The sequence below is a fragment of the Aplidium turbinatum genome, chromosome 17 (genome assembly GCF_918807975.1).
Source record: "Aplidium turbinatum chromosome 17, kaAplTurb1.1, whole genome shotgun sequence".
Taxonomy (NCBI): domain Eukaryota; kingdom Metazoa; phylum Chordata; class Ascidiacea; order Aplousobranchia; family Polyclinidae; genus Aplidium; species Aplidium turbinatum.
The window spans coordinates 12,960,249-13,032,337 of NC_137488.1; the positions used below are offsets into that span (position 1 = coordinate 12,960,249).

Genomic DNA, 72,089 nt, shown 5'->3' on the forward strand with positions numbered 1-72,089 from the left:
TGATTTTGAAAGTGCGTCAGGTGTTGTAATAATGAAAGTTTTGTTCAAGAAAGTTTCATGTTGTTTCAAATGATGCTTGAATTTTTCAGTTTTCCGTAATGTTGATTTTGTTTTTCTTGTTGAGTTATCTTTTTTTACATATCGAATTAACTTCTTTTTTGCTGCTAGGTCTGTAATGAGTCTGTCTTCCAAATTTGCTTTGGCGTAATATACTTTCACTTGCTGTAGTACAGCTTCTGCACTTTCCCATTGACTTAGCTTTGTAAACTGCTGGTGGTACTTCATGCATCGAATTACTTGCTTGTTTGTTGGAAGTTTAGCTCCTTTCAAAACTGCATCCTCAAATGATATCTTGCCACCAAGCTTGTTGTTATCATCATATAATGCTCTATTTGAAGTCATGAAAGCACAACTTGCAACAAAATAAACAAGAAGTGTGCTCTAGAAATTAACAAGATTGATAGCCGTGCTTAATTACAGTACGGGTACTTATCCCTGTAATAGAATAAGTTCAATAGTTCAAATGTTATGAATTTATTGAGAATGACTGGAATACTTTTGAGCAGTCTTAAATTTAACCAGCCAGAAATCTACAAGCGACTGGAAAAGTCAACATGAAGATTGATTTTCATATTTTTCGTATTACACATGAACATACAAAACCTGTCACAAAATCGAAAATTAAAATTCACATAAAAAATTGCAAATTTTTTGGCAGATTTGAATTAAATCAAGTAGTTGCAATGATGTTCATACCAAACACCATTTGTCTATCTTGTTTAGTTTTTGAGTTATTGCGATTTTAGTGAAGCGGATTTGGGGGGTTGCGGAGGTGGTGGTAGGGGGGGTCCCACAACCCCAATAATTTTTTTGGCTGAGTCTGACCTAAAATGGACACCATTTCTCAATGGCACAACTTTGGTTTAAAAAATAAGGGGGAGATGATGCACCCTAATTGCCCGCTGTTGCTGGAAAAAAGTGCGTATATAACTTCTAACTTCAAGTGTTTTTGCTAAGTGAATCAGTGGCGCGCGCGATCTTTGTCTGGCTCATACTCGCAAGGATATGAGTTCAATTCCACCAAAAGGTGATTTTTTTTTTTTTGAACTTAATTCTAACCCGAAGTGACTCAATCATTAGGCTACGTATTTTTGTGGCCGTTCAGTTTAGTTTGTTTTTAGTTCTGACCATCACAACGAAAAAACAGTATATGACGAACATAGCAGAGGTATAGAAAAAGGTAGAAGCGACAAAACACGGACGTTATGAGTGTGTATGATAGCAAAGCAGGACAATCAGTTTAAAATATGGCACGGTCGTAACACCTAAAAATTTTATATATAAGTTTAGAATTTTTTTTTACTGATTTCAATAGTTAAAGAAAAAAACTCACTAGCCTTTTTTTCTCTGTTTTAAATTTAAAAAAAACTGTTAAGGTGTTAAGACGACGCCACGGTTACGACCGTGCCATATTTCAAACTGATTGTCCTGCTTTGGTATCATGCACGCTATAACCACCGCGTTTTGTCGCTTCTACCTTTTTCTAAAAAGGCATGGAATATAAAATTTTTAGGTGTTACGATCGTGCCATATTTTAAACTGATTGTCCTGCTTTGCTATCATACACGCAATGACGTCCGCGTTTTGTCGCTTCTACCTTTTTCTATACCTCTGTTATGTTTGTCATTATTATACTGTTTTTTCGTTGTGATGGTCAGAACTAAAAACAAACTAAACTGAACAGCCACAAAAATACGTAGCCTAATGATTGAGTCACTTCGGGTTAGAATTGAGTTCAAAAAAAAAATTACCTTTCGGTGGAATCGAACTCATATCCTTGCGAGTATGAGCCAGACAAAGATCGCACGCGCCTCTGATTCACTTGGCAAATACAGTTGAATTTAGAAGTTATATACGCACTTTTTTTCCAGCAACAGCGCGCATGCACAGTAAAAGCAACGTAAAGATTAAAAAAAAAGGCATGGAATGGCTGTATTTACGTCGCCGTAAATGCAGCCACTTCCAATTTTAATACACACAACAACACCACTAAATTATTACATGCTTAAAAGTATGAAAATATCTTTCTGATAGAAAAAGGGTAACTGTTTGAGTTAACAGCTATACTATTTTCAGACATCTTTGAAAAAATGTTTACATGGACTATATATAGGGGTGCAACCCATTTTGTCCCCTGAAAAGATCGAGAAAAAAGTACAACAGAGCCAAAGTCGCTGATCGGAGTTGCCGCAAACATATTTAAATCTCTCTCAATCTTTTCAGGGGACCAAATAAGGTTGCATCCTCAGGGTTAGGAATTAGGTCAGGGTTAGAAATGTTTCTATTTCTAACCCTAACTCTTAATAAGGATTCAACCTATTGGTTAGGGTTAGAAATGTAACCCTAAATAAGGATTCCCCGATTTCGGCAGACAAAGTGTTCAGGAGACAAAATAGGTTGCATCCCTGTACAGCCTGTGTATCAAAATATTTGTGCACATAGTTACGAAGTTCATTGAAATCTTAGAAGCAAACATTGATGGGTACCGTACCGTAACAGTTGCAAAGTATTTAAACTTAATTAAAAAAGCTACTTGTTGGGTTGTATTTCCACTTAGAAAAAAATAATGTATATGTTTATTAATTGTTCCAGTTCTGTTTTTCAGAATAGCTATTTTTGCTGATATGTGGTCTTCAAATCATGGCTTATGACCCAAATTTTAATAGCAGCGGTGCTTGTAAGAACCCCATGACAAGTGAAGCTTCTAATACAGACTTTGACTGGTATACAAATGAAGAATCATTTGATTTAACTAGTTATATGAGCAGCAGTGGAAACCTTGAATTGTGCAACGATGATTTGTTTCAAAACTTATTTCCATCCGACTCATCAGGATTAGGAGCAGATCCAAAAAACGACGATCTGAGTTATTTAAATGACGACGAAGTGGAAAACTGGTATCAGAGTGCAACAAGTGAGCCGGCATCAGCCTGTACTTCTGCAGCACCTTCTCCTGTGCCATTAAACTATTATAACACTCCACCAGTCACACCACAATCAGAAAGGCATCGACCTTCTTCTCCCCATCACCTTCAGCTTGATGGACTTACCACTCCCATGTCATCGTCAAGATTTTCATCTTTAAGAGCCGAAGAGGGTAATGGAAACTTTCTGCCTTTGAGACAACCTGATGGCCAGAAGCATCATCTTTTAATAAAGCAAGAGCCTGAAACAGACGGATTGACATTATACCCACCACAGGGAACAGTCCAAAAAAAACAGAAAATTGGCATAAAAAAAGAACCAAACTCTGTTCCCAACTCCTCTGTTACAGAACACCATGTTAACACTACCAATTCAACAATGCCTGCCAAACAATTGATTAAAAGATCATCACCATTAAATCCAGTCCCCGGAGAAACCAAGAAGAGTAAAATGCTTCTCAAGGGCACCAATGAATACTTGCAAAAACGACATAGAAACAATGTTGCTGTTCGCAGAAGTCGTGACAAAGCAAAGCAGAAGGCTCTTGAAACACAAAAGAAAGTAGATGAGTTGTCAACAGAGAATGAAAATCTACACGCAAGAGTTGCTGAACTTACCAACGAACTTACAACTCTTAAAAGTCTTTTACGGGACATGCCAAATATGAAATCTTGAAGTCTATTGTTGCACAAAGCAACTATTTAAATTTTATTGTTGTACTTACATATTATATTGCGTAACTGATCCATGTAAAAATAGTAATAATTCTTGCATTGTTCAATACGTTGATAGTGTATCTTTTACACCGGTGGTTTTCAACCTTTTTTTTACACCCTAACCCCCTCAAAGCAATTAACGCAACCTCATCATCGCCCATAAAAACATTCAATAAAAGCAAATTTAAACTAAATCATTCAGACCATGTCTCATTTCACTGTTCTAACGGAAACTTTTGAAATCAAAAACGTCTTTTTTTGATGTTTTTAAGGTGCTGCTTTTATTACATTTCCTTCAATTTTTTCCATTTCTTATTGAGCTTGGCTGGATTGTAGAAGAAAAAACAATGAACAATCAAGCTACATTTCCGCATTTTCATCGGTTGAATTTAAAACAATCTTTTGTGCAGTTATGAATTTGTTAACATCTGTTTCAGCGAGATGGTTGGTGCTGCTTTCTTTACCAAGCTTGTGCGTGGAACTGTTGCTGAAAAAAACTTTCAAACAAAGTACATACAACATGATAGGCTACTGAAATTTTTCAATGCCATTGTAAACAATGCTGACAAATCCATATTTGACGCAGAATTCGAAATAACCTTTCTTTTTTGCCATAGCGTGGTCACTGCTTAACTTTAGTCTGCACAAAGCAACATACAAGAACTAGGTGAAAAATATCGAAAGTTTTTCTTTTGTCAAAGCGTTTGCAACGTCTGAAAGATTAAACAATAGAGTAACCCCTGGTCGAAAAATGATCAATTGCAAAAAAACACAGAACGCATTTTCTGGCTAAAACAAATTAAAAAAGATAGACTTGATTTTCAATCGCCTCGCGACCCCCCTCCCCGAAAAACGGCTGGCGACCCTCAGGTTGAAAACCCCTGTATTTGACTAACCAAAATTGTGTGTTTGTATATTTTTAATGGATTGTAGAGGCAGGTGATGGCAAGCTCAAATTGGTGGTAACAAGATAGTGTTGGAACAAAATATAAACTGTTGTGCAAAATTGAGAATGTAAGTGAGCAAAATTTGTGGATAATTTAGTAAATGAAACAGTCGGATTACAGGAGTGCTACAAAGAGGAATAACAAAATCGATGCTACATCATTTCGCCCTAATTCACGTGCAATTCTACCATTTATTGGCATTTTTTCATTGTTTCAATATGTTATCAATACGAGATTTAAATGTCATACTTTTTAATAACCACTTCTAAATTCAGTTTTCGCATAAAGACGCACAATTTTTGATGCAATGACCCTCTTGTAGCTTCCAATTTGAGCAAGCAATTTGCTTTCACCACACCTCCTTTTTTTAAGTTGTTTCAAAACATGTTGAAACATTGTAACGTAAGTCTTGCCGACTTGAGCAATTTTTTCATTGAACTACCAAGTTACAATCTGAGAAAGTTATTGTTTTTTACGCGGATTTTGCGGCGTACAATCAACTACTTGGTAGGCACTTTAACGTAGTACACTGTCCGAATTCCATAACGCAATCATGCGTGACGTATATGACATCACTGGTATTTCAGTCACAATTTTCCTTATTAACTCCATTGATTGCAGTCATTAAGATTCTTCTTGCAGTCAGTTCAGTTGCAGAAGAAAAAATAGTATTAGCAGAAGGTGGGAATCGAACCCACGCAATCGAAATTGCTACTCCTTTGCCCTGACCCATTTGGCCACGCAGGTTGTGGGGATGTATTCAGTTAAATTTCTTTGTATCAAAATTTTTCGATAAAGACGACCAGATAATCACGTGTTGAGTCACATGACTGAAGTCAGCTGATTTGCGTGTACGTTTTTCGAAGAGTGTACTACGTTAAAGTGCCTACCCAACAAAAGTGCCTACCTTTTGGCTTATACGTCGAAACAGCTGTTTTTCACATTTGCAGTTGACCGCCGATAAGCGTCGATGTGAATTGAGACGACTTGCGGAAACAAATATTTTTCTTTGTATATGTGACGTGTGCATAGTTTACTGTAATTTGGAAATTATTGGTTGTAGCAATGGCTGTTCCTTCGTATCGTGTTGATGAAAATGCTTCTGCTTAATCATGTAGTAGTCTGCACAAAACATGACTTTTATGCATTTTGCTATTTCCTTGTCAACCGTTATTTTGTTTTATTGTTTCAGTATGTGTGAGAGCTAATGTTTGTCCCCATCCACTTAGAACCAATAATATTCCTTTGTGGTGAGGTACTACTCAAAACATTTTATTATGGTTAGGTTTGAGAATTTGACAATCTTTTTTAAACTGGGTTGTAAAAACAAAACATTTTTAACAAACTTTCTGGAAGTAATGGTAAACTTCTGATTGATGACCAGATAAAGAACTTCTGGTTCCTTTATTAAACAAACACGTCTTTTTCGTGCCGGAAAACGGAGTTACTGTTTCACGAAGTTGCTGAACACGTTTGTATTGACTTCACTATGTATGGTACAGTTATGGTGTGGTAGATTTAAAAAGGATGGTTCGAAACAAAGATTGAGAGGTTTTTTCATTTTGTGATTGCTGAAGAGGCTGTCACAATGTGACGTCTTTGAGTTGAATTTGCCCCTAATTTGTAATTGGGACTACTGTGTGTAAGGTATTATGCAGGTCAGATGTCCAACGCATACCAAGCGGAAACTTTATTCCACTTACTTCTGGTCACAGCGGTAAACCATAATCTCTTCGTGGGAAAATTTTAACATAAAGTTCCCGAATCCGTTCGTCTGTATATAATGACCGAAGAAACACACACTTGAAACGTCTATTCAATAAGTGTATTCCTGTAAAATTAGCCCGCGGCTATCGAAATGACTGGTGCAATGCCTACACCTCTAAAACTGTCACTACGATACAGATTACTTGGATAAAAGACGGAGAATTTGTCCAGCTAGCAAGCACCAAATAAACCAGTTAAATGTGCGACCGACTTCCAACAAACAACTTCAAGAATGAATCAGAAAAATTTGTGATAACTCAAAGGCACGCCAGCAGTAGCGCGACGCAACATTTCATGTTTAAACCGGTTTCAAACTGAAACAGGTTTAAACCGGTCTTACGGACGATGGTGCAATTTTGGCTCATGTTTTAGGAATTTCCATGACGTAATATTCAGTAGACCCGAACGGTTTCTACATGACGTTTGACCAGGCGAACAACCGTCTGGAACATAGCGGCCCCTAGTTATGACAGTCTGACATGGCATAACTAAAAAAGAATTGACGACAATTGTGAGCCAATGAATAAAAACACATGATACACAAATTGTTTGAATCACTCACGTTTAAGTTAATACGCAATACAAAGGGCATGCAAAGAATGAACAGCAATAAGAATAAACACGACGATACATGAAATTGGTACCATAGGTAGTAGGTACACGCAAAAAATGATGCTATATACAATGATTGCGATAATAACCGACTGTTCTGGGCTCAGACAAGTGTCGGCCACCGCAGACAAAACCAGGCTCAAACCCTAACACTTAGGTGTTCTTTACGGGAGCGAGGCACGAAATATCCCTCAACACATAGTCTACTTTCACTTTCCCCGTACTCTCATCATAGTTGCAGACGGCAACTTTAGCTCTACGAACCACAGGCTTCCCTTTCCTAATTTGTGGAACTACCTCATGCACCCTCCCAAGTTGATACTTCCCACGTTTACCAATGTCCTGGAGAGAACCTACCACTACAAGTTGACCAGGCTCCAAATTCTCGGCCATTTTTAGCCATTTTTTCCGGCCCTGAAGACCTGGCAAGTAAAAATCGATCCATTTACTCCAAAACTGATGAGAAAGTGACAAATTGAACCGATAATCCCTTCTTAATTGGTCACGATCATGTGGTTGCCCAACAGCACAGTATGGGTCTAAGTATGGGGTCAAAAGTGAGGCAGGGGTGATGACAGTAAAATCCCTAGGGTCGTCACTCAAAGGTACCAAAGGGCGTTCGTTCACGATCCGAACGGCACTGCCTGTGTACGTAAGCAGTTCAATAAAATTGGGCTTACGAATTGAAGAGTCCAAAATGTGAAAAAATGCGATTTTAAATTGTTTAACCATTGCCTCCCAGGCGCCACCTTGCGCCGAAGCATCACTAAACCCATGCAATTGATATGAAACAATATCATCCGGACTGCACACACCAGAGTTTGCAAAATACCATCTCGGTAACGAAAAATCCTTAAGCAGGTCCAAAGAGCGAAGCCACGACTCCCACTCTTTAACAAAGCTATCAGGGACCTCGGTGTCCCAATCAAACTTGTCTATCGCCAATTGCTGAAGTATAAGGCGTGCTTTTAGAAAAAATGGCGCTCCAAAGCCTAGCGGATCAAATTTTTGTCCAAGCTGACTGAGCATACTTCGGCGCGTGTGTTTAGCTAAGGGCTTTAAGGAACATGCGATACGCATCTCGTCAGACTCGGTTTGCCACACACAACCCAATGTCTTCGCTGATGGCAAAGTCATATTTTCAGTCTGAAAGTCAATGTCACGAATCAAAGGTGAAAGCATCTCATTATCCAAATTTGACAAGACAGTCATAGCCTCCTTGTTAGCACTCCACTTACCAAGTTTAAACCCACGGCTATCAAACAAAGCAATTGATTCATGAGTGATTTGCTGAGCTTCCTCTAAGCTATCAGCCGAAAATATAAAATCATCCATGTACATATTATTTGCAATATTGCAGAGAGTCAATTCACCAGCACTGCTGGGATTCTGCTCGATCATTTTCTTTATAGCCAAGCAAGCGATATACGGGCTACTCTTTATTCCCCAAGGGTGTACACAAAAACGAAATGGTACCATCCTACCATTTTCAAGGTCATCATCTTCAAACCACAATATACGAAACAAATCCCTTTGCGACTCAGGTAACTTTATTTGAAAGAAGCATTTAGCCACATCAGCCATGAGACCAAATCTACCAAGCCGAAATCTAGCCAAGACATCTACCAGAGGGTTTAACAAGTCAGGACCCGAAAACATTACATCATTAACACAAGTTCCTCGAAATTCAGACTTGCCATCGTAAACAATGCGCTTTTTTAATTGTGACGTAACAAAGTATGGTAAATACCATTCAAATCCCTTGACATTTCCTGCTTCACCAGTACGCTCAATATAGCCATTTGATTTAAGATCTTTCATGGTGTCAGTAAGGAAATCACGAAGTTCAGGTTGTTTTAAAGCTTTCTTCCTTAAAGCAGTAACTCTATCTGACGCCAACACAAAATTGTTAGGTAGATCAATATCTTCCTTCAACGGAACAGGTATCTCAAATCGACCATCTTTCAACTCAATATTCGGTTCAACAAGTTCTCTAGCCAACTTATCATTGCGAGACAATTCACATGTTTCATTTTGCAACGTCAAATCCTGAATGACTTTATTCAGGTCTGCTATTTCCATATCACGAGACTCAATTTTACGCTGAAAGCCAGAGATGACATCCGACTCTGAAGACGTCTGCACTCTGCACACTTTAGCAACGCTTTCCTCTAAGGGTGACTTACCACCACAAGCCAACCAACCGAGAGGAGTGAGTAAAGCATGCGGTTCACTACGATTTTCACCAACACGTTCTTCTTTTGCCCACATCAAATAAGCGTTGTCGTTGCCAATCAGTACATCTACAGTACTACAATCATTCAAATGAAACATATTCACGTCATGAAAATGACGGAAACCATTTAAATCTTGTTTATGCGGTAAAGTTTTAACCTCATCAGCCCAAGCTGGGTTAACCACCGAAGTTATATCACAAAACAGTTCATTCGTCTCTAACGACTGGATGTTGAGTTTAACAAGGTTAGCACAAGTAGGTTTCTGACCAGCCAGAGTATCCATTTTAAATGACGCTTTGTCATACGGTTTAACGCCAAGTTCGCACACCAAATCACTCGAAACAAACGTCAACTGCGAACCAGGATCATGCTGACAATACACCAACTTCGATTTGCCAGTCATTGGATTCAAAACACGAGCAGCAGTAACGCGGTTAAAAGCTGCTTTAACATAATTTCCAATCTTAACATTACGCACTGGAACTCTGGCACCAGCATCATCTTTGCCAACCGAATCCAGACAATCACGTGACGTCACATAAAAATCATGCAGAAGAAAATAGTGTTTCCTATCGTTGTTAGGCCCACACTTACGACAGTTGTTTGCATGAACGCAATCCCTAACCATATGCTGGCGCAAACAATTCAAGCATTTGCCAGCTTTCACAATGACATCTCTCCGATCTTTAGGTGTCAAGCGCAAAAATTCTTTACAATTAGACAAAAAATGATATTCAACTTGACCACGTGACGAACAACAAATGCATGCCGGTAGGTTTTTACGTCTGGCTTCACCACCGCGCGGTGCGCCAACAACAGTCGAGTACTGCGAACTCCCTGACATCACATCATCGTGGGGTTTTACGGACGTCTGCCTAACCGGACATGAAGGCAATTTTCCTTTGCCAAACTTTTTAAAATGCTGCGACTCACCAGAATCGCCCATTAGCATAATGCTAAAATCAGTCGACTTACGCGTTTCCTTCCGTACAACAAATTCGAACAAACTCTGAAAAGTAGGCTCATTAGTGCCACCATACTGATCACCTAAAAAGTCAAGATAACGCTGCTTAGCGTCAAACGGGAGTCGCTTAGCCAAATCCAACACAAAACGTCCTTCCAATTTGTCACGCTGACCATAAGCTTGCGCGTAAAGCAAACACTGCGATAATTCATCTTTAAACTCTTTCAGATCACTGGAAGAGGTCGAAGTCAATTTGCTACCATAGCGATACTTTCTAATTTCCGGTTCTGCAAAAAGACCTCCACGAACCCCAAAATGCTGGGACAAGCGAGCTAACGACATTTCTATCCTGTCTTCCTCTGACAAGCCAGGGGTGTCAGAAACCAAATTAGCAATCGTTTGCGCAGCTGTTCTAACACAAGCTGCTTGTAACAAAGTCAAACGAGTCCCCTTAAAGGGCGAAGCTGCCATTAAGGCCGTAACACGATTTTTAAAGAAGATAAATGGCATATTATTACCATCGTAACCAATCAAGGCCGCCTTATCGAAAAACGTCCTACTATTTTGGTATTCAAAAAAGCAATCCTGCTGTTGAGAACTCGATTTAGCGGGAGAAGACAAGCTATATCCCTTAAGGGGCTGAGTGGGCTCAGTCACGTGCACAGCCCGATCACGATCCTCACACACGTTAAAATCAGGAGACGCGATACGCCTCTCACAACCACTCAAATTACGTGTAGCTGGGCGACCAAAACCTAGCGGCGCAGAAAACTGTGAAGGGGGCAAAGCATTACTACTAATGGCGGCCCCGTGACCTGTACGCTCTGGGGGAGGAGTTCGGTTGTAATTCGCAGACCTTGGCTCTACAGCATTCGGAAGACCCTTAGCCGCGGCCCCGAGACCTCCTGAAACAGCTGGAAATCGTGTGGATTGCCCTGGTCCACTCACAGGTTGAACGGGCGTTTGGAAAAGGTTATGTAAATTAAACTGCGATTGATGTTCATTTCTGGAATGCCTAGAAGAGCTCTTCTTAGAGCTACGCCGAGAGCCCACCTCTGATCGATATTCAGCTAAAACTACCTCTTTACGTTGTTCAGCCCTCAACTGAGCGTCTTTGAGTGCGAACTCAGCAGCTCTCGCTTCGGCTCTCGCGGCGGCCTCAGCTGCTCTCGCTTCGGCCTCAGCTCTCGCGGCGGCCTCTGCTCGTACAGCTTCAGCAGCTCTCGCTTCGGCCTCCGCTCTCGCGGCGGCCTCTGCTCGTACAGCCTCAGCTCGTATGGCCTCAGCAGCTCTTGCTTCGGCCTCAGCTTGGATCTGGATCTCCTCTCGTCTTAGCTGTAGGTTAATTTGTGCCACTATCCGAGACGAAGTCCTAGACATCCTAGTGCTTACATTTGAGGCGCTATCCTCAGGATGTATGTCAGCATCCAACATATCTGAGAACTCACTTTCTTTTTGTTCAAAGTTATTTTTTAACGAGTTAAATTCGGGGTCTACCCTATCACGAAGTTCTGCCAAGATCGCAGAGTTAAAGATTTTAGTCAAAAGAGCATGGAAATGCCGTAATTCCTCTTCTAAAGTAGATAACTTAGATCTAAAAATTAACAGTTCCTGCTTATCACTCAAAGAACCTAGGGCTACAGAAAGTTTCCCAATTTGAGTCAAAATATCCCGTCTAAGATGCCGGGCCTCTCGAACTGACTTAGCCTCATCGTTAATGGGTCCCTCCCCAGAATGGCCTGCCCGACCGCAAAGAACATCATCAGGCTTAAACTCAGTCGAGTCTACGGCGGTCGAGTCCTTGTCGCCACCGAGTGTAGACATATTAAATGTTGGGGCTAAATTTAACAATTAAAAAAATTAAGTTACACAAACACACAAAATTATTAGGCTACAGTAGTTATAAAAAAACTTAACTGCAAAGACAGTAAAAATACAAAAAAGAATTTAAATGCACGATACCGTAGCTGTACGAGTATGAAGTCCTAAAGTCCACAAAACTTGCTTGGATTCTTCCACTTGAATCTACAAGCACAGATGGATTGTCTTTTAATCTTCTTTCTTGCCAATGATTGTCAAAGTTATTTTTCTTCAGTACCAAACTGAGAAGAAATGTCTTTACTTTTCTTTGCTTCTGTAAGAGTGTAGACTACCAACCAACAAATCTTCTTTTATTATTTCTTGTACTTCTAATTAGTTCTTCTGCACTAGCTGACAACAAACACGTCGTTTATTTTTATGTTTTGCTTTAATTTCTTCTTGACCTACCAACTGACAAGAACTCGTCTTTTATTTTTTATGGTCACAGCGGTAAACCATAATCTCTTCGTGGGAAAATTTTAACATAAAGTTCCCGAATCCGTTCGTCTGTATATAATGACCGAAGAAACACACACTTGAAACGTCTATTCAATAAGTGTATTCCTGTAAAATTAGCCCGCGGCTATCGAAATGACTGGTGCAATGCCTACACCTCTAAAACTGTCACTACGATACAGATTACTTGGATAAAAGACGGAGAATTTGTCCAGCTAGCAAGCACCAAATAAACCAGTTAAATGTGCGACCGACTTCCAACAAACAACTTCAAGAATGAATCAGAAAAATTTGTGATAACTCAAAGGCACGCCAGCAGTAGCGCGACGCAACATTTCATGTTTAAACCGGTTTCAAACTGAAACAGGTTTAAACCGGTCTTACGGACGATGGTGCAATTTTGGCTCATGTTTTAGGAATTTCCATGACGTAATATTCAGTAGACCCGAACGGTTTCTACATGACGTTTGACCAGGCGAACAACCGTCTGGAACAACTTCACCTATCTCGGCCAAGTTTGCGTTTGTTGTTCCAAGCCTCTGCAAGTATGTAAAACTGAGGATTGAGCATGCTCAAGATGTTTTATGAAGATTCCTAAAATAATATAAGAAAAATAAATTGTCTGTAAAGATGAAAATTCACTGGTCTGCTATTGCCAGACTATCATCATCCATTTTGCTTCGAAGAAGCCTGGTTTTTATCCCGAAACGTCAAGGTCGACCAGTTGTCTGCAGCGACTCCTAATCTCTATAGACTATTGTTGGTATCTCCAATTTTCAGATTTATTTTGTTCATGTCATTTTTCACGGTGTCATCCCACGTTTTCTTTGGCCTTCCTTTTCTCATTTTTTCTGTCGCTATACCTTATATCAGACTCGCTTTGTCAAATTGTTTTCATTGCCAGACTATGTCGAAACAATTTCTCCACAGTTCCTTCACAACTTCCTTAATTGCGAATTACCGTTCCTACTGTAATTTAAGGTGATTTGCAAAAAGTAAAACATGGTCTCCACCTGCTTTTGAAGCTATTTTTCTGCATGATTTTGGAATTGAAAATGACGTCACCCTCTCATAACTTACGCCGGTTCAACAGAGCGCGATTTTCGCTACAACTCCCAGGAATCTTAAAATTAGCAACAAAATTTCTCATATGACGGTAGGCCTACTGTTTTTTTTTTTCTGATGCGGTGTTGTTGACATTTGTGTGGATTGCTATGAACAACCTGCCGAATAGCGCAATTGGTTTAAGCGCCTGACTTCCCGAACGAAAAAAATTCTAACTTACATCAAGCGGCGCTGGTTCCTTCCTCAGGGTGTGCGCTTGAGCAACGCATTTGAAGAGCTGCTCTCCATTCAGCGACACCCAGCAAATGGAATAATCCACAGACAACGACAATTGGAAACTTAACTCTGTAATCGGCCTTGCGTCAGTGGTTTAAAGTCTCTACGCCAACTCTAAGTAAACTTTCGATTCCGCTTTCTATCAGTGTTTGAAATAAACTATTCAAAACAATCTTGGAGTGTTGGAAATCTTTCTCATGGCTACTGTAAACCATTTGCTACTGTAAACCCGACACTGTGTCCCCGGCTCAGTGCCAAGCATGAATTAGGTTCAGCACCATTTTTAAAGACTTTGGTGTGATCCGACAAGCAGTAGCGTAGCCAGGAATTTTGAAAGGGGGGGGTTTAACGACCCAGCGGCTGGGGGGCCTCTCCCAGAAATTTTTGAAAAATTACTTTGAATTTGGTGCATTCTGAGAGCATTTTCAACAAAAATGTGGTTACGAGTATTCCTGTAAAATGGTGGCATAGCAAAAGGATAAGATCATGTTTTTTTCGGAAATAAAGCTAAGTCTCGCTGAGATGTTTGGTATTGGCAAAACTTGCTCTTTTAATGCAATTTTGTTTAAAATTAGGCAAATTTTTTTAGACTGAAAGCATCATTCTCAATATCGTGACGTCACATGCGTGCCAAAGGGGGGGTTGTAACCCCCCCTCCCCCTTGGCTACGCCACTGCGGCGACAAGGTATCGAACCCATGCTTACCGATTCAGAGGCGGACGCATTAAGCCGGTTAAACAAGAAATAAATTGAAAAAACAAATAGGCTAACTTAACGGATCCCAGAGTGAATGAAAAGCAAATTTAAAGTATCAAAGCAACTGCTGGTCTCCAGTTTGAAGCAAACGCTCTCATGAAATGCGGGTACAAACGAGGCCAGATGTTAGAAAGCAAATGACATACCGTACTTAATGAAAACAGAAAAGAAAGGCACCACTGACGGTGAAAAAAAATTTTTTTTTTTTACTGAAAACACAGTAACGTTGATAAAAGGGACTTATGAACCAGACCCGAGATGATTCAAGAAGATCGGAAACTTGAAGTAACCACCTCGTGGCCTATTCGTTGGATATAGTGCGTTGTTCTAAGTGGTTTGAATTTCGACCCCAAGAATCTCATTGCCATTGGTACCGGGCCCAGATTATCCGCTCAGCGGCCTTGGCAATAATTGAACTTTGCAGAGGGATCAAGAAGTTTGCAGTGACACTGGTTTGAAATATAAAAATAGATTATATTATGACAAGACGCTTGTAATGCTTTTCACCGATTACAGTGAGACCAAATAGCAATAATCAGAAAAGTAGTCGAATGTTTGTGAAACCCAACACAGTCGGCTAAGCCAGGGGTCCGCAAATAGTGGGTAGCGAGTCGCGAACCAAATTCGGGTCACGAGACCACAACTCTGGGTGGCCAAACTGTTTAAACTTACAATAAATATGATTTGTTTGGAAAAAACTAATAAAATCATATATTCTTTGTTATGCTAAGTTTCATACAATTTGGAGTCGAACCAGCGCCGCTTGATTTTGAAGCTTTTTTGTTCGCGAAGTCACGCGCTGACCAACTGAGCTATCGGGGCAGACATGTAGGCGCGAATATGTAAGAAAGCGATAAAGTAAGCATACGGTACAATAAAACACTATTTTAAAAATGCACAGCCACCAATCTCGAAGAGAAAAAATAAAACTTTATTTCGTCGGTTGTAAAAGTAGGCTAGGCTACTTCTAACTTGTTGTGGATATGGACAACTTTGTCTGACGCAAATAAATAATAATAATCTGTTTTGGTTTTTCAAAAACTTATATATACTTAGCAACACTGCTATTGCTAATTTGTTTGTTTAGTTTTTCTAGTTTCTGGCACTCTGGCAGAGACACAGAGTAGCAGTGCCAGGTGAGTGATTCAACTGGACATTTTCTTGTAATGTCCCAACAAAAAGAATTATCTTGTTTACCAGCCTCACTCAGTGTGGTTAAGAAATTGCAGGAAAGTGATAACTTTTTAAAGAAACGAAACACTAATGGCAGAAATGAATTATGGAAGCATTTCAAGAGCAGCAAAACTTACACAGGATATGTTCGGTTTGTAGAAGACGTGGCGTGTCAGATGTCGAGACACTGACTCATATATAGCTGTCAATGCGACAGCAGCATCCCTGGGTAGGCTACAATGGTGGTAAAGGGTGACCATGACACACAGTCTTCAATGCTCCAAGTTCTAGTTTATTTCAGGCCAGGTGTGAAGGTGAAATGCAATGCCATAAGCACAATGTCAGCAACCAGAACTAATGCTAAAAGGTCTGCCAATCCAATACCAAAATTAAGCCATGATTATTTTCAACCAGTCACAAGACAGAACCACCAACACCACTTGAGACTAAAAGCTAACAATGCTAGAAACTAGCAAAATTTACTGTACTGACAAACAATGATTACACCTGCTTAAGAACCCTAGTTTTATTGTGCTGTAGGATGTAGGTGTATTACTCAGAGCCTTCTAATCACAATACATAGATTTCAATGCGGTAGGTGCACAGTGCACACGCAAAACTATTTATGTAGTCCATGTGCATATTTGCGGATGCAACCTAATTCGTACCGTCATTTCGTACCTTGAAAAGATCGAGAGAAAAAATGAAAAAAGCCGAAGTCGCTCATCGCAGTTTCCGCAAACATTTTAAAATTTTCCGCAAACAAACAAAAACTCTTAGGATCATTACCAGAAATTTTAAAATGTTTGCGGAAACTCCAATCAACCCTAACCTTTTTTAAAGGTTTGCGGAAATTCCGATCAACCCTAACCCTTTTAAAATGTTTGCGAAAACTGCGATCAACGACTTCGGCAAACTCTTAGGATCATTACCGGAAATTTTAAAATGTTTGCGGAAAAGCAGAAACTGCGATCAGCGACTTCGGCTTTGTTCTATTTTTTTCTCTCGATCTTTTTAGTTTATTTGTTAGCCGAAGCACCCTAACCCTTTTAAAATGTTTGCGGAAACTGCGATCAGCGACTTCGGCAAACTCTTAGGATCATTACCGGAAATTTTAAAATGTTTGCGGAAAAACGGAAACTGCGATCAGTGATGTTCTATTTTTTTGTTTCTCTCGATTTTTTCAGTTTGTTTGTTTGCGGATACCGCTAACCGATACCCTAACCCTTTTAAAATGTTTGCGGAAACTGCAATCAGCGACTTCGGCTTTTTTTATTTTTTCTCTCAATCTTTTCAAGGTACGATCTGACGTTACGAATTGTTCATGGAACGAATTAGGTTGCACCCCATATTTGCAACCAGTTTTTTTCAAGGACCTCTGAAAATTGTATTTGCTAACTTAAACAGTTACTTTTTTTAATGGAAAAATATTTTTGCACTCTTAAACTTACAAGTAATAATTTGGTGATATTGTTGCTCGTTAAATTTACAATAACGAGTTTTATGATTGTTGTTTTAATTCCAAAAGGTGTCCAATCACCACTGTCATTCTGGTCAATCATTTTATGCGATCCGCAAGCAAGCTGTAAATAATGCGGTGACACCACCAACACGTGAACCGTGATACAAGCATTTCTCGTTGACATATTCATTTTAGGCTGTGGCTATATTTACACTATGTAGTGTAATAATAGCCTCAATAGTGTTGCCAGATAAGTAATTCTTGGAGCTAGTATACAAGTTACCCCCCTTGGTAACTCATGACAAAGACAGGACTCGACTAAACATATAGGGTGAAACTACTTTACCTTTGCTATTCTGTTCACACACTTCAATCCACATGTTTTGGTCAATTCCTCTTTGTCATGAGTTACCAAGGGGGGGGGGGGGACTTGTATATCAGCTCCGAATTCTGCCCTAATTTGAGAAAAGTTTAAAGCTGTTGAAAACAAAAACTTGTATTTTGGAATTTTTTTTTAGTCCTGGGCAAAGATCAAAACCCTAATCTTATTCCTAACTCTTAACCCTTCCTAACTTTAATCTTGACTCTGGCAACACCTGATTGTAACCATGGCATTAAGTGTGGAAAAATAGCCACTTGAAAATCAATAAATGTTTTCCTTCTTTCGCTGTTAAAAATGCATTGTTTCAAAAAAAACGTGAATCGTTTACCGTGACAGCACATATGAATAGAATAACTTTTGCTCATTGTGACCAGAGACTGATTGTGACGTAGCCTACCTTAACAGGAAAGAAACAAGACAGTGGGATGCATTGGAATTTTCTAGCTGTAGTAGCATTGGTAACACAGCATAGGCTAATGACAGTATTAAAATGTTTAAAATGTTTGCAGAAACTCCGATCAGCGACTTCCGCTTAGTTCTACTTTTTCTCTTAATCTTTTCAGGGGAAAATGTTTGCAGAAACTCCGATGAGCGACTTCGGCTTTGTTCTATTTTTTCTCTTTTTTTTTTAGGGTACGAAATTGGGGGATGAAGTGTTCAGGGGACGAAATAGGTTGCATCCAGAAAAATGAAACATACATTATTTTAAAAGATGTTTGAGTGGTTACTTTCCATATTAAATTACCTGAAAACTTCCAACATTATATATACATAAATTTAAAGCAGTGGAGACCAACAGAAATTCGAGATGAAATTAAATTACAATAACATTTCTAACTGTGTTCAAATAGGCATGAAGCTTCCATGTCAAGACAAAGATTTATAAGCTTTTGGTAATATAATAATAATGGTGTTGTAAGCACAGCAGTGCTTTTTCACCTTTCATGGTAAATAACATAACAAACACAAAGAAAAAAACAAGATGGAATACTACCAAAGGTAACCATGGGCAAGGAAACAAACACCAAGAAAAACGAAGTCAATATTACCTAAGGTATAATATATCGCATAAAGCACAGTAAAAAATAAATAAAAGAAAAATGCCTGAGCCCAGGAGACACCATATAAACCAGAACACAATCTCCAAAAAAGATAGGTAGGCCTACTGTATAAACCAGTGGTTCTTAACAGTGGCGCCGCCAGACCTTCAACATTGGGGGGGGCAAAATATTGACAGTGCAAGACAGTAGCATAGTCAAAAATTTTGAAAGGGGGGGTGTTGACAGCCGGCGGGCGAAGCCCGATGGCGTGTTCGCCGAAGGCGACACTTAGCGGCGGGGGGTCTTGGGAGCCTCCCCGAGAAAATTTTGAAAAATTACTTTTAGCTTGGTGCATTCTGAGAGCATTTTCAACAAAATTGTGGGTATGAATATTTCTGTAAAATGGTGCTGTCCGGTGGCGTAGTAAAAGGATAAGATCATGTTTTCCTCGGCATTTTTCGAAAATAAAGCTAAGTCTCTATGTTTTCTTGTTGCTAATTCCAGACTGAGATATTTGAATGTTTGGTATTGGCAAAACTCGCTCTTTTAATGCAGTTTCGTTTACGTTTAAAATTAGGCAAACTTTGTTTTAGAGACATAGGTTGATTGCTTTTTTTTGCGAGATTATTACAGTTTTATTATTTATCAATTTTCTCCTTGGTTGATTCAAAAAACGATCTTATTCCGGGAAGTCACTAACTTTTATGCTCTGAAGTCAACCCAAAGTTTCGAAAATGTAACGTCATAGACATCATACATCTTGATGAGTGTCAAACAAAAAGCTTTGAGACAATGAAGTTAGTTTAGGCTATTTCTGATATATTCAAGTTTTGTATAACGAATAGCTGTTTAGATGTTAATCTAGATCGAACAAGCGATCTCAGCAGTTGCAGATGGCTTGCATCCTTGCACAGTTTGACGAGAAACTACATCATAGGCTACAACTTTTCTTGTAAACAATGTATTAACATCCGTAAATTCAATTTAAAAGGTTGAAACCCCCGAACTCCCCTCCCTTGGCTACGCCACTGGTGCAAGACAGTGGTATATTATTTAATTTTTCTTGTTTTCTACCAGGGCTGGAAAAAATGTTTAGCTTCCCGGGAATCTGTTTTTTGGAGAAAAAATTTCCCGCGGCTTACAATCACGATAATGAGAACCTTATATTTTACTGATTTCCGGAGCTGACGTAAACCTTAAAAGTCATGTCGACATATTCTTGATGCCCCCCTTATCGAAAATTGTTCTTTGTAATACCGCTTTGAAGAAGGATTACGACTATGAACAAAAGAATAAATTTTAAACTTCATTTTGAATTGAAAAGACATGACGTAATGTCTTCCAACCTTAGTTATATATTTTTTCATTACGTAACGTCTTGTAGGAATAAATTGAAAATCAGTATGATCACTCAAAATGAAAGCAATGGGACTACGAATCCTCACTAAACCAATCAATCAATGGTCTTGTTGCACTGAAGATGACAACCTTATATTTCACTGATCCCCGGAGCTGACGTAATACAGGCATAGATCTGTTGACTCAATGCAAACCCCTGAAGGTTGGGGGGGGGCTGTCAATTCAACTTTTTTGTATCAACAGTTGTATCTCTAAAACCACTGAGGCTGCGACTACGAGATTTCTTGACTTTTCCTAACTTTTATTCACCTCTATTGAGCTGAAATTTTGAGCGAATAAAGGTTATAAATTGAAGATGTAATGCATTTCTCAGCACATCCTCTGAAATATTTCATATTCTATTGTGAAACATTTTCCCACCAGCTGGATGAAAGTAGCCTAATTAATTTGGCCCATGTCTCGTTAATCCTAACTGTTTCACAGCGTGAAGGGCATTGGCTGTATGCAAAATAATGTATAAAAAATTAATCACAACATTACTATGCACGTTTTTTATTACTCTACCAAAAAATAATGTGTAAACTCAGGCTACAAATTACACTCATAAGTGACCTCAACATTTCAACGTATATGAGCAGTTCTAAAATTCACATAGTTTTAATTTTCGGATATGCTCAGCGTGAATAATTTTACAAAGTGAATCCCAAATTTTGAAACCGTGCCAAAATAACAGAGATATCACTCCTAAAGCATAAGAAGAACAATTGACAGCCCCCCCCCCCAAACTGAGCAAGACTCCAGGAGCCCAACCTTCTAAGGGTTAAAAGTCATGTCGACTTATTCTTGATGCCCCCCTTATCGAAAATTGTTCTTTGTAGTGCCGCTTTGAAGGTGGATTACGACTATGAACAAAAGAATAAATTTTAAACTTCATATTTGTATTGAAAATACATGACGTAATGTCTTCCAACCTTATCACATTTTTTTCATTACGTAATATTTACCACCACCAAACCACTTTTGACGATCGAATTTGTTAATTTATTATTCGGTAAAATGTTTAGATGTTGTCACGTCATTAGGCTGATTTGAGATATAATTTCATTCATGACGTCGTATGGATGAAAAAGTTTTACAAGTTTTATACTCTGCTGAGATTAAAGAAGAAACATAAATGATAAATATTGGAGAAATTGAGTCTCCTTTACAACTTAAGAATCGAACAACTCAAAACTGCTGAAACGAAACGTTTTGTTTAAGTGAAAGAATCACTGCAAGCAACCAATGCCAAAATGCGCGCGGAAGAAGTCATGGGAGTGTGAGATATCAAAATTTTAACAGGTTGTTATTTTTCTACATCAATGTGACGTTAGTTAAAACTTTAAAAAGTCTATATCTTTGCTTCTGTAGAAAATCTTTTAATCTACTGTACGATTTAGTCATCAAGGTTTTCCATACTTTTTTTAAAGAGAGAGCTTTTACCCCCCCCCCCCCCCCCCTTGCAATTTGAGTTGACTTACCGTACTTGAGGTTGGGATCCAAATATTAAAAAAATATATATTAATATGTATTATTAAAAAAAAAAAAATTAAAAAGATGATGCCCAAAACATTGGGGGGGGGGGCAGCTGCCCCGCTTGCCGCCCCCTGCCGGCGCCACTGGTTCTTAACCTTTTTTCTATCAAGCCCCCCTTCAATAATGGTCATATGCCTCGCGCCCCCCTAGATTTTAAATAAGTATCATACCAAAAAAATTGCATTTTTGTCTGTTTATTGTACACATCAGTGAGATACTTGACACTGCTTCTTAGCAACTAGGTTTTTAATGCGAAGTTTAACTCCAGAGAGTGAATAACGTAAGTCTCCTTCAACTCTCAGCCGTAGAAATGAAGCCGTAGAAAAGTAAAAATGAAGCAGCGTCAAGAAAATTTGATAAATCTGAAGGAGTTTCAAGCCTTAAAGCAGCCGGCGGCCATGGCCGCTAAGTAGTGCTTGAATGACCGCCTGTGCTACCTTTTCAGTCGGCCAAGTTTGGCCGCCAGTTTCTTCTAGCCAATTATTTAATTTTGCAATAGAATGAGCGTGGATTAACTGTTGAAAATATGTAGTATCAAAGAGTGTCGCAAAATTAGGTCAGCGTGTTATAATCACCACTGTGGTATTGTGCGGGAACATTCGCTATTGTGTATATGGAATATATCCAGCTGCGATCACCAGCTGTAGCCTACCAGCGCATTCGGCCAACGCGCATTCATCCATTGTGCGCGAGTAATAGCGTTAATTACAGTGACGCGAAACCGCAAGTCTCAGGTTTGCGATTTTTTGCATGATTTTAGAGCAGTACTAGACGAACGTAACTGAACAAAAACAAGACGAATTTTCCGCTTATTAAATGATCTATTGTAGAATAAAGTTTTTTAAAAAACTTTCGCTCATTTGCATGTTTGGCTAAGTTTTGTTTGTAATTTCCGACGTTTATTTTAATCGTAAAGTAAAATGGTATATACTCAGGCCTTAAAACTCGTCTTTTTTTCCGGCAGCCATCGTGGCCTACCGAGAGCTCCTTCTCGGCGGCCAAATCTGCGTGCTTGGAGGCCAAAATACAATAACGATAGCACAAGTAAATAGCATTAAACTTGCATTTAAAATGATCACTTTGCGTTGTTGAAGTCTGGGCGACGTCCTGCAATAGAATCGTTGCACTACGCATTAAATGCTTTATCGGGATTGTAATCCGGTATTGCGGGACCATCTAACGACCTTAAATTGTTTTCACTGCTCGCAGCTCAGTAAATTGTTTCAACTGCATAACGCCTTTCATAAAACCTGACCATTTATTCCGTTATGATGTCACCATTGAGGGTGTGAAGTCACTAACCCACAGCGTTCTCAACTATGAAGACACGTGTTTTACCCACGGATGTCAACTAACCTAGTTTTCCTTTTTAACAACGATTCAATGTCCGACAACATTGAATTGATATAAAAACGACAATATTGCCAGCCGATGTAAATTAGCACTTCGGATTAACACTTTGTTAAAATAAACATCGGGAATTGCAAACAAGACTTACAGCGCTGGTGATCGCAGCTGTATATATTCAATACAACAGTAGTGACTATGATGCGCTGACCTAATTCTGCGTCACTCTTTGATACTACATATTTTCGTCATTTAATCCACGATCATTCTATTGCGAAATTAAATAATTGGCTAGAAGAAACCGGCGGCCAAACTTGGTCGACGGAGGAGGTAGCACAGGCGGTCATTCAACCACTACTTAGCGGCCATGGCCGCCGGCTACTTTAAGGCTTGCAGTTGATACAATTTACTGAGCAGCTGAAACAATTTAGTGTCGTTAAATGGTCTCGCAATACCGGACTACAATCCCGATAAAGCAGTTTTTGCGTGGTACAACGATTCTATTGCAGGACGTCGCCCAGACTTCAACAACGCAAAGTGATCATTTTAGCATTGTTGCAAGTTTAATTCTATTTACTTGTGCTATTGTTATTTGTATTTTGGCCTCCAAGCGCGCAGATTTGGCCTCCGAGAAGGAGCTCTGGGTAGGCCACGATGGCTGCCGCAAAAAAATACGAGTTTTAAGGCCTGAGTTTAGCGCAAAATAGTTTTGTAAAGTTCTGGTCTAACTAATAAAGCAAGAATTACTGAATACTATTGGTCACAACGGTAAACCATAATCTTTTCATGGGAAAATTGTAACATAAGATTCCCGGATCCGTTCGTCTGTATGTACCGGTAATGACCGAAAGAAACACTCTTCTGAAAACGTCTATTCAAGAATTGTATTTCTGTAAGATTAGCCTCAAGGCTGTCGAAATTGGGACGCAACACTGTACGCCACTAAAACTTGTCACTACAATACAAATTACTGAGATAAAGACGGAAATTTTGTCCAGCTGCCAAGCACTAAGCAAAACAGTTAAATATGCGACCAACCTTTCAAGCAACAATTTTAAAATGACTAGAATAGATTGCGATATTTCAAACGCACGTAAGCAGCTTCTGTGACGTAATAATGATAAGGCATATACAACCAAGCAACCACACGGCATTTAACATAATCCATTAAAATTGAACATAAACTATAAGCTACAAACGTTTTCGGCCATACACACGTTAGCCCTTATCAAGTAACAAAAAAATAACTGCTTATCATATCTACACTGAAAATGAATAACTGATCTAAACACTGAATTGAAAAAACGAAATGCAAAATGAAACGGCATAGCATAGGAGAAAGGCACATCATATGGCGTTTAAATCACACGAGGCAAAGACGCATCATATGACGTATCAAGAAAAGACGTTGAGTAAATAAGAAGCACCTGAGGCAAACAACTGTGTATTGAGGCGAGGATTGTATGATTTTATTAGCAAAGCCTCGTGGATTTTAGTGGCGAATTCGGTAGAACATTTACGCATAATTCTAAACGACTCCAAGGATGGTTTGTTATTAGAACATGTTTGACAATCGAATATGTGATCTTTAATGGCCGTACAACCCATTGCGCATATCACTAAATAGCTCAGGGTACAATTTTTTTTTTGTCAACTTAGCAGGTAAATGTTTTCAGTGGCGCACACATATAAGTATAACGGCTTGATCAAAAATTGTGAAGACAGCTTTTTTTTCCACAAACAGCACTATACGAGACTTATTTTCTTTAATAAAATGCAAAGCTGTGGAACCAAACTCCAAATACACTCCACTTCAAAACTTTTTGTGAAAGTCAGGCGATCTCTTTTTTAATATGCAAATTGGCTCTGAGTCTTGTTTTCAAACAATGCAATAACTTTTTTCTTGCGTTGTTTGATTTGCAGCATAGAGAACAGTGACGTTAAAATGCTTTCTGTAAAATTGTTTGTAGTAGTTCCATTTGTTTTGTTGTTTGGGCTAGTTTCAGGAAATTGCCCATGCTCTTCTGCTGATCTTTGCAAGCCAGTTTCAATCCATTATGCGAAAGAGTTGGTAGTATTTGCAGTTAACAGCGAAAAAAATTGGAAAAACTGGAACTGGACAGAAGTAACGAATGTGATTCTTACTGGTTCACTAGATTTAAGCAGTGAATTGTACTGCTTTGCTCATTCAAAAAATGTTCGTGTTACAATGATGGTTGGGATGAGTGTCAGTGACTTCCCTAAACTTTCTGACAAATCTTTTCGGAACCACACAATGTCTCAATGGATGGATCAAATGAAAAAGTACAACTTTGATGGATTAAATATTGACATTGAAGGTGCTGCATATACAATAGATGTTGTTGACGGAATTTCTGTGCTCACCAAGGAAACATATATTGCAGTAAAAAAATTAAATCCCAATTATATTGTTACTTTTGATGTTCCATATTCCCCATACTTAATTGGTTGTATATCTGGTTATTGCTATGATTACGTGGCACTTTCAAAATCAACTGATTATTTGATTTCTATGGATTACGATGCAACAATAGATCTTCTGATAGCAAACTCAAATAGCCCATTTTATCTCATCAAAGAAGGATATGATTTATATATAAGAAACCTCTCAATTAATCCACAGCAACTTGTTATGGCTGTCCCTTGGTATGGATATGACTACACCTGCTCTCACTTTTATAATTCTAGCGGTGATAACTTATGTGTGATACTTGGATCTGGGGGGACACAAATTGCTTATTTTCAGATCAGCCAACAATTTAAAAACAACATTGGCGGATTAAAGTGGAATGAGAGAGCACAGTCACCTTATTTCACGACTAAACAAAATGGCATTTATCATCAATTTCAATTTGATAATATTGATAGTCTTATTGTTAAATTCAAACTGGCAAAAGCGTTAAACTTGCGTGGTCTTTCCATGTTTAATTCTGGTTGCTTGGACTACACATCCACTGATCCGACGGTTGTGTCTCAAACTGCTGCCATGTGGGATACTTTCACTGAATATTTTCGTTTATTAAAATCAAAATAATCTTGACCTCAATTTTGCAGATTTTCTGGCTTGAAGAAGGTGTTGCAAATGCTTTGTTTTTGTTGAACCTGTTTGGTTGGTTTCATTCTATGCATTTGTTATCCAGATTATATTTCTATCATGCGATTACTGATCTAAATTTTTCACGTTTATTTTTTTCAAGATTTTTGACAAGTTGTTCACTTGTCACTGATGGTTTACAACAGACTTTCACAAAGGTTGTTCTCAACAATTTCTCATTTGAAAGAAGGATGTTAGTCAATATATTATATACTACTTTTTACTTGCAAATTTATTACATCGCAAGCCTGCATATCAAACTTCGCCAATGAATCATGGAAACTAAAACTGAATTTCAATTTAATTCCTGACCCTTGCTGTTCAATGCTTGTTGCTTGAAAATTTATGAAATGATTGAAAATGGCATTATAAATAAAATAAAAAAAACTTTCAAAACACAAGGAATGAAAAAACTGGTGTTTTAACATCGCTGCGTGTACCAGCATTTACACCTTTTAACATGAAGTCAGTTGTGTGACTGATGATAAATCCTATGATTTCATTTTTTAAGCTTTGTGTTGAAGATCATTTTAAAGTCCCATCAGTAGTAACAAATGTGAGTGTGACATCAAAAGACTTAAATATGTTTGCTTACATTGATTGCAGTATAAATGTCATAAATTTTTGGTGCTGAGCGACAAGTTGTTCTTCCCTAAATTCTCGCCAACCATAAGAGTCCAATTTTAACTCGACTTTGTTAAAGATTGAGTTTGCTTTTGTAATGTCGTCGTATGCTTATATATCAATCTGTGTTGCGGTATAGCATCTGATTCTACATGAACTATTCACTTTTTTCTAACGCAAGAATCACTCTTATGGGAAGTTTTTTCAAGCTATTTTGTATGCATGCGTTTATAATTCCATCCTTGATTCTTGTTTGCATTTGCTTCATCTCTTACGTTATGCTTATCAATTTATACATATTAAAAGTTGACGATTATGAGAATATTTACCTTGAGACCGAAAAAGCTTTGGAGGGTTATTTTTACAGTGTCGCATATCTGTAGAGGCCTTGAAATGCGTTGCTGGAGCGCTCACATCAGGAATTGAACCAACGTTACTTTTTCCTGCTGCTTTTCGTTTGCAAAGTTGTGTACCGGTACTTTGTTTGGCTAAATTGGATATTTGTTGGTGAAATGTAGCAATCCTTGTATGAAGTATTGTACCTTAGCTCTGCAGTTCTACTTCAAGCCTTTTTTTTTTCTTGAAATTATACAGCTGTTGCCAAAACTTCGCAGGAATTCGTTCACTTGGATTGTTACGACAATTGGTGGTGCGATACTGATGAGCCTAGTGAGCGAAACACGTGTCTATCGCTGTCAATTCTTGCTACACTCATCTGCCTAGAAACAGTAGTTTCATGTCAAGTAAATTTAGTACGGTAGTCCAGTGTGTGTTGGGAGATGTGGTTTAGTCTCAGAAAGTAGCTGATTCGTGAAGTGCAAGAACGTAAATCTTTATACGGTAGCCTACTGTAAAGTTCATCTTTTTTTTACACTGCAGTGGCTCAATTGCAGTTGCCACTGTTGGTGTTGTGTGTGCGCTTGGTCAGCTATCCTATTTGTTATTTTCCAGGAAGCACAGACAGCAAACACTCAAAAAGGCCACCTTATGAATCACGTCAACTAGGTCAATTTGCCTCAGGCTCAAAGGTGAATGACATATGCAGACCAGTTACAGTAAATAAGATGGTCACATGTTCGAAATTGCTTTTGTGTGTCGTGCAGGCATCTATTTGTTTACATAGTTTGCAATTTCAACCAGCCGTAAACTTTCAGGAGCTGCTGAATCATGGCGTGATATATACGCGGCTTTATAGGCTGTAAGATATTATGCTACATGCTCTGTGGTGTAGTAGCCTAGCCGCGTTAATATGACTGAATAAATTTAAAAAAATGAATACCGGTACTAAAAGTAAATATATCAACATGTCGTGCCTTACTTAGGCTAAAATTATACAGTTTCAAATGTAATGGTGATATTGCGGACAAAAAGTTTACTGTCCACTAGTCAGGGCCTCTGAGAGAAATTTTCACTAGGGGTATGAAGAGTCATTCCGGGCCCTCCTCTCACTCCGGGCCCCCTTTGTCTTGGGCAAAACGCGTGATGTTTGCTTAGGCGTATTACACACCATACAACATTTTACTGCAGAATTGGACACCTGTGCGCAATAATAGTATCAGGCTGCAATAAAACTATTATTTTGTGTTATGCATATCATGTGATCTGTCCCTCGCCAATTTGTATATCCTGCATTGAATTCGTGTGTCAGTTGTTGATGGTGCTGTTGAGAGGTGTCGCTTGTACATCTTCAATGTAAAATTTTTTACATAGAATTCATTTTTTTTCATTTCTCTTAGATGTAGCTTATAATTATTTCTGAAGGGGACACTATGTGGTGTCGAAAACGTTGGATTTAGTAGTTTTTTCATGTTTTTTTGTGTGTTTAATGTTACATCCGTTAACGTTACTGAGCGTTATATGTATCTGGTACAAGCCAAGCTCTCTACCAAGGCTCAAACATAACATCTTGTTAAAACATAATCAAGTTAATCATCTGACCAATCATAACCTTTCTTCATTAACTTTTGTATTCACCACATGCCCAGCACTAGCAGAGGTGAACAAGAGATGATCCGAAAGTATTCTCCGGCTCCCGCTCTCACTCCGAAATTCATTTTGAAGTGAAATAAGCGTTAAACTACCTTTTTCAAATGGTTTTTAAAAAACAAAAAAACACCCAGGCTTTTTGCCTAGGTTTTTCTCAAACCTGTTTTTGCTACACTATACCTCCCCCCCCCGGACAGGAGAATAACTAACTTTTATGATTTAATTTAGGGTGCTTTTAACAGAACATTTTTGCACGTAAAGCATTAAATTACCACTCTGGGCCACTAATTTGCTCGCAAAGCACTCGATTACCTTTCTGGGCCCTTTTGCTAGATTACGGGGCCCCCAGGACCAAAGAATAACAACTTTTATTCTTGAAATCAGTCGTTTAGGATGGTTTTAACCAAATATTTTTACACGTAAACTATAAAACCACAATTCCGCCCCCCCCAACAAACACAAGTCTGGGCCCTCAAGGGTACGCCGTACCCTTCGTACCCCCCTCTCATAGGCCTTGCCACTAGTAATATAATTTTGAAGTCGCACCACTTCACACCTACCATAAAGATTGTCATGTTGACTGACTTGACGAAGACACAATCTTCAGAATGGTCCAGTAGATCTATAAACACGTGATAATCCGTAGCCAACAACTTGGTCTGAGAGAAACTACGAGTCAACTCGGTTTGTTTGATAGCAATAAAATGTAAAGACATAGCAGCCTACGTTCTTATGTCACAAGACACTGTGCAATTTGAATCACATGACTTTGTGGATGTAGCCGACCTTCTACTGGGCGTGGCGAAAGCATCACAGAGAGTTGTTATTTTTAGTGTGTTCTTCAATCATGCCTACACGTTTCCAATTAACGCTTCCGCCCCATCTGTTGTAAAGCTTGCTCTCTTATTATTCTGTGACAAGACATTTGTTCACGCAGTCATATGAGTATGCCAAGCATTTTGTAAACTTTTCTTCATCGGTAAAAATGTTGTGTAGGCTATCCCTACGGATCATTGGTTCTAAGATTCGGCTCAAGGTCTGCGGAAAGTACGATGCAAAAAGTTAAGGTCGCAGACATGTTTTTTGGCTGTTGCACACTTGCAGTGCCTTATTGGAAGAACAATGAAAAGTTATTCTGTTTGAATTATTTTAACCTAGCTTTTCCACCTAACTATCATACTGTATTAGCTGTTTTGTACATGTAACTGTGTGATTTTCGTTTTTTGCTATGTGAATTTCTGTTATTCCCATTACTTTTCCAACACTTCTGTATTTTTAGGAGTAAATTTAGGGCGTTGGTGTAGTTCTAGATGAAACGATGTAACTTGGGGGTTGAAATGGTATTGTGAGAAAGCTGGAGACTAGAGTCTGGCAACATTGCGTACTAATTAGAGTCTCCTCTGAGCTTGCAACATTTCTGCAGTCACTGAAGTTGGCAAATGGCAAAAATGAACAAGTAACAACTGAGCAACCCGTGAGCAGATTTAGTTCAAGCCAACCCAATGCTAGCTGAGAATATTATTTACTGCCTTGAACTGTAGCTGAGTCGTCGCATGCCTGAGTGATCACTGGTTCGACGACCTAGTTACTAGGCCTATGTTGTCTGACTTAGAAGCGTTTTGTTGAATAGGCCTTTACTGAAGACTTATATTTTCCCAAAATATCTCCTGACTTTGGTGTAATAATGACGTAAGCCATAAATGAGAATACAAATTGACGAAATTCACATTTTATGCGAAGGTTGAGAATCCATCAGCTTGAAAATCAGCCTTGCGAGGCCAGGTGTGTCCAGAAATAGACTAAGTAGCCTAATCGCCATAAAAGCCAGACTCGGTTCAAGTTAGACTCAGCAGTCAGCACTAAAATCGTCCATTCTAGGCTAATTAAGTCACCTAGGGCAACAGAAGACTTTGGAAGTTGAGATTCCAACGTTTTCCTAAATCTGAGCCAGTCAGGGCTCATACAACTGACATAGTCACATATCAACCATGCTTTTCCGTCCGAATGTATGTCAGCCGTCTTATGCGTTTAAAAAAGAAAAGTATTTGTTTGAAGCATATAGCGACCTGTGGAAACAGGCCTTGACAACGTGGAAACCTATAATATAGCCACGGGTAGTTTTCCCCCATTGAAATATTTTGAGTAAACATTTTATTACCCTCTGTTACAGCATCATTTGACCGAGTTTTACTACTGATTTAGGCTGAAAGTACAATCTTTGTGACCTGACCCCACTCTAATGGTCAAAGTGTGGTCACTGCAAAACTCCCAGTTACACTTTACCTAATTCAAGACGTTAAAAGTTTCTCAAACTTTTAAATTAGGAAGTCTTAAAGACAATTAAGAAAATGAAATTGTAAGTCATACAGAAATGACTCGGCGAGGCAAAAAGTTACAGTAGCCTACATAAAACCGGCTCAGTGTGACCGCATGAATTTGGAAAAACAAAATAATAAAAAGTGAGATATATTCAAGTGAAACAAAAAATTCTGATTCAAAATTTCAAAAGCTTTATGAAAATCACAAATAAAACAAGTTTTAGCAATTTCAATTTATTATTCATTGATGGCGCGAACATTGAGAAAACGATAAGTAAACACACGAGTTTTGCACCAACAAAAGGAAAAAATAACAAAACCGAAAGGTTCAAAATATGCATCGATACAACCAGTGCCGGTCTTTGGGGTGTGCAAACCGTGCGATTGCACAGGGCCCGCAATTTACTCAGAAAATGCAGTACGGCAGGCCTAATTTTTGTCATTCCCAATGGAAAAATTCGATTTACAAGCAAGTACCGGTATATTTGAAGTCAGTTGCGGCTTTAGGGTGAGGCAAGTGCTGAGATTGCCGCGTCGGGCCAGCTTTACAAGCTCATACGCTTTACAAGCTTACAATACAGTAATATTCATACCCAAATTTTTGTTAAACATGCTTTCAGAATCCACCAAATTCAAAAATAATTTTTCTGGGGGAGGCCCCCCATACCCACCACCACTGGGTGTCCAACCCCCATCCCCTTTCAAAATATCTAGCTACGCTACTGAATTGGATCATTGTCATTGGGGCCCGCAAAAGCATATTCCGCACAGGGCCCGAAATACCCTAACCCGGCACTGGATACAACCAGTGGCTCCGAGAGGGGGGGGGGAAGTCGGGCCAGTTTCCCCCCTAGCAAAACATTGTAAAGGAAAAACGAGTAGTTTTCTTGTTTTTGCACTTTTGAGGGGGGCCCATTTTTAGTACTATAAAGTAAAAATGTACCAACTAAATAATCAACAAATTCTTAAATGAAGTGCGTAGTTTCAAGTATTTCTCAATCATTGTAAATGTCACTCTCGATGCTTCTCATCAAGTACAAATTATTTTCGTGTTAAGGTAGGCGATGTTGAACAGCTTCAAGACGTAAAATCTGAAGCTGAAATGATTTCTGTATCAATGAACGGTTTCGATTGTATTGATAGTTTCAACTTGAAAACTGGTGCTGTTTTAGCTAAGCGGGAACTATTTTTGCTTGACAACTGAATCTTAACTTCAAAATCTGCGTTGGCCAGGCATAGGATGTTGTATCCAACATAAGTTATCTGGGAAAGTTAAAGGTATCAGTCCAAGCACGATTAAAGAAAGTAAATCCTGTATATTTTTTGTTTATGGATCATCATCAGTCATCATCTCCGCCTGCAGCAGATTGCCCATCAACATGAGTTATTTGCTTCCAAGAGTGGCAATTTTGAGCCAGCTCGCCCATTGTCGCCAAGTTGAGTCAGGTCCACGATTGGATGTTGTCTTGCCATCGTTTTGGTTGTCTGCCACGTTTTTTTCTTTTTTTTTTTCTTCTACTTTTCCTTCTGTGCAAACTTTGCTGATTCCGAATTGTGATCTTTTAGTGTGGCCGAACAGTTTTAAAACTTTTAATTTTATTATTGCTGCAATTGGATGTAATTTTGTCATAGTTAAAAGATCTTCTGTTTTCGTGTGGTCAAGTAGCCTTTTGGTGGTCATGCTTTTCATGATGTGATTTTGGAAGGTAGTGAGTTTTTTCTTTATTTGAGTTTTTTGTTTATGGATGTTATTGTTTGGCTAAATCTAGTTGGAATTCATAATGTTGCCTACAAACAGCGTTGTTCAAATGTCTTATCATTTTTGGAGTAATTGATTACACTGGTCAACAAAATGAGAAAAAAATTTTTTGGCAGGACATCTAAGAGTGTTTTCTGGGGTTTTCAAGGTCGCTGATTACGAATATGACATTGGTTTTGCCAGATTGACTCTAGTTTAGAAGATACCTATGCCCCTAGATTAGCCCAAATTAGTGTATTTACCCCCTAAACATCTCACCAAGAAGTACGTAAATCTTATCAATTTTGTTTGATAAAACGTAATAAGTTAATTAGTAACAAAATCTAATTTAAAAATTACTGTAAAGTCCTACATTCCGTCCTACATTTTGCTCCTGTACCAATTGGCCATTCTCCCAAGATGAAAGAGAAGTATGATGCCATCAAACTTGTCCTTGAAAAGCTTGACTACGATACCCATAAGTGGCTCATCTGTGTTGACATAAAAATGGTCAGTTTTCTAATTGGTCAACAAAGTGGATATACCAAGTATCCTTGCGTCCTGTGTTTGTGGCACAGCAGGGTGAGAACCCAGCACTGGCGCAAGAAAAACTGGCCAGAACGCACCAGTCTTCAAGTTGTGACAGCCAATGTAATCGATGAACCTTTAGTTTCCAGGGATAGAATTGTATTTCCTCCTCTGCACATTAAATTAGGGTTAATGAAGCAGTTCGTCAAAGCATTAAACAAGGAGGGGAATTGCTTCAAGTACATTTGCAGTCAATTTCCAGAACTCTCCGATGAAAAAGCTTAAAGCTGGTGTCTTTGATGGACCTCAGATTCGAACGTTGATGAAAGATTCGGATTTCACCAGTCAGATGAACAGCTATGAACTCACTGCATGGAACTCCTTCAAGGATGTAGTACAAAACTTCTTGGGGAATCACAAAGCACCTAATTACAGATAATTAGTTCGAAAGATGTTATCTGCATTTGGAAAACTTGGAGCTAACATGAGCATTAAAGTTCACTTCCTATTCAGCCACCTTGACAGATTTCCTGACAATCTTGGTGATTCCAGTGAGGAGCAGGGGGAAAGGTTCCACCAAGACAATGGAAGAAAGATATCAGGGCAGATGGAATGAGCACATGATGGCAGACTATTGCTGGAACCTGTTGAGAAACTGCCCAAAAGTTTCTTACAAGCGAAAATCTTACAAGAGACATTTTTTCGGGGCAAATTAGTTAATAGTTTTAATCTTATTGTATTTCATACCATTATTTTCAATTTACAATGAAAAAGATAATGTGGTTCCTTTTATCTAAATTTTATAATACAAGGTTGATTGACTGATTTAATGCAACATTTTTTAGTGTTTTATGTACTTACACTACTGTATATGATTGTGTATTTTATGTAGGCTATATGACATCGGTAACATCAAGTTATCAAGTATGACAAATCTAATATCCCTAAAAATTTCGTAATGTTGCTGTATTTAAACTTAAAACTGTTTTTATTGTTTACAATTGACCATTAAATTGCATTTCTGAAATATCTAATATGGTTTAACTGTTTTTTTGATCTTGTGCATAAGGCTCAAATATGGGATTTTGGTCAAAATGACCCTATGCGATATCTCCAAAACTAGAGCCAATTCGGGAAAACTAAGGCCATATTCGGAATCAGCGCCCTTCAAAACCCCCAAAAACACTCTAACTTTGTCTGCCAAAAAATTTGTTTTGACCAGTGTTATCTGTAAGCTTGTGGCATCTTTAAAGTTATAGCCCAGTCAGAGGAAAAATTCTGAAAAATCTAAAGAAAGCTGTCCTATCATCTTGCAAAGAAAATTGACTTCGAGAGGGTAATCAAGGCGTGGTGCAGTCAAACCCAATGCTTTACATTACCCTTTTGCAATTGAAGCTCTAAAGACGTTTCTTAAATGCATCAAGTTGGAACCAACAAGAGCTTGATCGGAAGCTGAGTCAATGCTAAAGTAGCCAACAACTAGCAGTTTTAAATTTGTGACTGCTTTGCATTATGTGGATTACGGTCCTAAACAAGATTCACTGATGAATTTAATGACATCAAAGGAAGATGTAATCTAAGTAAGAGAAAGCTGAGAAGAGTAGGCTACTACTCGCAAGCTAAAGTTGCAGTGGCCATTATAAATTTAAAAGAAAATAATTTTCTTTTTCTGTATATTTGCTAAAAAATATTATGGGGCCCATTTTTCGTATTGTTTCCCGACCAGTGCTGACTTCTCTCGGAGGTCCTGGATACAACACTATCATTATCTTAAAACACATCCGCCCCGTTAGCTCAGTGGTTACTAGGGTGGAGTGAAACATAGGTTAAAAATGAAAGTTGATAGAATCAATCTGTAATAGTTACTAAAAGTTGTGATGTGGTAAATGTATTCACATGCTGAAATATTTTTGATTTTGATCAACGTTTACGTCTGCCGCAAGTCCATTGAAGTTTTCACTGTTATTTTGGAGCTATGACGTCATCACAATTAGCAGATCGTCACTTTTATCTAACTTCTACCTTCGGTACTTCTATCTAACAATATCAGAGTTGTAAATTACACATAAATCGTTGCAATGCAGTGGAAAATACGTCTTTTAGAACGCTTGTTGCATGTATATGATCAACTGATAAGAAAAAACACGGATTTTAAGCTATTTTCTTCAAATTTCTGTTCCTTTCACAAGTTCATCACCACAGTTTAAGCAAGTATGTGCAATGAAGGTAAAGCAAACTACAGTAGAAAAGTGTTTTTCTTAATATGACAATATTGAGATTTCGGTTGCCTGTTTACTTTTGATCCCATATAAATATTGTAAACGCTTTTTAAATCATCAGCTTATACAGTACATGGGCGTTGGCAGAAATATTGCAGGGGGAGGGGGCAAACATCTTTTAAGCCAAATTTCATCTTGTGAGCTACAACGAGTGCAACGTAGCTAAGTGTATTGATGAAATGTAACGTAAATTTGGACGGCACGAGCGAAAACGTTACAATTAAAGATATTTCCAAGGCATACTTAGCGATAGTTTCCGAAAGCGCGAAAAAATAGTCCTGGAAAAATGTTGGTTTACTTCGAAGAAAATTGGATGAAAAAGATATTATCGCCCAAAGGTAAGAAACATTTTTGAAAGTATCGTTTTCATAAGGAAAGAAACGTTTATAAAACCCAAATCCAGGGGGACAAGTGCCCCTCTCTGCCGACTCCCATGAGTTTAAATCTCATTAAGCACTCCATTTGCCAAAAACTCTCGTTTTGTATTGAATACAGGCATTTCTAATTTTGACTGCAGTCTACTTCGAATAAATCCCTCCCGTTGTTTTTGCCCACACACCGCAGATGCTGCTTCAATAACGAGGCGCACGGCCCCTTCCATGGCTTGCGTGTGACACGGATAGCTAGGAAATTCAAGCTCTGGAGCTGCAACATCTTGAATGAAGGACATTAACTGACTGTCCGGTATGTCTCGAGTTAGTGGTGGTTCATATCTCTCTGTATGCTGCCAATCAATCAGTTCAAAGTATTCGTTTGCTTCAAAGATCAAGAGTGGAACTTTAAAGAGACGAATGGAATCTCCATGACCTTGTTTTCTGGAAAGTATCCTTCTCAGTGCTAATTTTCTGTTGTACAGACGTTCATCTACCAACATCCACAGCAATAGGTTCTCTTGGTGAGCAAAAAAGGCATTTCGGTTGATACCAGGGACAACTATTGCTTTTAGTTCAGCGCTAAGACAGCGCGACTTTTTAACTACGTGAAACAAAGTGTTTAGCTCCTTTACAGTAAGTAGTACAGGAAGGTTGCGTTTTCACTGCAAACCACGTTGGAGCGTATAACTTGGCAATGTAGGCTACTCCACCAAAAGTTTCCTTGCTTCAGTTGTCCCATTAGGTCATGACGATGTCGCCGCCAATGTGCGGGTTCAACTATGGCAGGAGAGACTGGCAGCCGGACCGACATTGGCCAATATGGAGCTCACACCCATGGAGAGCCTTCCTCCCAGAAAACGTGAACCGTGGAAGTATTGGCGATGCCTCAACCGCTTAAGAACTGGTATTGGCAGGTGTAAAACCTTGATGAGACACTGGGGGTATTCCATGGGGAGCACAAGTTGCAAATGCGGACAGGAGCAAACGATGCAACATCTACTCGAATGCCCTGACCTAAAAGCAAGGTGCTCTGCACAGGATTTGGCCGAGTTCAACGATAGAGCAAGAGCCTGCGTGATGCTCTGGGCTACGGCCGTGTGATACACGATGAAGAAGACCAACGCTCTCAGATTTTACAGGGATTGTTTCGTGAAACATAAAGCTTCAAAATGCGATTGGTTGTTGTCAGCCATCTGGAGTGATTCATCTTTCTTGGATTACAATAGGCAAGCTTGGCATCACAACGCCCTGAGCTAATTGCTTTACAGATGCCATACAAGTACAGTAGGCTACTGCTGGTCTGTGCTTAAGCTCACGTCAATTGAAGGCAGTTGAATATCAACAGCCTCAAACTCTGTGACTGGTAAACTGTCACAGTCTTCAAGTTTTTTACCAATGGAGCCAGAAAAACTTAGTGGACCAGATGTAACTCCATCAAGATAATGCATCAAGTGTCTCAGTGGTAATTCATTAAAATGCAACAGACATACAAACCGCTGCAATGGCTTTTTCAGGCCCTTTTTAAGAATTGCATATTTCCGATTATGTTGCTTAAATGGACTAATTGAATCGTAAGAAATATCCTCTATGACGTCACATGCGATGGTTTTGTTGCGGAAAAAAATCTGAAGCAAATTGTGATATTTAATCAGCACATCCCTTGTAATCTTGAACTTGCTTGCGGCAGACGAAAACTTTATTTTAAAACGCTGAAATTTTCAAAGCTTAATAGTCAAGCCACACTACAACTTTTAATCGCTATTACAGAGCAAAAATCAAAATTTTCTTTTTTCACTCCACCCTAGTGGTTACGCGACCGGCTCAAGATCACGCGGCGCAAGTTCGACTCTCGGGATGTGCGCTTGAGCAACGCATTTCAGGACTGCTCTCCATTCAGCGGCACCTAGTGAATGGAATAATTCTCCGGCAACAACACTTCAATAATCGGAAAACTTCACTCTGCCAATCTCGGTAACCGGCCCTGTGTCAAGAGCCTCTACAAATACCGTATGCGAAACTACCAGGAAGAACCAATCAAGGCTTTGTTAGTCCGAGGATAAAGATTCAAATCCAACCAACCTTAAAACTGCACAGCCACCAAACCTAGAAAAGAAAGAAAAAAATGAATTTGCAATGTCACCAAAAGGTAGCTTTAAGCAATATAAAGAAAGAAAATTAAGAAGAAAGATTATTATTGTAACAGTTAGCAAAAAAAATTAAGGCTACAAAAAAGAAGTTTCGATAATACGAATCATGATTGATCTAAGCACGTCAATTTAAAGTTCTACTTTAATAATAACCAATAGCAAATTAGTCCAAAACAGTTTATTTTTTTATAAGAATCATAATCAATTTGTAAACTCACTTGTTGGTTCAGCATATTTCTTCAAATCGCATTTTTTTAACAATTCCTGATCAATTTTGAAACTTTTTTCTTTGCAGTAACCACAAACAAATTCTTTTTTCAAATTTTTCCAACCTGACGTGTCTCCAGGCCTTGATTTTTCATTAGCCTAATTTTTTTAAGTTTTACCTGGAGAGCACAAATTTAGCTGCCGACTTTAAAAAGCACAAGAAAAGAATATCAAAAAAGGACAAAATGTCTAACACAAAGGGCAAAATTAGAACCTTAAGTTATTTACTGACTACCTGAATTAAAAGTAAACATGTTCTTGTTTAAAATAAAATTAAGCTTACTCTCGGCTATCAAACTTCTTTCAGCGTGAAGATCTCATATTCAACTGTCGCTACAATCCACATTAGGCTACCTTCGTTATCCCCTTATTATGAAAAGAAAAGCCTATTTTAAATCATCGCTGCTTGCAAAATAAAACTACAAAAGTAGGCTACCTATACTAAAATAACACCTGCGCCAAGTAGGCTACAGCGAAATTATTTGTATGCTAAAAAGTATCACTATCAACTGACAAAAAGTCGGACTCCGGTTTGTTCCAACAATTTCCGACTACGGCCGAAACTCTGGCTCCTGTACACATCTGTGTACGATGCAAGAGGCTCAGTTGAAGATCTGCTACTAGGCTACCAAGCACGCATCGATGCCACGTTCGATGATGGCATCTACATTATTTGTCGGCTGCTTGGCCCATGAAACTGAGCTCACCTGCTGTCGAGAATTTTGTGGCATGAATTAGTGGTGAAGTAGCCTACTGATGAGCCAAATGGGCAGAAAACATGTAGGCCTAGGCGTCGCTGTCACTTCTTGCTGCACTCTACTGCCGAGAAACACTTGTCGATTGTAAAAGGCTTTATGGCTAGTGTGAAAGCTACATCAGTTGCGTATATTAGGCCTACACAACATGTGAAACAAAATACAAAAAAAGTTTGGTATCGTATCAGAGAAAAACAGTTATAAAGACAAGACTAATTTGCTGCCTGAAAATCAGCAGCTTTATAGTTTTTAACTTTCTATCTAGTAATCCTAACCATCATTATTATGATGCAGTGAAGTTGCGATGCTTTCTGTAAAGTTGTTTTTAATTTTTCAATTTGGTTTGTTGTTTAAGCTAGTTTCAGGAAATTGCCAATGTACCTTTACTGATCTTTGCAAACCAATTTCAACCCAATATGCCAAAGAGTTGGTTGTGTTCGGAGTTAGGAGTGAAAAAACTTGGAAAAACTGGAACTGGACAGAAGTAACACATGTTATTCTTCTTGCTGGTTCATTGGATTTAAATAATGAGTTGTATTGCTTTGCTCATTCAAAAAATGTTCGTGTCACCATGTTGGTTGGTATGAATGTCAAAGATTTCCCTAAACTTTCGAATAAATCTTTTCGAAACCACACAATGTCTCTATGGATGGATCAAATGATCAAGTACAATTTAGATGGATTAAATATTGATATTGAAGGTGCTGCAAAAACAAAAGCTGTTGTCGACGGAATTTCTGCACTCACCAAGGAAACATACACTGCTGTTAAAAATTTAAATTCGAATTATGTTGTTACTTTTGATGTACCATATTCTTTTCCAGGCTTTGGCTATGATTACGTGGCGCTTTCAAAAACTACTGACTATTTGATTTGCATGGATTATGATGTTACAGTCGATCATATGATAGCAAATTCAAATTGTCCTATCGATCTCATTGAAAAAGGATTTGATTCATACATAAAACGTCTCTCAATTAGTCCACAGCAACTTGTTATGGCTGTCCCTTGGTATGGTTATGACTACACCTGTTCTCTCTTTGATAATGCCACTGGTCATGATTTGTGTATAATAGTTGGAGCTAGCCATCAACAACTTGGTTATGCTCAGATGAATCAACAATTTAAAAACAACATTGATGGATTAAAATGGAATGAAAAAGCACAGACACCTTATTTCACAACTAAACAAAATGGCATTTATCATCAATTTCAATTTGATAATATTGACAGTCTTATTGTGAAATATAAACTGGCAAAAGAATTGGATTTGCGTGGTCTCTCCATGTGGCATGCTGGCTGCTTGGACTACACATCCACTGATCCGACGGTTGTGTCTCAAACTACTGCCATGTGGGATACTTTCACTAAATATTTTCGTTTATTAAAATCAAAATAATCTTGTTATAGTTTTAACTGAGTGGAAAAAATATTTAGTTGTTAGCCTACCTATGTCTATGTTTTGAAACTTGTATTTTTACAGTCATTGTACAAATCACATGAATCGTCTTGATAAAAACTGTTGGTGTTGTAACTTACAATCAGTGATGTAAGCTTTTTTACCTGTATTGTATTTTAAAAACAAGCTCAAAGAACATTTTGAGAAATTTTCATATATTTGTTACCCTTGTTTTGCAATAACATTTTACAGAGTTTCTCTTCAATCATTGATTTTTTAAAGGAAACATCTTTCAAATTATAAGTTCAATGGACCAACACTATTCCACACAGTTTTACAAAAACTGCATGATAGGACGTAGCCTAACTATTACTCTTACAAACGTGAGCCTCAATTTATATCACGAAAAGGATTCGTACTATAGCTTGAAGCCACAGCAAAACAAACGATAGTGAAATCGCTGTGGAAACTATGGTAATTGTTGTGTTGAAAAGCAGCGCATATGTATTGTGGAGGATTTTGTTCAATAGACTGCGTTTCTTTCAGGGATTCTGAAAGGCGCTGTTGTTTTGTTTGAAAAGATTCTGAAAAGCCCTGTTGTTCTCTTCACACCTTCATGTGGTACATTGTGGGTTCGTGGCATGGAGATCAGTTTGTTTTAGCGATGATTTATTGAAAGCGGATATTGGAAAGTAAAATGCTGCTGAACCGTAAAGAAGCGCTTGAAGTGCCGCAATGACAAACAGTACAATCCGATGTTCAATTGCTCTAAAATCTGCCATTTTTTTGTGGTGTATTTGCCGCAAGTTATAATACATGTAAATAGAAGCGAAAATATTTTTTTGACTTGCTAATGTTGCTCCACGTAGCAGGCTAATACACTGTAAGACGTTTCTTTTGTAATAGCCTACCCACCAGTGCAGACTATTTCATTTGCATTCCAAATTCTTTTGTCATCTACGATTTATAACCACTTCTACTTTCCAGGCAAGCCTTCTATTTTGTCCACTCACGCTAAAATGGCGTTGCATTTAACTCATAAAAACTTTTAAAACATCTTTCTTAAATAGCGTAGTTGCTTATAGCAATCGGAGGGGAGATAAAGAGAAATAAGGAAATACAACCTAGTGACTAGCCTAAAAAGTGTAGGCTAAGCACAGCTAGTTTAGCCTCCTAGGTGTAGGTGCTATCGACAAGTGGCCTCGTTGATGAACTATGGCCATTGGTCATGTTCAGTAAAATGTTACCTTCATTGGGTTTATGCAGAGAATTTTCTTTGATTCTTAAAAGTTTGTTATTAGTTTATCACCAGTATGCCGTGTTTATTTTTATTGAGACTCCCACTTGTTATTGTAAGTTTTCAGCTAAGCCTACAAATTATCCGAAGGGAAAATCCTGACTTAGCTATAAATAACCGCATGAGTTGATTTGTGCCATGGTGGTCGACATAATATTTTTTATGCAATAATTTAGTTGGCATGAAAACGCAATTCTATTTTGTGTTTATTACTTCGTGCAGCTTACAAGGATAAGGAGCTTACTTTCTAATCATACAATCTTGGAGGCTGGTTCGACTTCCGACTCGAGCCGGTTGTTCAACAACACCGCTCCTCTCTACCCAGGGTGTAATAACTTGGCTGGGCGTAGGTGCTGCAGGAAAGGCGACCGAAAAAAAGAAATGGCCACCCTACTCTTGTTAGTGCCGATGGCTTAACTTAGTACAATGAGAACCTTATCTTCTCATCTCCCGATGGTTGGATCAAGTATGGGACTCACCTTTACGTACAACATAGGCTACGTAGAAGTTCTGCTACCACATTCTGATCTTCTTTTTTCTACCTTCTTGTAGGCCCTAATTCTACAGCGAAATTTGATTTTTCTCAGCGACAGTAAATAAATAGCCTAGGTCTATAAAAACCCGCTTACTCTCCTTAAGGCCGTTAAAAAGACAACTTGGGCCCGCTACTAATAAGATCTACGAGGCCCAAATTGAGTCACTTTTGAAAGAAACACACTGTATCCAAAGAATACGAAGTGGTGTGTTTAAATTTCCGGGCTCCTTATAATGATGATGGACTCCTAAAATTATAAGTTACTTGGTTCGCGGTTCCAAAATTTCCCCTAGACCTCCCTGTCAACGCTACCGGTACTGCCCCTTCTGTTTTAGGTTAATTATTATTAGGCTACTATATCTCGTTTCTGTTGTGTTATTTTAGGAGCAGGCCTAGGTTATTAACCAGTAGTTTTCAAACTCTTGCAGGTTGCGCAGCATTAAAAATAATCGCGGCACACTTGCTTCTACAAAAACAAATTTACTTCAAACACCGGAAGAGAAATAAATTAACCTACTATTAGGCTAGTTATCTGCAAAGTTGATCATATGCATTCAAGACCATCTCGGTGGCCGAGGCGTTATCGCCTTCGACTCTAGGGCTGGTAGATCTGAGATCGATTCCAGGTTCGGTCAAACCTAAGACTTCAAAAACGGCACCGATTATATTTTTTCTGACATGACGCAGTGAGGATAAGTCGGGTAATAATGTGATGATATTTTAACTCTGATACAAAAATTAAAAATAAGCTCTGTCGCTAAAAGACCTTAGCAGTTGTAGAGCGACAATAAATAAAATCATAGCATTATTATGACGCGCATTGAAGTCTCGCATGCTTGCTTGCACGCCTGTTTGTATTAGCCTACAAATAAGTGATTTTTTTTAAAAGTTCCGCGCCACATCAGAGAAGCTTTAAGTCTCATAAAGACTAAGACTGAATATGTTTAGCCTAGTGAATGAAATTAAGTTTTACTCAAACTTTCGTTTTCATTTAATTTAATAAAAAAACGTTCCAACAAAATCCACAAAACAAACACTTGTAAAGTTGACGTCTGATGTATCAGTTCCACTCACACAACTCTGTTGGATAATCTAATTATAACATGCTTGGATCAGCAGATGTTGAATCAATGTAAAATGATGGATTTCACTGTTAGGGGTGCCCCTGTGGGGACCACAAAACAATCATGATGCCGGTGCGGTACAGTATTATTTGTTGTAAGTTATAGCAGAGTAGCATTTTATCTTAAAAACAACAACGTTGCCTTTTGTTCCTTGAACGTGCAATGTCAAAAAAACATCACTGAGCATTTTAAAACGTAACGCAAAATGTCGCATTACAACCAAAATATTCGAATGGTTGAGGTTTGATTGTTTCTTTTTTCTGCTTTTGCCAATATTTCCACAACTAATCGAAAGCACCAGTTAACGTCAAATATCCTACTGCCGCCACTTCCACAAAAACAACTTAGCCCACACACTGTTTTGCACGGTAAATGGGTTTGCTTCTTAGAAATTTTTGCAGCCTTTGGGCAGTTATTTGATTTTTTTTTATTGAAATTCTGTGCAAGTGTTGATAAGTTAACCCACAAATTTAGAATAAAAATGGTTCCATTTTTATCAAGCCAGATCCTTTTTACGAGCACAGGTGTTTCCACACCTTTCAGCCGTAAAAATTCGCATAGGCTACAGTAGCCTATTTTAACTGCCCACCTCTTTGTGTTGGTCAAATTTTCCGCGATCAAACGGCTTGCAGGTTAAATATTCAAACCCAAGTGACCTAATCCGCCCCTGATTTTTCATGTTGACAAACGGTATACCATGATGAAGCAATCACAAGACAACGTAGATTAAAAGCGGTGAGTTGTAAACAGATAAGTTTCGACGTTGCAATGCAAAAAATTGATATTAAAACCTCCTTTACAAACAGAAACAAATAATTTAAAATAGAAATGAAATGCCGTAATAATAATAATAAAGAAAATCCGATGTTGCCGTCTCTGGAGTAGAGATAAAATTCCATGTAGCCTAGATTAGCATTTAGCCAACGCAAATAATACTAACACAGTATAACTCTAAACGAATTATGCTCGATAAAATAATGCCTGATGACATCACATTGAGATGAATATAAAAGTGTACAGCAAACATGAAACAATCCATTTAATGGTCGTATAAGTTTATTGGCGCTTTCATTTACATTGCAGAATTTTTTTATTACACAATAATAACAACACAGATAACAAACACAAAGATATACAGATACTGTAGCCTACTCATCAGCATATCAACAAGATATTGCAGAATTTCTTTTTTTAAAAGAAATATGGAACGCTTCACGATTTTGCGTGTCATCCTTGCGCAGGGGCCATGCTAATCTTCTCTGTATCGTTCCAATTTTAGTATATGTACTGCCGAAGCAAGTAGGCTACATATTGCAGAATTTAAAAGCAATTACAGTAGAACTCGCCTACAGCGACACCTGAAGAGACATTCGAAAAAGTGTCACAATAGCGAAATGTCAAGACAGCTGAAAACACTGTGGTCAAATTGTACCTGTAGTTAGGCTACTTTGCAACAGATGCCATGCCACCATGGCGGAATGCCATTATAGCCGAAGTCATTATAGCGCTTTAGCCGAATTCTACTGCGCATACATCGCTGCAAAAGAAATCAATTAACAGCAAAAAATCTATTTCAGCAGCATAATTCAAATTTTAAACTGTGTTTAAAAGTGTCAAAAGCTGGAGAAACACTGCAATCAGGCTAGTTGCAATGACGATCAAAGCTTTTCCTCTGTTGAAAATGTGCTACCAGTCAAAAACAACCGCAGCTTTTTGTGATAAGTTTAGCAGAAAAGCAAAGTCAAATCTGTGTTGAAAGCAAAATATAGTTTTTTTTTAATGAAATGTTCAAAAAGCCAAAACATTTCCGAGAAAATTTTAAAACTTTATCTGTTTTCTTCTCTGAAGCTTTGACCATGTTTAGCGAATGTTTACGCTCAATCTAATGCAGCCCTGCATGCTTGGGTTTAAACAAGTGTGTGGTGACGTCAAATGAACTATCCCTGCGGGTGTTTGGCTCGTTCTCTGCATTCCCAATAATAAACTAGCCAGCAGTAATAAAGTTCTCGGAAGAACTTATCGGTAATGCGATTTCCTCCCAAACTTGATAAAAAGATATATAAAACATGCAACTAATAATAATCGTTCAGCTATGCACGTCCACGTAATTACTATGCCAGAAAGAGCACACGATTGTTTCAACGTGTTTGTGCAGCATTCGTGATATGCTGCTGTAGCCTACGCCTTACACTATGAGCAAAACCACTTTCTTTAGTTATGCATTGAAAACATCGAAGACAGTTCAAATACTGCATCTTTGATTTATGAGCTGGAAAATTTACATTGCCATACATTACCACTTGAGCGCATTGCACGATAAGCAGGCTGGTTTCATGCAACGAACTACGATCTTTAATTTTGAATCATTGTTTTACCATTGATGATATTACTTATCTTCACGCAAGTATTCATTATTTTGTATTAACTTGCAACACTAACCAAAAATACATCGGCACTTGACAGAAATGCTCGCTTCTGCAAAGTTGACCAAACTGTTATCAAAACGATCATTTTGAGGTGTTAGATTAGACCTGTCAACTTGGCCTATTTATCAACGCTTGAAGACGCGATAGCTATTGTACAAGAAATGTGATAAACTAATAACAAAAAGCAAAGCAGATGCCGGTGCCTTTTTTGTATGATTTTTTGGAGAATAAAACAATTTAAGATTATGATAGTCTAGGTTAGGGTGCGATGGATCAATTAAAATAGCTAAAGTAAAAACGCAATAATATTTCTAATAAAGATATGGTCACGCATGGCCATTGCTCAGTGTTTGCAAACGCTATTTTAGCAAAAAATATGTAAGGTGCAGAACATGGTTGCTGTTTTTATTTGTTTGAAAAAAGTATATTTGAAAAACTAATAATTGGCACGGCACGAGTATTAAAATTGCTCTATGAATTGCTTTTGTCTAATAATGAAACATCACTGTCCCACAGTGAGACAAAAATCTGATGATAATAATAATAATAACAACATTTATATAGCGCCACATCCACAGTGGAAACTATGCTCGTGAGCGCTGTACATGACAATGGTGATAAATAATACGGTACTTTCAGTCATAATGTTCAGTGAAATAGAACGTTTTCAAGCGAGTTTTGAATTCCTTTAAATTTTCAGCTTATTCTACACAAATAGGCAAACAATTCCAGCAACTGGCAGCAACAACTGGGATGGTGCGATTTCCATATTGTGTCTCACATGAAGGGTTGCACAAGAGCAAATGATGTTGAAAACGTAAAGTTCTGGCTGGTTTCTAATCAACTAGCAAAGTGTCCCGATAGTTCGGAACAAAACCAAGGAAAACTTTATAAATTAATAGAAATATTTTGAAGTGAATACGATACTGCAAGCCAATGCAGGGATTTTGTATACAGTAGGAGTAATACGCTCATGTTTACGTGTTAAAGTAATTAACCGAGCGGCAGCATTCTGAACTCTTTGAAGACGCAAAATAGTACAATGTGGAATGTTATTCAACTATGAATTTGAATAATCAAGCCTGGATGTTACAAGTGCATCAGTTAAAGTTTTACAAGCATTAATATTTATTAACTGTCTGATGGAACCAATATTTCTAAGATGAAAAAAGCAAAATTTAACAGTGTCACTGACAAACTTTTCCAAACACAAAACACAAATTAATCTTTTTCTTCTAACTCCATTAAATTGCTTGGTGCTTACATTAAATCAAGATTAATATTACTATGCCTAAGGACATAGCCGTAGGAGATGGGGGGGCAGGAGGGGCGGTCGCTACCCCGCTGAAAAAAAAACACCGCGAATTTGGGCAAAAATCTGCACTTATTTGGGCAAATCAATCTTATTGTGATGTTTCGACATTTTATCAGTTTAGAAAGTTTACGTAATTGTTATAATTTATGAGATACCGTACATTAATATTTTCCAATCAATTATGTAAAATGCATTTTCATCCTATTTTGAAAATTATTGCATGTGGTATTGCAATTTGGGCAGAATGATAAGCTTCGATTCAACACCTGCAAAAAGTAAAGTGTAAAAGAACATAATTGGCGAGCAAAGTTAAGCTTATTAGTGCCGTACCGAGATTCACCAGCATGTAGCCTACGTAGGCTGTATTTCTTCACAGGTGAGATTTATAAGCTTGCTGGATAGCCTACTGATAACCTTATGAGGTTTTTACTTCATATCCTACTAATGTAGTTATTCGGAAAATTATATTTGGGCAAAAATGTCCAATTATTGGGAAAAAATGTCCAATTATTGGGAACATTTTTCTTTAAATGTTAAATGTAGTGTCATCAATTTTAGAACTTTTGTATTTGGTAGCCTATATTGCAATTTGGGCAGAATGTTAAGCTTCGATTCAGTATATATCTGCAAAATGTAAATGTAAAATAATGCAATAAGCAAGCAAAGGTAAGCTATTACTAATACATGTTATTTCAAATTGTATACACTACATTTCTTCATTGGTGGAATTTTGAAACACTGCTGGGTTCTGGTAATCTTATGAGGCTTTTTGCTTCTTTAAATAGGAACCTTCGGATGATCCGTTTAGGTGAAACAGGCTGTTACGGACTTAGATAGTAATAACTATATTTGATTTATATTCTACTGATGTAGCCATTTATTTGTAAAAATATTTGGGCAAAAATATCCAGTTATTGGGAAAATCCACCTTAGACTACCATGAGTTTTCAACATCTTACTAGTTTAAAAACTTTGTATATTTGTTATAGTGTAATATTTTGCATGAAATACCGTACATTAAAATTTTCCCATGAATGTAAACTGTGCCATCTTCAATTTTTAAAAATATTGTATTTGGTATGTTGCAATTTGTGGAGAATGGTAAGCTTCGTTTCAGTATCTGTGAATTTTCCAGTGTTTGATTTCATGTTTCTGTGGGCTACAGTTGATCTGTTTTCTATAAAAATAATTTTTTGTATTAACAGCTGTTTGTCTTTTCCGGTCCTAGGGTTGATATGCTCAGCTATTTACCATAAATGACACAGTAGGCTACATATTATACTAATCAATGATCAAATATATAGGCAAGTGTTATGTTGCTTTGGCATCCAATTCATGCAGTTAATATATCAGGCAATGTAGACAGTATTGATGATGTTGTCTGTATTTTCTGGCAAGAATTGAATTTGAAGTTATTGCCTACGGTATATGAGTCATTTTAGTTCAGTGCCTGCGATTTCAGTAGTTGCTTCATCATGAACTTAGAATATTTTGGTAATGATGTTAATGAAAAAACATTGGCTATAACTTCATTGTAATATGAAATCAATATTCATACTAATAGCAACTTAGTTTTGTTCAAAGGTGCAAATTTGATGTGCATAGTATAATAAACTGTCGAATTCTTTTCAGGTTGTGTGTAAGGTTTTAAGTAGCATGGATTAAGTAATGTTACTAGTTTGATAAGTAATTATAGGTTGTCATTTTAAATTTTTTCAATGCAAATTTACGAATCTTGACTCTTGATTTTTTCAACTATCTCTATATTGAGAAGATTCAGTTACTTTTGGTCTGGCTTTTTATTGCAATTGAGCTAGAGATTTTGAAATGATCTGACGACTTGGATATTTAGCCACTGCTGTCCAGTTATTGTAGAATTCTCAGTTTAAATTGTTGTTGAATCCAGGGAGGCCTAATATATATACATATTTTTGTGCCACAAGAAAATTATTTCAATTTGATGGTTTATTTAGTTTAAAGTTAATTCAGCCTTGTTTTGCTAAGTTGAACGTTTTGCTGCCTGTGTTTTTGTACACCGCCAAGTTGATGTCTGTGGAGTTTTTAGACTGCACTATCACAGAGGTGGTGAGTAATTTTGTGTTTTTGAAAATATATACGCAAAGACACAATTTGGGCAAAATTTGGAAAATTTGGGCAAATTTTGTTTGCCCCCCCAAAATTTTGTATGCCTAAGGATCATGTTGTTAAGCTTTGAAATACACCGTTTCGGAGAAACTACAATAAACTCACATTTTTCTTCATTCAGTTTTAACATATTATAGTACATCCAATTTGAAATATCAACCATACATTTTTGGAATTTTGATTTAATACAACACAATAAACCTTCATCAGTAACATGCAAATGAAGGTTTATTGACTTGAGACGACTTAAAAGAATTTTATGATCAATGGTATTAAACGCAGCTGAAAGATCAAGAGAAAGTAGAACAACGCAGTGATTACAGCCAAGTAGGCTACAGTAGCAATATCATTATGGATTTTTAGTAACGCTGTTTTTGTGGAGCGATGTTGACGATAAGCAGATTAATTGATATCAAATAAATTTTGCAGGTTTAAGAAATCATTGAACGGTCTGCCAACTATTTTTTCCAATATTTTTTACACAAAAGATAGATTGAACACAGGGCGATAGTTCTTGAACTCTTCTTTTTCTAGACTAGACTTTTTAAGTGTAGACGAACAATGGCATGTTTGAGTTTTGGAGGGACAAGACCACTGGTCAAGGATTTGTTTACAATAGAAGTCAGAATTGACAGAAAAGATGATGACTGCTTTTTGAGGTGCCATGAGGGCACTAGATCTAATTCACAAGATGCAGATGATAATGCAGTTAAGTTAAGAATTTCAGTCTTGTCTGTTTCATGAAAACCAGAAAATGAAAAATCAATGTGATTATGGCTACATGGATCTGCTGACGGAGTTCCTCCAGTGATGTGGTCAAGACATGGAAAAGTATTCCTGATTAAACTAATTTTGTTTGAAAAGTATTCACTAAATGATTCAGAAATTGCTTGAGCAGACTTTCCAGTTGGATAAACACTTCTGTTATCTTTGCCTATCAACGTTTTAGAAAATTTAAAGAATTGTTTTGGAGTTTTGTTTTCACTGATTTGCTAAAGATAGTAATTTTTCTTGGCTTCAAGTACTAACATGTTCACATATTTGAATTGTTTTTTTTATAAATATCTCGATGAATAGATAATATAGTTTTTCTCCATTTGTGTTCAAGCTTTTTTCGAATTTGTTTTTCTTTCTTGAGTTCCGTAGTAAACCAGAGAAACTTTGTTCTGAGTGTGAGCAATTGGGGGCAGATGGGAGCATGATCATTAGAAATAGATTTAAGAGATAAATTATAGAATTTTACAAGTTCTTCACAAGAACATTTCAATTTTAAAGATTGGAAAGCAAGACAGATATCAGAAGCAAAATCTTTATCAATAATGTTCTTCCATTTGCGAATTTTTACTTGCCTCTTGGGGCGAGGTGGTTTGTATAGATTTGTTTTTAATATTAAAGGAAAATGGTCAGAAGAGGAAATACCCTGAACATTGGACAGACATGGATCAATGACTAGTGGTTTATCAACAACAATGTTTGTATGACATCGCACTAACATGAAGTCTAGAGTGTGACCTTTTGCATGAGTTGGATCATTGATCAATTGTTTCAATCCAAATGTAGATGAAATATTGTTAAATTGCACAACATCCGCCAAACCAATATTATCAAAATGCAAATTTATATCTCTAGTAGGGCCTAACAATAATTTCATTATTACATACTGTAAAGACAATTGTTCCAAATAGTTTGACCACTCATTACAAAATATGCTTGTTTTAAATCCATACTTTATGGAGGAAGGACGTCGATAAAATACATAAATTAATACTGGAATATTACCATGCTTTGAAATACATTCCATATGTTCAAACTGAGAAAAAATGATAGCTAGCTAAAATTTTACTCTTGTCAAGTTTGGCAGAGACATTGGTACAAGAAACCTACCGCAACACCACCAATAAAACTACAAGAAAAAGGGCAAGAGGTTTCAAAACATACAAGGGCTACAAACATTTGTAAAACAAGTCAAAAAAGAAAATTTAACTCAACATTAAGACATAAGACAATCCACCGAATCTACTTCCAGGATCAATAAAATTGACAGAAGATTAAAGTATATTGAACAGTTACAATGTCGTCTACGCAGCACTGAAATAACAAATTTTAAACAATGAATAAATTGCAAATGTTATCTATTAAAATCTGATGTAAATTTGTAGGAAGCATAAATTATCATTCATTGACCACATTATAGCTCAAGATATTTGCATAATGGGATAAAATTAATGGCATTGCTTAGCAAATCGTCAACCTGCACAGGATTGAACGACTTATTAATGCTGAATATTTAGTGTCGAGTATGACTGAGAGTTTTGCATGCACGGAAATTATTTAATCGGAGTTGTGAAGTACAAAGATTGAAATTTTATTGTCCAGAGTTCACACTTATTTTATTTTTCAGTCCTTGGGATTTAATAGATCAGAATAGCATTGTAGGCTTACTATGTAAGTACATATTCTCACCTCAAACCCATCGTGATACTTTGACGGTAGGAAACAATCGGTGAAAAGAACCACTGGTTGAGCATAGCTGTTCACTTCAGAGTTACAAAGAATCCTACCACAATTGTAGTGAAAACTGACAAATCTGCAAAAAAAAGATATTTTTTAAACCGGCAATACTAATAAAGAATTTCGTTTTGTTCTTGTGAAAGAAATGCTTTAACTAATACTGCACCTTTGATAGCTATAATAACTTTTAACTCGTCTACAAAGGGCTGTTGGCACAGATGTCAAAAAGTGCAAATTACGTAAACACATTCCAAAAAACAGAAATTAGCCTGTAACCTACGCCACTACTGCGCAATGAACATTCCTTCACCGAACAAACTTCAAAGCATTTTACTACTTTTAATTTAAAATATATACAAATCCGACAAGGCTGTATCAATGTAGAGATGAAAACGCAATCGGTACTCAGCTTTGCAGACTTGGCTGAAGTACCCCGGGCTATTAGAAGCGGACTACACCAGAGTTATTTATAAGTTTGGTTGTGGTGATTATATACCAGCTTTTTGAACGATTGGCCGCCATTTTAAATTCAGATTTAAGGTAAGTGGCTCACCTGCCAATATACAGAGTGTAAGAATTTGATTAAAGCAAAAACTTGATGGAACACAAGCAAAACTACAGGTGTAAAACATTTTTGATGATTGTTACAAAACCATCGTGAGGTATTACAGACAAACTTTCAGCTGTGTGAGACATAGGCTACTTGCAGTAAATCATGGCACTTTTAGTCATCTTAGAAGATGTAGTCCAACAACTCAGTAAACGGCAGTGGCGGTTGGTGGTGTTTGTGAACAGTAGGGCTGCAATAAGTAGTTGGGGGGAGAAGCCCGTCGCTGAGTTCGCCGAAGGCGAACGACTTTGCAGGGGGGTCCCCCCAAAAAAATTGGAAATATTACATTAAATTTGGAGTGTTCTGAGCATGTTTACCCCAAATTTTGAAAAAATGCACTCTAACTTTGTTAAAAAGTTGATGTATTCCTAAGCTATAATTTGAAAAAAACAACAACAGTAGGCTATTGCTTTGGAAACAAACTTTACTAGTATTGAGCTTAGTCTTGACTAGCCTAGCCGTTGCATAGGCTACAAGGTTCAAGTGATTTTGAGATGCCCTAGGCTGGACTAGCACTTCCTATAACCTGTTGAATACCCTAACTCTACAGCTAACACTTCTACATTCATGGCTCATCGCTACTCTGCGAAATAAAAACTAACTTTAAAACGTCTGTAAAGTTATTCGGTTAGGTGGGGCTGTTTTCTATGCAGCCCCAACAGATTCAAAAATTGCTGTAAAATACCAAAAGAGGTGGAGCTTCAAGGATAATTGTTAACCAATCAGAGCGCTTGAAATCCAGAATTTCGGGCTGCAAAGCAGTTGGCCGCATATAGGTGTTGCCAAACGAAACTTTTAATATTGTAATTTTCGATCCGCAAGTCTTAAGTGAAAAAAGTAACCGGGTCGGACAAGCACAGAGGAAAACATATTTTCCCTCTTCTCTTTCTTTCAGGTGGGGCTGCAGCTTCCACTGTAAACTGCCCATCAAGAGGTCGCATGGAGAAATATTTTCTGAAATGGGGCTGCACAATAGAATAGTTTGAGAAGCGCTGCCAAACACAATTGGACCAATCCCGGCTGCCATGGATCAATGTAGTTCGTACAGTATTCCATCCAGGCACAGTACAAACACTAGTCAAGATCTATAAACAAGCTACTTACCAGAGGGCTTTGTGGCAGTGTTCTTATTGAAGTGTAGCTGAACCGTGTGTCGATATAAATAGAAGTGAAACCTGTAATGTAATAAATAATTGCATTTTGAAGCGTATCTTTTAACAGTAACATTAGTCAGTCCTCTATATTGCTACAGTATTTGACAACTTATTGAACGTATAGCCACTAGCCAATAGTCTATGTTCTATGACCTATATCATCAAACTCATGAGCGGTATTGGAAAGTCAGTAGCGGTGGTCTCGTACACGTGTTGCGAGTTTTAATTTACTTACATGGCCTACCTCTCTTTACACCGCAACGCAGACAGTTTCATGTTTCAGTTTATGACTAACAGAAACAGCAACAATGCAGATTGCAGAATATGCTGCAACTTAAACCTGGAGTCCAATCTGAATAACAAAACACAGTCTATACAACTACTATAGCAGTAGGGTGGTCCCGAAATGTATGGGAAATTTTTTTTTTATTCGAAACATTCCGACCACCCTACAATTTTTTTACATAGGCTAAATGAAGGTAACAAGCTAAATTTCAGAAAATTGGTTAATATTTAGAGGTGCCACACGAGGTTGCAACTCGGGTTAAGGGTGCTTATTTCAGTATTTCGATTTGATACGATTCCCTAATGATTCGAAATCTTTTTTTTAGTAGGCTACTGCCGATTAGAAATACAAATTCCCCAGTGCAGAATTTTTCTCTTCAAGCAAATTCTTTTTACATCCAAATCAATGAGTATTGCATAATTTCTTCAATGGCTAGAATTTGAAAGCGAAGCCAAGAACTTGCAAGATAGCAAGCATAGCGAACAAGTTGCAGTTCTACATTGAATATGCTACTTCTATGAAAAAGAAGAGGCAGAAGGAGTTTATAGACTGACAGAAGGTTAACTTTCATGCACTAAGGGGTCCTTAAACGATGAGCACTGATTGTAGTGTAGCCTACTGATGAAGTTGTGAACGTTTTTCTTTCTATGTTTTTCAGATGGCTAGCAACAGTAATAATAGCAGTAGGCCTATCGGTGGTGCAAATCCCAACACCAGACAGGACAATTATGTTTGGTTGATTGGTCCCACTTCCAAGGAACTGTCTGGGAGAAAGCTTCCTTCTGCTAGGGAAGTCCTTAGCGTGTTCTTCCATCTCCACAAGATTGAGAAGGTAGCCATCAAAGAAAGTTGCAAAGAAGTTATCAAATTGTGTATTCCATTCTGGGAGAGAGCCAGGATTATAACATGCACAGAAATACATGCAAGAGAAAGACTGGAAAATTTATTTCTGCAATGGAAAGGACTCCAGAAGGCGGCTTTAAGGAGAACAGATACACAGATGAAGAAAGAAGAAAAGTTCAGTGCCGATCTTGACAAACTGTTTGACATAGCACACGCGAAAGCACTGGATCTGACTACTATTGAAGAAGACCGTGCTTTTCTGATGATGGCACAAAGGGATGGACGAAGAGGTTTCCTAGGCTCAGTTGATCACGGACTTGCTGTGAAAGAAGCACGAACTGTCAAGCGGAAACAAGAGGAGCAAGCTCGAGCTGAAAAGGCAAAAGTATCATCTTCTGTAGTGCAAGCATGTTATCAAGAAAATATCTCAACATCGTCATCAGAGTCTGAAAATACTGAACAGTGTGAATAGTCCAGTTCTTCAGAAGTGCAGACACCAAAAAAAACGGAAATGTACAATTACATCTAGAGCGAAGAATGTGATCTCTCTAGGAATAGCACAAGCTTTGGACCGAACCAAAGTCAGTGACAGAGCAGCTGTTCATATCATTGCTGCAACAGCTCAAAGTTTAGGCCACAATGTGGATGAATTGGCCATTAATCGAAAAACTAACCGTCAGTCAAGAAGGTCACTAAGACAAGAAGCTGCTATTTCCAGTAAGGACAATTTCAGTCTTGACATTCTTGACCCGGGAGTTAAGGTTGTTGTGCATTGGGATGGAAAGCTAATCCCAGACGCAGCAGGGTGTCAGGACAAATACGATATTACCAGTGATTGTATCGTATGATGGTACAGAAAAGGTGCTTGCTGTACCAAAGTTGACAAGTGGATCTGGACAATCGATGGCTTTGGCAGTCAAAGAAGTCCTGAATGATTGGGTACTAGAAGACAATGTTGCAGCAATGAGTTTTGATACAACTAGCAGCAACACAGGAAAAGGGAATGGAGCATATCATCTTCTTGAGGTCAAGCTAGAGAAGGAACTTCTATGGTTGCCGTGTCGGCACCATATATTTGAACTAGTGATAGATGCAGTATTCAACAATGCAATGGGACCGTCATCAGGGCCTGACATCGAGATTTTCAAGCAGTTTCAAGCGCGCTGGCCACATCTCAAGCAAGATGATTATGAAACCGCAGCAAGTGAACCTTCAGTGGAGATTTATACCGCACCAGAACGTGATTCCTTGTTGATGTCTGCAAAGAAATGTCTATCAGAAAGCCCGAAGCTTTCCACAGAGCACGGTGGATGAGCAAGGTCCTTTATTCTCTCAAGATTTGGATGTTCCGGGCACAAGTAAAGCTGACAGCAAAGCAAAAGAAAGGGCTTGCAGAAGTTGTTCTGTTCGCAGTGTTGGTGTATTTCAGAGTCTGGTTTGATGCACCGGTAGCAGTTTCAGCACCAGCCAATGACCTGGCCTTCTTGAAGAATTTGAAAGCTTAAATGCCTCCATCAACAGCAGTGTCTCCGAAGTGACAACCAGAAAATTCCTCAACCATCTTTGGTACCTGAGTGAAAAAGTTGTGGCATTTGCATTCTTTGATGATGGTGTTGCTGAAGAGAGGAAGCAAAGAATGGTTAAGAACCTTAAAAAGCCTGGAAAGAGTAGTCGTGCCGTGAAAACCAGCTTGAAGATGGAAGAAATTAAAGCAAGTAAGATAGAAGACTTTGTTTCAGTAAAATTTATGCAGTTCTTCAAAGCTCTGAATTTGTCGACAGATTTCCTGTCATTGCCACCGTCACTGTGACTGTCAAATGATGGTTACGTTGCAGGAAAAAAGAAAGCAGCACAGTTTTGAGTGCTTAACGACACAGCTGAGAGAGGAGTGGCTCTAATTCAGGAGTATATCCATGTCCTGACAAAGAATGAGAAACAAAGACAAAGCCTCCTTCAAGTGGTGGCAGATCACCGCAAGAACTTTCCAGATGCAACAAAAAGAACTGTTGTTGCTGGGCTAAAAAACTTGGTTAAAGCTGGCCCAATGCCTATGGAGTAAACATTTGTTAAGTTCGTGATGACATTACAGTATAACACAGTACAGAAGGGTTTAGAAACTGTTAATAAGTCACACTATTTTATATTGTGTCTTGAGAGAAAAATAAATGGCTTTGTGGCACCTCTAAACATTGTTCAATTGTAACCAAATTTTGCACATTAACTTCTTTTAGGCAATGTAAAAAAAAAAGATAAAGTGGTTGTAACAAAATTCTAAAAAAAAATTTCGGGACCACCCTACTGTAGCAGTCTTCAGAAGGCTCTTTGTGTTAGCAGCTAAGCAAATTACTTGGTCATACTGCGTTTGGTGACTTTTCGGATGAGTCGGTTTTTACAGTGTTCCTATTGGCAACTTGTTGATAATTACAATAACTTCACCATACCTAATTTTAAGGAATTTTTATCATGGTACATTTTCTTTGATAACAGTTACACATGAAATGGCAAACCTAAGCAAAAGCGGCTTTTCGGTTACCTCTCTCTTGGTTTTACTTGCTATACTTTACAGTTTCATTTAGGGCAGGGGTTCCCAACCTGGGGGCCGTGGCTCCTTAGTGGGCCATGAGCCCTTTTCAAGGGGACCATGGAAAATTTTGAAAACTAATAATTTTTTTAATTTATCATCTCTAAGTCCATTCCAACACTATATAACAAAAAAAATAAATTAATGTTTAATAAAAATACTAGTACATTATGCACAAATCATCATGAAATGGTCTTTAATTCCCGGTTGTTTCAAAAATAATAATATAAGATTTCTATGTAATGTTGTAAACAGTTGCAAGGTATAAACAAGTTTATGACGTTTGTTAATTTTTTCAAAAAGTTGAAAAAAATAGGGGGGCATTGATTTTTCAAAATTTTTAAAGGGGGCCACAGTGTAAAAAAGGTTGGGAACCCCTGATTGAAGGCTAAGCTACTGTGCAAAACCCTTTCTTTGCAGTAAAATTCACGAAAGGCGATAAGCAATCAAGTTGCATTTTGATAAGCAAAAGGAAAACAGATAAATAATATTTTAAAAAAATTAACATTTTTTTAAAGGCAGTCAAAGAGCTTGATTGGTTTAATTAAAACCGCTTTTGATGTGATGTCATGTCAAAAACAACTTTGAAAAACACAAAAGAGAATTACAGCAGGAGAGCTATAGGGGACTTATCATGAAACCGATGTCATGTCAATGTACATTGTATATTATTTTATGCAGGAAAGAGGAAATTAATTTTCTCAAAATTTGCATAGAATTTAGCAATCTTTATCATCCATCTACTTTAAAATAGCAGGTCTAGGTTTATTTCTGGAGAGGGGTGGCATATTCATGTTGATGTACAAGCAGTCAATGATAGTTTGACGTACCAGCGATTCTCTGCAAGTGGTCTCATGTCTCACTGCGAACACTGACGTGATAATAGCTCAGACGTACAGTAGTAATACACCAAAGATCAGACAACTTCAAACGAAATTTATTTTACACTGATAGGGTTTTGAAAAAAAAATGAAACTGGCAACATAAAAAAAATCTATCAGCTTTGTGTTTTGTATGCGTTGTTTATTATTCGGCCAAAAAAACACTTATTTTATCACTGCCTATTTTGCAGTTTATCACTACACAATTTTGGTTTATCATTGCACAAATTGGTTATCACTGCACCTTAGAATTAGGTATAAACTTCACGTTTCGAAAACTAAACTGTCTTCATCGTCAGTTTACAAACTTTTTTCAATTCCATACAAAGCAGGTCAAGTAGGAGTTAGCACTGGAATTTCAAAATTTCAACGTCATTCATTGCACAATCACTTAACCCGCTCACCAACTCGTCAAGCACTGCTTCTGAATCTAGAGCCCTTGGCCAGAGTTTCCCTGGGAAAGATTTTCAGCATATAACCTCCTGAAAGAGATTAGAAAAAGTTAACTACTTTTAATTTCGCTGTGATAAAAGATCAAAACTATAACACACATTTTTAGAGGGGCTCAGTTTATGTAAGTATGAAAAAAGGGTTAAAAACACCCAATTAACTCTATTTTGGTGGTTTCCCCGTAAAAAGCACTTTGGGAAAACAAACTCTCAAAGCTCAATCAACCGTGCGTACCTTACTTAGGCTACATTAGCACTGTGCAATAATCCCACAAAGTAGCCTACCACTTTTACTACGTAGCTTCTCTACTGTAAAACCAGGAATTAGCCAACGGATCTAACAATAGTTCGGATTATTCATGATTGTGCAAGTTTTTTTTTCCATTTCAACATTATTTCGACATTTTTTCCATATTCTTCTATTTGTTGAGACAGAGCTTCTGATGAATTGCTTAGACACGTGAAGAGGCAACGTTTTGGCCGGAGCCCGGATGTTCCTGTAGAGAATTGCAACTCCGGACGAAGGCCGGGCTACGGCCTTTAGCAATGCCTACTTCATAATGTCTTAACCAAGCGGTTGTTGACAGCAGCATTGACAGGAAACTGATCCAGAAATTATAAAACAAAAGCGACCCATTTTTATTAAACCAAACTTTGTAGCCCAGGCTTATAAGCTGCGTTGCAATTCTCATTTTACAAGCCATTCAGAAACCATAGCCTACAGGTTAATATCTTCTGCAAAACAAAACAAATTTCTGACCTATTGTATGTATTGCAACGCAACAGTCCTCGCATTTCAGTAATCGGTCTCACCAGTTCATCAACCATGTCTATTGAAATTCATGCTAGAACGTTGGACACACATAACGCCGGTTTTAACATAGCTGACTTTTTAAACGTTTTTTTACGTACTTTATCATGCTGAAAGTTCTTTCACAGCCCACTTTGTGTAAGGAAAATAGTAAAGATTACTTTGTAGGCCAGGTAGCCTATAGGTTACAAGGGGATAAGTTATAAATAATTGTATACATACTGTGTATAGGGGAGGGTGGGGTGGTTTGAACCACTTTTCTCAATATTCCTAATGTCTGCTTCAGGATTCAATTTTTCAGCAATTTTTTTGCATGACATCCAAGTCTAGGATGTACTTGAGCAAGCCCAAAGTGAATTTGCAAATGAAATTTATTACAACGAAAAATATAAAGTATTTTCAGAAAGTTCTCAAGTGGTTCAAATCACCCTTGGGTTGGGGTGATTTGAACCACTCAAAAGGGTGATTTGAACCACACTGGGGTAATTTAACCCACCTTTTCAAAGTTGGATAAATACACATTGTTTCACAAATAATCAATGAAAAAGATGTCTCAAACATTTACAGCGGTATAAGTACAAAAATAATAAAAAACATGCAACACAAACAACGACCAGTAACTGTCAATCAACTGTCTCGTAAGAGTAATTAAGCATTGTCAACATCAATATGTTATCATTCCAAATTGAACTCTTTCAGGCAACAATTGAATATAAAATGGCTCTCCCTTCTTGCAGTTCCTCCCGCTTTTTGTGGATTGGGTAAAACTTTTACTATGTCGCTTCGTGGAAAAGACCCTTCATCATTTTCTTTGAATGTAAATGATGGCTTTCCACTCTTATTTGTAGATGGAACCTTTTGCAAGAAGCGAGCTTCAGGCTCCTCGTCGATTGTGCCCACGTCATCTATCTTGCCAATGTAATGACGTGTGTTCTCTTTGGTATTAAATTTAACAACAACAAAATCTCCTACAGCAAGTTCTTTGGGATTTTGCTCTTCATTTACACTACTTCCACTCTCTGATGCTGTGTCTGACATATCGTCCAAAGGAACTGCATCATCCTCATCAGAACTTGAGCTTTCATTAAGAGCTAGCACACGTTTTGTGGGGGGTTTCTTTGGCTTTGGTCTAATAATTTTTTGTTTTCTTCTGAGCAATTTTTCCTGCTTTGCACGTCTTTCTTCGTGCTGAATTTTTATTGCCTGTTTTTCTGGAGTCTCTGTGAGAACCCGACTTTTTACTCGTTTCCTTTTGCGTTGAACTCTTGGGGTTTTGCTTGATGGTAATGGAATAACTTCGTTGGGTGGTATGAAGCTTTCTGAGGCGTGATATTCCTCGAGATCTTGCAATGAAGATACGGGTAAATGTGTCGCACCTTCAAAGAAATAAGCATTATCAGTTGATCGGTTAGCAATAGTGTTGGGAACTGCGGCCATAACATTAGCTTCATTCACTTCAGGTTGATGGGAGGTACTTGTTTGGGGATTTGGTCTATCACTCAGAAGTGATGGGGCAAAATCTGTGTCTGTGAATATACTTTTGTTAAAAGGATATATTCCTGTAGAGGCAAAGCCAGAAGTGATGTTCCTTGGCGTCATAGCGTTTAAAAAAGCCTCCTTAACGCATTGTGGAATGTCATAAATCCGAAAAGTTTTGTTGTTGTAGGTTCGCATCCATCCATCTACAGCCTGGTTGTAATAGCCTTTAAATGGCCCAAACACTGATTTATCAAGCGGTTGAAGTTTGTGAGAAGTGTGAGGAGGCAAAGTCAGCAATTCAATGCCACTTTTATCAGCAAACTCCACAGCCTCCCAAGAAACGTGAGACTCATGGTTGTCGAGAATTAAGAGGACAGGTTGAGAGGGGGAACAACCACTATGCTTCACAAAATGTTTCAAGTAGACCAAAAATTTTTCTTCGTTAATCCACCCAGATTTGGTACCTTCTCCAATGGATTCTGCTGGTCCATGTCTAACAAATTCCTCCTTATATCTTACTCTTGGAAAGATAAACATGGGGGGAATGGCAACACCTGAAGCACTGACAGCACATACAACTGTTACAAGTTCTCCTCTCTCTGCAGATGTCACAGAACCAACTTGTTTTTTTCCTTTCGTTGTCACGATATGATTTGGTCTTTGCACGGTTGTGACACCTGTTTCATCAAGGTTGTATATTCTACTTGCAGCAAAGTTGTACCTAAAACACAAAACGATACAATGAAGCCTTTTTCAGATCATAAGAATTGCTAAGTACAAAGCAATGTTAGGCTATTGTTACGAGACCTGTCCATAACTCTTCCAAGGTTGTCGAAAAACTCCCCAACAGTTGTTTTGTTGAAAGCTGTCGCTCTTCCTAAAGACGTCGCTTCTGGTTTACGACATGTCAGATGGTGTCTCTCCTTGAAACCTTCAAACCAGTCAATTCCTGCAAAAGTTTATGGGAAAGAATTGAGAGGTGGTGTGTGTTGAGTAATGTCGAAAAAACAAACCAATGTGATCTACAATGTGCTACCGTACACAATTTTCCACACAGAATTAATAAACAAGTTAATCGTGTCTGATTAACGAAACGTCGGAAAATAAATGCAGATTATCACTAAAAACACCTTGTGATAGTTTTGCTTATTTTACACCAGAAGAGCGTATCATGTTATTGAATTAAATGCCTGGTGAACAGTCTCATTCAATTTTTAAACAACATAGGCTTAAAATAAAACAAACCTGCCATCTTAGAAACCACCCAGTTACTTGGCATCTGAATGTTGTTCTTGTCAGCCAAACTGAAAGCCAACTCACGGCATTTGGTGCGTGTGAGTCCGTGAAATCTATCGTCCAGGTCTTTTATGTGCTGTGCGAGCAGACTTTCCAACTCCCAAGGAAACACCAGACTTTTTACCTTCGTTCTATTATAGCCAATGTTTTCTGAGAGTCTACCATTATCAGATCCAGGACGATTGCACTCTTTGTAATAGCGACCTAAAGTGGTCCTGTTAATATGTCTTCTTTTGGCAACTTCTCTGATCGACATTCCATTCTTTATTTCCTCCAAAGCAAGCAACATCTCCTCACGAGTGGCTGATGCGTGGCTTGTAGTTCTAACATGTTTGCGAGGCATAGTGATGGAAATAAAAACTTAAATTCAACTAATGCTTGTAATTTACTGTGGCCAATAGGAATACCCTGTGTAAGCAATTCGCAATATTACTACAGTTAACATAGACTGTATAGCCTATTTATAAGTAGCCAAATGCATACTAAAGCACTAGACTTACAATACATTGACTACTACAGACCGCAAACTATTTCAGAAGAAGCTACTAAAACTTATTTTCTTCTGGGAGGTTTGAGCCACCGGTTCAAACCTCCCGAATCAACTGGTTCAAACCTCCCTGTTGCCACCATTTTAAGAAACTTGTCTAATCAGCTATTAAATCTTTCACTTACAGAGCATTTGCCAGCATCATTAAACACCTTTTAGATAGGACTACTCATGGTAGTATTAACTATTGCCTAAGTAAAACAGCGAAGATGGCATGCAGCTACAAACTGAAATTCCTAAAATTTACTTTTTGCAAGGAAAACAAGTTCTAACCTGCTTGCGCTAAAATCGCTGCTGCTATCGCTCTAACGTAGACATGCTTTGGAATCACTTTACTTCCTCTGTCTACAGACATAGTTACGTCATTTCTACTTTTATGGTATCCGCAATAACAGCCATGGTTCAAACCTCCCAGTGGCTCAAACCTCCCCACTCTCCCCTATAGACACATCCAAAATTTCAACCTGCCACGGCAAAAGTTTCCTAATTTCCAGGGGACTAATGTGTCCCTATAAGTGTCTGGATTTGGGGCCCGAATGGCTCTGGTACCAGGCCCCAATTATCCACTCAACGATGAGAGGGTCTTCTTCTTGTATATGAGGTAAGAGAAAAGCATTATATCAGGCCCGGATTTATGGGGGCAGAAGGTGCAGTTGCCCCGGGCTACCCTTTTTGAAGGCCCCCCGACATGGAAAAATGTGATTTTGTGTAATTATTATTATTTTCTCTCAACCTTTGAAGTTTCCACAAAATGTCTCCTTTTTCTTTCAAGGTTAAATTTTAGTCACAAGGTTGGCGTAAAGGTATTAGCAGTGTAAGTGACTTTCAAGTTACCTTGTAAAGTTTTTCGCGCCAAGGGTGCAAAAAAAAATTTTGCACGGGAGCCCCCCGATCTAAAAGTGCCCCGTGGCCTCCATCAGCTAAACCCGACCTTGCATTATATTGCAAGTGATTGGGTGCTTATGAAAAGCTCTTTCCATGTTAATACGTTCTTGCACCACAAACTGAAAAACAATACAACATATATGACTATCCTACCCAACCATTTGAAGACAGTTTGTATCAGAGGAAAAACGTAGTTGAAAGAAGCCCACTAGTTTCATTTTCTTAAAAATGGCGTATTTTACACAAAATTAAAAAAAAAAAAAACGGGACAAAAATTACAGTGTCTCCACTTTGCTTGCTGAGAGGTAAGCAACAATTGGTCTCCCAGTTATTCTCTGTCAGCAACGTCCTTGTTCATTCAAGCAAAACAAATAAACGTCGTGTAATGGCGAATAAACTTGCTCAGCGTGAAATCGGTTCTACTGTAGTATTTAATCTTTGATGCTTTAGTCTTGAGACTTTTAGTCTTGATGCTTAATTTGGTCAACAAAAATTGTTCACTTTGACATAAAATTTGCAATTAGAAACTTTTCGAATAGTGTCCACATGTGACACTATTTCTAAAATTGTCACATGATATGTTTGTTTGCGAAAATGATCTGTTTAGTTGCCTAAGAGCAAGTACTGTAACTTTAGGGCTACCATATGTCCTCTTTTAAGAGGATTTGTCTTTTTTTTTTCAAGAAAAATGAATTGTCCTCCGAGGACACTAAAAAATGCTCAAACGTCCTCTTTTTTGACAATTTAGGTTTTCATGCTTATATTTTCAACGGAATTACATTGCTTGGTGACGTTTCAACGACGGCTTGTAGGCTATTTGTTTTCTAAACATTTTGTATACCAATGTAACATGCTGATTTATAAATTCTACAAGAAATTGGCGCATTTTATGGAACCGTTGTTGAACGTTCATTGCCTGGTTCACTGTAAGATATTAAATGACATTTCAAAGGTCTTGCTCACACTTTCACAAAGAATTATTCTTTTACCTACACACGTTGTATATTGATACAACGCTGGTAGACGTAACGTTGTTGATTACCAACTCAGTTTGGTGCTTGAACAAATCGAAACAAATGTCTAAAAGTGCAATGTGTATAAGACCTAACCTACGGCAAAAGAAATCGTGGTATGGATAGGCCTACAGCTTTGCAAGGAAAGGAACAACTTTTTAGTTCACGCCGTTTTTAGCATTTTAACGGTAATGTGCAGCCTACTGTTTTGGTCATATTTCTTGCAAATAATTTAGCAATTTTGTTAAAAAAGTTAAGGCTTGACCTGGAGGTCGTGCCTGATTTGTCACATTTTTGCGATCATTGCTGTCTGCCTGAAACTGTCTAAAAATTAGGTCTTTTTTAACTTTTTGCTTAGGCTACTCTTAAAAATATAAAATCATTTGTTGTCTTAAGGAAGCACTAGAAATGAGAACAAATAAGTTAAACGTTCAGTCAATCTGTTTTCTCGTTTTTTTTTTTTTTTTTTATAACTTCTGCTGCGTAGGGCCATATTGATTTATACAAATGATCGATCTAGAAACATGTAAAAGATTCTTCAAGCTGTCGTACTGACTTAATATGACTGATATACAAAGCAACTAAAAAATTACAAAATTCCTAATGATTTCCTATTTAAAATTGTCATGCCTACTTTGCAAACATGTCAGCGATAATTAACTTAGCCAGCCAAATCTCTTGAAGCCTGAAATTACTGACTTCACCTTGAAGCGTCCATTTAAAAAAACACTTGAGTCAGCGCAGCCTGCTTACACTGACATTATGCTAAAATTTTCATTTGACGTTTAGAATTACGTTATAAAAGATAGCTTGGTTTTATTGAAAATACCATTTATTGTCACAGTTTCCTGATAATCTTGACCTCTAAGCTAATTGCATCATTTCACAAAATTTGATTGAATGACTCAGAACAAAGAACGTAATGTCTCGTCACGCAGTTGTTGACACTGTAACAAACAAAAGCAAATGTTAACAAATAGTTGTTAGTCAATGTTGCACACACACAATACTAGAATAGCCAGCTGTTCAGTTTTCCCACTCCAGACATCACTGCATTTTTCACGGCCTTTCTGGCTAGGCCACTGTGTTGGTATGAAAATAAACAGTCTTTATGCTGAATGCTGGTAAAGTCACTGTTTTATCAAAAAATATTTTTAGTAGATTTGATTTCAGCATTTCGGTCTACGTCTACTAAGTCAACAGTTTGTGAACCTTTTTCTTTTCTTCCAGTTGCACACGGAGAGCTGAGCAAACTGCATTCTTTACAGATACTGTACCAGCAAGCGAATCACAGTCTTGGTTAGATCAAATAAACACGATAGCATCAGACATTTCAAAAAGCCCAACATGTTAGGCCAAACGCATTTGAGACTTTTTGCGAAAACATAAACTTCTTTCTCTTCAAAGACTAAACCGTTTATAGCAACCTGGGTTTGATACAGTAAACGAAACATTAAACTTGCCACAAACAAAAGCCAAAACTCTGGTTTCACACAAACGCGCTGCACTTTTATAGAATCTCAAAATCGCTGCAGTGAAGTACACGAAAAGTTTCCGCTCAATGGAAATAGATCAGGGAAATTCTTTCTTTGCTAGTGGTGTTTTTCTATTGCCTCATTTCAGAAGATGAGCTTTTACGTTTGTGCGTTGTGCTTTATCTATAAGAAAAATAGAACAAGCAATCTTGTTTTTGAATGGCTCAATTATTTTCCACTAATTGAATCACGCTGAAACGACCTGTCAACCGATAAAAGGATACATTCCGTAAGGTGGCGCTCGTTCGTTTACTCATCAAGTGATATAGACCAAGATTACCGGCTGGACTTTTTTGGTCATTTGATCACTATTGCTGTGAAAAATAATAGCAACCCAACTCTGTTGCATCATTTGAGCTGAAGTTGGCGAGCTACATTTATACGCCAAGGCTGTCAAATTGACCTTTCATGGCCAAATTTGACAAACATGGACATTTTTAGCTTTCAGGTCAGGTCGCAAAGTTTAAAAGGCAATTTTGCTTCACAAATATATGCAGCTCCATGTGAACAACACGTTTCACAACTTAAAGACGTTGTAGCTTTCAACGAAAACACGAATGTTTTGTTTTCTCCTAAGTAACGAACTAGGGGATTTTGTTAATTTGATTTTAAGTCTGTTAAAATGACAACGAAACATGTTTTTCACTCACCAACACATTTCACTTCATTGAAAGAAGTTGATTTATTGCTATAAATTTACAGATTATTATTTAACTTGTTTAGGAAAAACATAGCAAGATCAAACTGTGAAAACTTTGGTGCTCAACTTTAGTTTTATTAGCCGCCTACAGACGACATCTTGCCTAGATTTCTTGCTAATGATCAGGTATGACGTGATATACTGTAGATTTTTCTGTAGCAAGAGCAATATAACTAAGTCTTATAAAGTGACAAAAATAGGTCGATATTTGTTTGCTATTTCTGGGTGGTATAGTTTCCTAGTGGCATAGACTTCTTTACCTTTGACCCATTTGGGGTTCATCTTTTGTATTCCGCATTTTTTCTTAATATTTTTATGCTTACATCGATTAAGCTAATTGTGGTGTGTCAAAGAAACTCAGTTAGCATCACAGTATTATGTTGTTTGTTTTATTTCCTTAGTGAGAGATTAAGATATTTTATTTGCTTATCGCAATATAATCACTGTCCACCTGGAACGACGTTCGAAAGGACGCCGGTTCAACACCGCTCAAGAGCATGTCTTTGGTAAGACACTTAAAGGCATGCCTGAAGGTGGACAAGAAGATTGGCTTCCTTGCCTTCCCGTCCACTTAATCTAAATCTTCAATCACCGGGCGTAAGCCTGGATACGACAAAGTGTCCACTTCTTGCCGTCTTTATTTAAGCCCATTCCACCTCCAAATTACCGATGTTTCTGAGACTACACAGACAGACTGCCAGAGCCAGAGAGCGGTCAGCCTTTGGTCTTGTCATTCAATACCAACGGAACCTCTGCTCTATTTGCCAAAAGGAAGATGATGAAATCGTTGATAATGTGGTGTGTGGTCTACAGCAGTGGAGCAGATCAATTTTACAAGGGGAGGGAGGGCAAAGCTTTTTCCAGGAGGGGTAAAAATTTTAGTGACGTCATAAACAAATGAAATATCAGTTGCTTTAAAATTGAGGATAACGTTAAATTTTAATTGACGCTAAAGCTTAACTTTGGAAGGCTTTTTGGACTTGTAATGAGCTGGGTAATTAGCATAGAATCCTGAGAGGAGCAAATGAGTAAGCTAATCCAAGGGGGGTCTAAGGGGGCTCTCTGATAAATTTTTGAAAAAATGCCTTAAAATTGCTCATTCTAAGGGTAACTTCAGCTTAAATCAATAGAAAACTTTGTCAAATAATGGTGTAACAGAGGGTAAAAAGTTTATTAAAGTTACATAAAACCAAAACAGCAAAAAGAATAAATAGACTGGACAGGGCATATTATAAATGGCTGGTTCAATAGTAGGCTGTCACTTACATAATGACGTCACAGACAACGCAGCTTCTGATTAGTTCATGCTTTACTGGTAGCCTGCATACAAAAGTTGTTATGTAAAGTGGCTACCTAACACCGAATCTGGGTAAGTTAGGCCAGTGTTTTTCAACCTTTTTTGAGCCACGGAACACTTTATGCATTAAAATAATCTGACGGAACACTAAACGAAATTTTATAATGGTACAATTTTTCTGGCTTTGTTTTTATTTAATAAAAAACTTTCATGCCTCACTAATACTCTTGTCTCAACGTACAATGCAATTCGCTACCCACTGTCATCTAGCACTAGTGTTCATCATCATAATCCATCGTCGGTTTGTTCCCCACTAGTGGGGGTGGCCGATTGTTTCCGCGCAGCAATTGTTTTTATCTTTTTTTTTATCCCTTTTCTCCATTTCACCCTGTCCCTTGCATCTTCCTCCTTCAGTCCGACTTTTTTAAATTCATCCTTCACTTGTTGTTTCCACGTTCTTCTTGGACGACCGCGTTTCCTCTTCCCATCCACCTTTAGATCTAGTGCCTTTCTAAGAAAACTTCCTTCCTCCCTCCTTATCACATGTTCATACCAGTGACGTTCGGTGGCTTAAACCATTGGGAAAGCAACTTGGAAATATGTTGCAGCAAGGTAGTAGGCACGAGGGGCGTAACCGTCGGGCGAAGCCCGAAGGCGTGTTGCCGAAGGCAACACTTCCAGCGGGGGGTCTGGGGGGCCTCCCCCAGAAAATTTTGAAAAACACTTCCGATTTGGTGCGCTCTGAGAGCATTTCCAAAACAAAATCTTCGGACTTTCCCAGTCCGAAGATAAAGATTCAATCAATCAATCAAACTGGGATTAGTCTAGAATGTTGGCTGCTTTTTTAGACTGAGCACAAAAACTTATTGTCAATGTCATCTGTAAGCATTTACGACATGCATTGGACTGGTGCACTAGTAAAGAGCAAATAATTAGCTTATAAATTAAGCTAGTCCATTCTTGAAGAACACAAGTATGTTTGCTCTGAACTTGTGATGTCAGTCTATTGACCCAAAGAATTTAAAAAACACTTGTGCTGTTTCAGTACTGGTTGGTTAATGTACCCTTTGGAATTGCATGTCTTATTGTAGAATCTATGTTTTTTTTGGTAAGAGAACCAGCTTTATTTTCAGCGTACTCAGTAGCCTATAGTTACAAGCCCGAAAATCACTCATGCGTAGAGGCTGTATTCCTTTCGCCTGAAACCAAAAGCAGCCGCTATGAGATACGCATTGACGTCACTGGGAAAGCAAGTTTAACCATAACACCAGATAACACATCTGATTGGCTAAGTAGCTGGTGTCGTTTTGCAAAACGATTGAGGATTGGATAAAACGAAGGCGTTTTTCAATGTAAGGTAAGCACTTTTGAAAGTTGATTTCCCTGGAGCTTCAGTGATGGTTTCTGACAAAAGCGTTTGCGTTAATTGGCATTTATAGGCAAGAAATGCGGTTTGGTGAGGACTTAGACTACTCACAAGAGTTACGAGTAATTCTAGTCACGAACACAGTAATTTTCAAGTTAAAATAGACTTGATAAAAATAATAAGAAGTTAAACCTAGAATTCAGTCATTATATTTTGCATAGTTTTCGCTCAGGTAAGCACTGCTTTCCTTGCTTTCCCTCACCGATCGTCACTGGTCCATACCATCTTACTCCATTTGCCCGTGTCCGTCCATTTGCCCATGTAAGAGTTTTGCATGATTACGCTATTAGTCACTACTGCAGCACGTACACTCGACAATGGTATATTATTTGCAGATAATAATTAATTTGTTTACAAAATTTTTTTTTTGAACCAATTAAGTGAAATTGAATAATTTCACACGGCACACCTGACGATCTCACACGGCACACTAGTGTGCCGCGGCACAATGGTTGAAAAACACTGAGTTAGGCAACCTAATGTAGGCCTACTGCATAATGAAATACGAATTTCCAGCCAAAAACTGTTAAAGTACACAACATCAGTCGGGTTTGGACACTTGTGTAAATAATTTATTGATAAAGCTTTCGCCGCCGTAAAGGCGACTTTTTCGGTATCTAGAAAAGCACAAATAAAAAAAAACACAACAATTTAAAATTACTTCACCAGTGCAAAAGATCATAATACTGCTTAAAACAAAACCTCGCTAAATGCTGTGAAAACAATATACATATTTTTTGTAAAATAGTAATAAAATAAAAGGACTAATGAAAACATTGAATAAATCGGTCTGACCATAGCAGTATAACACATAAAAAGTGGATGCCTGATTATTCCTGAGTTTTTGTTTCGAAAACCAAACTGTCGTTGTACCAAGTAAACTAAATGGATAGTGGAGTTATCTGGTAGCCTATGATACTATGATAGCCTACCGCCAAGTTTTAAATTTAAATTATTCAATTACTCCTGCATGGAAGAGCAAGAAATTTTGTAGGAATGCAATTGCCCACCCTCCTTGGTTAGGCCTCTGGTTTACTGAGATGTTTACAGGATCATTGAAAATTAGCAGGATCAAGACAGGATCTTGATTTTTGCGAAAAAGCAGGGTGAGTATTCAAAGGTTTTGCAGCAGATCAATAATTGAAAACAGCGTATAAAACTATTCACGATTTTACCAATTTTTTTCTTTTTATGTAGCCTAAGCATGGCATAAAGTGAGCTATAATTACGATGTTCACTGTGCACCCGAGAGTTCAAAATGGTATTGGTATGGATTCTAAATTACATTGACCTTTCATTCAGAATTCATTTACGTTTTTAATTTTAAGGAGAAGCAGAGATGTTCACAGAATCATTGACAATTGGCAGGATCAAGATCAAGACAGGGTCCTTTAACTTCCAAAACCATTGGGTCAGGACAGAATCAGGACTTGTACTCATCGGATCAAGACTGGATCAGGATCTTGGAAAAGGAAGATATGAACATCTCTCTGGTGGTGTATTCCTCCGCACTTCGTCTTATTCGACCTGGCAAGAAGATAATTGGTGACTTTTTATTGGTGCACGATTGAGCAGAAAAAATTGCGAACCTCTGAAGTATAGAAATGAAGATGACACACAACCTAGAAACTTTAACTCTTTTTATAACACTATGAACACTAAAGGCTCTACATTACGCACACACTTTTGTAGATTTAAGGCAGCAATTGCATTAAATCGCTTGAGTGCAATGCTGTATTTATAGCCTATTGCAGAGTTGCGCAGAAAAGAATGAAAGACGTAAATAGATTTATCTGAGAGTTTGCGCTATCAAAGCTAATGAAACGCAAAGAATTTTTAATAAAACATTTTGCTTCAAATTCCCTAATGCCAAGCTCACATAAAAGAGTTAGAATGGAGATAAAGATTTTTTTTTTTTAAAACAAACTTGGCCTACTGCATATTTTCGGCTAACTTTTTTTAAGAATCAAATGTAATCGATATAAACTTAAATTACTCGGGACTAAACGCATCATTTCTAGTTTTTCTTTAAATAAAAATTAATATTAGCTGAAGCCCGCTATCATCAGATGCAGTTTTTAAAAATGTTCCATAAAAACTATAATTTTTTATCCTTTCTAAAAATTATTTCTTTCAACAAAATTAAAAAAATCAAATAAAAAAAATGGCGGATTCGTTTCGCTACAACAATTACGTAAGATCTTGCTAATAAAACTTATGACGGTCAAGACGAATGATTTAGCGATTTGTTATCGCTAAGAAGGTCTAAACCTTAAGTTTGTTATTTATTAGTTTTCATTCTTTTAATCTTTCCATCGGTCTTACACTTCAGCCCGAATTTTATAACTTGTTTGGATTGTTCAAAAGTAAACCTGAAGTCAGCAACACTTGTCGCCCACACACAACTGGGTAATTAGTAAATGTTTCAAATCCC

General features: G+C 37.9%; 4 protein-coding genes, 1 long non-coding RNA gene, 1 other non-coding gene and 1 pseudogene across 6 annotated transcripts; 4 read left to right on the forward strand and 3 right to left on the reverse strand.

Moving 5' to 3' along the window:
* Window positions 1–2,678: 2,678 nt before the first annotated feature.
* On the forward strand, window positions 2,679–6,135 carry LOC145786785 (uncharacterized). The gene has a single exon (XM_082598527.1). The coding sequence runs from the start codon at window positions 2,701–2,703 to the stop codon at window positions 3,658–3,660; it is 960 nt and encodes a 319-aa protein (XP_082454653.1). The 5' UTR covers window positions 2,679–2,700; the 3' UTR covers window positions 3,661–6,135.
* An 8,866-nt stretch (window positions 6,136–15,001) lies between these two features.
* LOC145786349 (uncharacterized) lies at window positions 15,002–38,468 on the reverse strand. Its single transcript, XR_014291288.1, has 3 exons — window positions 38,307–38,468; window positions 38,021–38,044; window positions 15,002–15,090 (listed from the first exon to the last, which is right to left on the reverse strand). It is a non-coding gene; the product is annotated as an uncharacterized LOC145786349 (long non-coding RNA).
* On the forward strand, window positions 24,910–27,478 carry LOC145786476 (di-N-acetylchitobiase-like). The gene has a single exon (XM_082598141.1). It carries the CDS (start codon window positions 24,925–24,927, stop codon window positions 26,032–26,034), a length of 1,110 nt encoding a protein of 369 aa, XP_082454267.1. The 5' UTR covers window positions 24,910–24,924; the 3' UTR covers window positions 26,035–27,478.
* On the forward strand, window positions 33,481–34,080 carry LOC145786317 (uncharacterized; annotated as a pseudogene).
* A 946-nt stretch (window positions 38,469–39,414) lies between the features above and the next one.
* LOC145786204 (di-N-acetylchitobiase-like) lies at window positions 39,415–40,686 on the forward strand. The gene has a single exon (XM_082597848.1). It carries the CDS (start codon window positions 39,415–39,417, stop codon window positions 40,507–40,509), a length of 1,095 nt encoding a protein of 364 aa, XP_082453974.1. The 3' UTR covers window positions 40,510–40,686.
* Window positions 40,687–44,661: 3,975 nt separating this feature from the next.
* LOC145787045 (U6 spliceosomal RNA) lies at window positions 44,662–44,768 on the reverse strand. Its single transcript, XR_014291359.1, has one exon. It is a non-coding gene; the product is annotated as a U6 spliceosomal RNA (small nuclear RNA).
* Window positions 44,769–59,714: 14,946 nt separating this feature from the next.
* LOC145787009 (uncharacterized) lies at window positions 59,715–63,222 on the reverse strand. Its single transcript, XM_082598763.1, has 3 exons — window positions 62,202–63,222; window positions 61,764–61,905; window positions 59,715–61,677 (listed from the first exon to the last, which is right to left on the reverse strand). The coding sequence occupies exons 1-3, from the start codon at window positions 62,593–62,595 to the stop codon at window positions 60,153–60,155; spliced, it is 2,061 nt and encodes a 686-aa protein (XP_082454889.1). The 5' UTR covers window positions 62,596–63,222; the 3' UTR covers window positions 59,715–60,152.
* Window positions 63,223–72,089: the final 8,867 nt, after the last annotated feature.

Bases quoted from the DNA above. Each gene is read 5' to 3' on its own strand.
- LOC145786785 (XM_082598527.1), top strand. From the start codon at position 2,701: ATGGCTTATGACCCAAATTTTAATAGCAGCGGTGCTTGTAAGAACCCC.
- LOC145786476 (XM_082598141.1), top strand. From the start codon at position 24,925: ATGCTTTCTGTAAAATTGTTTGTAGTAGTTCCATTTGTTTTGTTGTTT.
- LOC145786204 (XM_082597848.1), top strand. From the start codon at position 39,415: ATGCTTTCTGTAAAGTTGTTTTTAATTTTTCAATTTGGTTTGTTGTTT.
- LOC145787009 (XM_082598763.1), bottom strand. From the start codon at position 62,595: ATGCCTCGCAAACATGTTAGAACTACAAGCCACGCATCAGCCACTCGT. The intron at 61,906-62,201 runs GTTTGTTTTATT...AAACTTTTGCAG, and splicing joins GGTGGTTTCTAAGATGGCAG to GAATTGACTGGTTTGAAGGT. The intron at 61,678-61,763 runs GTCTCGTAACAA...TTTGTGTTTTAG, and splicing joins CTTGGAAGAGTTATGGACAG to GTACAACTTTGCTGCAAGTA.